At 25.3% G+C, this 67,990-nt stretch overlaps 2 protein-coding genes and 1 long non-coding RNA gene across 4 annotated transcripts; all 3 read right to left on the reverse strand.

The window, feature by feature from the left end:
• Positions 1-1,966: 1,966 nt before the first annotated feature.
• On the reverse strand, positions 1,967-8,334 carry LOC105360786 (male-specific lethal 1 homolog; the record flags this gene model as incomplete). Its single annotated transcript, XM_011497787.1, has 6 exons — positions 1,967-3,082; positions 3,188-3,406; positions 3,640-3,965; positions 4,208-4,627; positions 6,352-6,806; positions 8,028-8,334. Coding segments are annotated over 6 exons (1,821 nt in total), but the record flags the coding sequence as incomplete, so codon positions are not given.
• Positions 8,335-15,574: 7,240 nt separating this feature from the next.
• On the reverse strand, positions 15,575-41,819 carry LOC105360578 (solute carrier family 2, facilitated glucose transporter member 3). Of its 2 annotated transcripts, none has more exons than XM_011497519.1 (5): positions 41,521-41,819; positions 21,346-21,444; positions 18,950-19,526; positions 17,990-18,390; positions 15,575-16,588 (listed from the first exon to the last, which is right to left on the reverse strand). In XM_011497519.1, the coding sequence occupies exons 1-5, from the start codon at positions 41,563-41,565 to the stop codon at positions 16,244-16,246; spliced, it is 1,467 nt and encodes a 488-aa protein (XP_011495821.1). In that variant the 5' UTR covers positions 41,566-41,819; the 3' UTR covers positions 15,575-16,243. The 2 variants fall into 2 exon arrangements, with proteins under 2 accessions (XP_011495821.1, XP_011495822.1); XM_011497520.1 differs by lacking the exon at positions 41,521-41,819 and adding an exon at positions 26,409-26,583.
• Positions 41,820-48,881: 7,062 nt separating this feature from the next.
• Positions 48,882-53,444, reverse strand: LOC105360579 (uncharacterized). The gene is made up of 3 exons (XR_912809.1): positions 53,397-53,444; positions 49,845-49,863; positions 48,882-48,931 (listed from the first exon to the last, which is right to left on the reverse strand). It is a non-coding gene; the product is annotated as an uncharacterized LOC105360579 (long non-coding RNA).
• Between the last annotated feature and the right edge of the window lie 14,546 nt (positions 53,445-67,990).

Below are 67,990 nucleotides of genomic sequence, written 5' to 3' on the forward strand. Positions count from 1 at the left end.
GTAAGGCTATAACTAATATAAATTTAATGATATATTAGCACTAATAAAAAATTATATACTATAATTATATTTTTTAATGTATATTGTATAATCATATACTTTTAAATGATTTGATTACCAAATTTTCACTATGAATTTTAGCGATGATGATTCTGTGTACCTTAATTTTATTTTGTCGATTCCTGTACTAGTATTTATTTTTAGATAAATGAAAAAAAAGATCGAAGGTTAGTAAAACAGAATTTGGACACAATTCTTATTATGTATGGTTTTTAAATAATTTGCATATCTTTATATTTCAAAAGACTTAATTCATGACTACAAAACATTACGCTATAATTTTTTCATAATGCTTTCATATATACGTAAATGCATGCAGGGATTTGCATCTATGCAGAAACAGGTTTTCATTATATGTAAAAATGTTGAGTGCATTAAAATTCCTTTATATATACATATAGTTATTAATATTATATATAATAATAAAATATTGTAAATATTGTTATTAGGTATTAATGTCATATGAACATGTATTTATTACATAATGTAAAGTGAAAACTCAATTAAAGTAGTTAAAAATAAAGATAAAAACTTGTTCATAAGGTAATTAAAATATAAATTTATATAAGAAATTACATGGATTTTTCATCAATTAAAAGTATTTATTTTGTCAATTTATTGTTAATTCCTTCTTTTCTTAGGATTCATTTATATAATTAAATGGATAGACTTTTCTATTTTCTTTTATTGGGAGCATAAAAAATATTATTGATACATGATTTCAATAAAGTAATCAAATGCATACTTATCCCGAATGTTTGTATCATAATAAGTTATTAACTAAAATACTTAAATGTATATATATATATATATATATATATAACCATCTGGTCCATGGTCTAATATGTTTGATTTCCTATTGATAGATGGTATTGATTTCCTTGAAATTTTCCTTCGATTGTTACAAAATTCAGAATAGACAACATAGTAAAATTTCTATCCAGAGCCCACTATGCTTATTGATAATAGCCTCCGTTTTATTAAAATTATAATGCTTAATAGAAAGATATAATTCATTTTATATTGAGCTTAATATTTAATTTTAAAATAATTAGCAACAGGTAAATATAACTATTTATAATACTTATATTTTTCTATTTAATCAAATAAATAATGTTATCAAAAAATTATCAATTATTTCATATGTTAATTATATAAAATATTTATAATAATAAATATTAATTAATTTAATAGGAAATATATAAGCATACAATTGAATTCTAACAGTTAAAGAAAATAAATCTTTCAAATTTTCTTCGCATATACATCTTTTTATTTCTAGAATATAATCAGCAATATATACATAGTACAGTAAGTAAGGCAGATCTGAAAGTAAAGTGAAAATGTCTTTGCCTAGAAAACAGAAAAGACGTCTTGCGTTTACGACGCTACTAAAAGTTTGAATTTTTTTGCAAGGAAAAATTTAAATATATAATTCCGACAAGGACACTTCATATACCGAATTGATACCATAAGATGTAACTCGAAAAAAATAAGCTCTCTATTCGACGTGCTTTTTGTAATTAAAAAAAGGAAAGAAAAATTATACAAGTATCGTACACAAGGCCTCTCTCATCGAAAAAGGTTTTTTTCAATCACTCCGTCGGACGGTCAATTACACAGTAATTACACCAGTTATTTGAGGTTTGTATACACACATATAAGGGCTACAGTTCGTAAATAAAGTAGTAATTATAACGGAAATAAGAATGTCATGAGTTTTGTCGATGAGGTATGACATCGTTCTCTTAAGTATTTTTCGCTGCAGACATTACACTCAACACTGATCTCCCTGTATAAATAAACGAATCGTCTTTAAATGATATATCGCTCGTAGAAAATAATATGCTCACGTACACTTGAACCTGACAGTAACATCACAGCATCCTGTCTAACAGAATCATTATATACTATCATATATTTTTTTTCACTCTTAACCAGAGCTTGAAAGGCCCACATTTTTCTTTTTGTTTCTCTTTTGATCCTACTATTGTAAGATCATTCTGATTACAATAATACCATATTTAAGCACAAACATACAAAGGGATTTCGTATTCATTTTTTTCTTCATGTTAAAATAAAAGAAAAAAATAAGTAGCTCAAATAAAGTCAACTAAAGTATGTGAATTGTGACATAATGATAGATGAAAAAATAAAAAAAGACATATAACGTACAGTATAAAAAACAAATGAGATGAAAAAATGAATGTATTATATAATCGTGAACTCATGAAATTCAGCTATATTGATACTATAGTTTTGTTAAAAAAATATAAATAAAACACGCTGATTGAACATAGGCCTGCTTAATGCATATTTCGTTTCTATTTTTGTTGTGATAATTAATGGCGCTCTCTCCCTTATACAGAGAAAAATTTACAAAGATTTGTCAATGGACATTACACGGTACATCTTAATATCTCTACATTTTATACAAATGTTTGTTGTCCCCTGAAAAGATACGCTCAATATAATAGGACACACATTTTCATTCGTTATCAATTTATAGAATCCTTTTGTGTTTGACAATAATTTATCAAATCTTACGAAGTATATACGCATACGAAATATTCACGGAATAAAATAACAAAACGTAACACTGGTTACAGGTACAAAATACAAAAAAAATCAGCCTACTGTCTCATCGACTTGTTAATACATGCGTTACATTGCAATGAACTTTCAAAGAAAATCAAAATGAACGGCTAGTCACTGTCTTCAATAATTGTTTGAAAAACATTACTTAAAAAAGAGCATGAATGAATTAAAAATAAGGGGGTTTCTTTGGTGCCCTATGATACACAGCGGGAATAACGCACTCGGGATAATTAAAAAATCAAACGCGATTGATTCCGTAACAATCGTTTACGGCAATTAAAAGTTTTTTCGTGAATAAAAATCACCTTTGCACTTGACGCTTAAAAACTCTTATCTTCTGGACGATTTTCTTCTCCTACTGTTGGATCGTTTGGGCCGTCGTGCTTTCGACTTAGCATTGATTAACCAAGGTAAGGAGAATTCACTGTACATTAAAAATAAATTTATTTATAACATTATTTCGCTTAATATAATTAATATTAATTTTATGTAAGGTATTTCGAATACAAACGGTAATAATATACATTACCTTGGAATAAAACTGGGAACAGAAGCTCCGAATGCAGATATGGGCAATTGAGTATCAACTTGAATGCTTTGTATTTGATCAATTTCTGGCCATAATGTCGTAACATTCTCTTCATCTATTGAAGATAAGCATGGACCGGTATGATTAATATTATAACAAGCAGCATGATGACTCTGTCTTTCTTGTCTTTGCTTCAACTTTTCGATATGTCTCTGTTCCCTATAAATTATTTATTAAAGTTTTACTTAAGTTGTAACTAAATTATAATTAAACAGTCATAGTTATGTAAATTAATTTGTATAAATATTAAATATAAAAATATTTAAACTTTTTTTTATTAAGGAAAAGAAATAATTCAAAAGCTTCGATAGATAATAAAATTATTAGATTTAATACTTATATCATTATTAAGAATAAATTAAGAATATTGATATATAGATAGATAGATATACCTTATCCTTTGAACATCCCATCTTTTTCGCCGTCTTTCATCGTTTTCAAGTTTCAAATGCCTTTTGTTAAAAATCTCATCATCTAAATTTTCAGTGCCTTCCATTGTATAACAACTTGTGTAGACTTTTACCCTCCAATTAGGAACTTCCAAATTACTAGAACTAGTATCTGGTGATGATCGATCCTTAAGACTTAATGAGTAATTTGTCTCTCCAACTGCTGTGTAGTAATGTTCTTCAGTTGTAAGAAAACATTCTCTTTTACTCAGAGATTTTCCTTTCTTCTCTGACTTTTTTAAATTTTCATGACTTGGGCCTTTGCCACCCTGCATATAAAGTAAAATAAAATAATAAAAATACTGGTTTTTAATGACTAATTTAAATTAGAACAAGTATTGATAGAAAAAACATTGATGCAACATTAAAACCTGTTTTCTATTTTGCATACCAAAATTTTTATGTATAAAGATATATAACAACTATTTTATTATATTAATAATCTTAATTTTAATATGTTTTTTATTTTAATGAATTTTAATTTAATATTTAATAAATAAAATATTCTTACAAGGGTATCTGGTAATGTTGAAGAAGTGTCATTGCTTATCGTTGAAGAACTAGAAACACCCCTTTTTCGTTTGATACTATTATTCACAGCTATTGACTCTGACCTACGCTTTTTCTTGTTTTCCCAAGAATCTCCCGTTGATTCTTGCTTACATTCAAACTTATCAGGCAATTCTTGTTTCACTGTAGTAATACCTCCAGTAGTATTTAATCTTATTTTAAAACTTTCACCATATTGTGGACTAATAGAATCTGGTTGAGTAATTTTGTGATGTTCACTAGTTGAAGGAAGACTATTTAAAGATGTATTTAAGGATGGTGGTGAACAAGGTCCAACATGGTCAATTGCATTTTCAGCATTCTCAGATCGCAGCTTTTGTAGGTTCACTCGCCTATCCATACGCTCCAGCCGCAGTTTAAGCTACACGCAAAAGCATAATTTATATAGATAATTCATAGCATAAGTAGTTTAATTAGATTATGAATACAAAATGTACATTCAGAGCAAATTTTTATTTTAAATAATATTTGGTTTTTAAATAAAACATATTTACATTTTTTACTTAATAATAATAAATATTTACAATTTATAAAGGAAAATTTTATTATACCTTATACTAAAGTCAAAATTTCATTACTCATTTAAATATACAAATATATAAACCCATACATACATATCCATGCACATATACACACACGCGCGCGCACGCACGCACACACAAATATTCACGTAAATATGCATATACATATATACATACGTACATACAAGCTTTTAATACAACCATACGATAAAATGGATCAATCATATACAAAATGAAGTTAATTGTATATATATTAAAATCTTGCATATTAAATTATTAAAAGTGTTTTGTAAAATCTTGAAACCACTATATACAAATTAAAATATGTATAAAGCTGAAATAATTTTCTTTATCTAAATTAAAAATATCAGCAAATATGTTTATACATTGAGTTTTAAAATAAGTTTTAAAATGAAAATCTTTATTTCATAACCTGTATTTAAAATATGTACTTTTAGTAAATTTTATTTTTGCAAATAGACATTGAATTTATATGTAAACAATAATTATTTGTTTCCATTAAATTTGAAAACCATTTATTTTTACTTCTTCATAATTTAGTTTTTTTGGTTGCTTCTAAGTTTAAATATATCAATTTAAAAATGAGTATGTAATATTTGTATTTTGTAGAATACAGATTGATCTATTTCATTGGACATTTCAAGAAAGAAAAAAGAAGAGAAAACAATTAAAAATTAAGAATTCCTACAACGCGATTAAATCCGCTTGACATTTTGACATTTCAAACAAGTGCTACTGAACAATTTGAATTTGCCACACTTTTCTGGCAGCACTGTATTCACTCTAGGGATTCTAAAAGGAAGCGGCTTGAAGTTTGACCTTGACAAGCACTTCCATCTCGTAGTCTGTATCGGAATTACAGAACAAAAAATTCCAGAAAGAAATTTGAAACTTTCCGTTTGTACAATATTACTGCATGCTATACTGTGCTCCTAACTATGAGGCACAGATTTAATTTATAAATTAATATCCAAATGTGACTTTCTACTGACAGAAAATTACAATTGTACAACGTTTACACTCCTCAAATATCAACGCAACCACTATTCACTGCACAGTGACATCTATGACTCGGTACTTGTCACAGAACTAACTATTGTTTGAACACATTGAAAACCAGTGATTTAGTACCGGTTTTGGCGGCAAACACTTCACTCTTTTCCTTTATCACAGCACTAGATCATGGTGACCACTGAATCACTGAATTAAAATTCCCTAATTTCCTCAAATCTAATTTAAATCAAATCTATTTGAAATTATAATATACAAAATACAGTTCTTGCAATGTAATTTAATGAAGGTTAGGAATAATTTAAAATAACTGTAGCAAACAACAAAATTCGATTAAATTTTAATACATGATGAATAATAAAGAATATTATTTAATGGATAATAATTGACGTTTAATTAGAAAAAACTATGCATAAATATGAAATATAAAATATGTTAACTGTATTTTTTTATATTTTAAAGTTTTTTAAGATGCACTACTATGTATTTAATCTTGATCAAACTAGATAAAGCGGTCACCAAATAAACCTACCGTCTCATTCTCTTGTCTTAGGGCAGCCAGTAATTTGTCCTTTGTAACAATTTGTTCAGACTGTTGTTGAATAAGATCCAAATGCAGCAGTAGCAACTCCTTAAGATGTTTTACCTCCGTAAAATCGTTTTGTCTGGCTTCGTTTCCTCTTAAAGGGCTGACACCAAGTGTTGACGTAGCCGTAGCAGGAGCTCCACCGTCTGTCATACTGGCATACATGTGATCAAAATCACAAGGGAAACCTAGTATGCCTACAACTTTGCCACTGTCTTCGGTAGAAACTCTGTTTTTTTCTTTATCTTTATTTTGGTCTTTAACTTTGTCCTTGACTGTGTTTGTTGTCGTCAAACGTACACTGTTCGTCACTGACGACGACGACAGGTGCTCGTTCATCGCCGCCACCATGTTGTAAGAGACAACTTCACCTCGAGACACCTCCTCTTCGTTCACTTTACCTAATGCATGAAAGAACATTGTATAAATGTAGATTATATATTGATTATATATAATATCGCTTATAATTAAACGGTGGAGATGTAATTATATATATATATATATATATATATATATATATGGTATATAGTATTGGTTATGTATTATAAGTACTGAATACTTTTAGTGTTATAAATCTATATGTTAATTATATTATCCATAACATCATTGTAACGTATCTTATATTTTATATGTACGCACATACACACACATTTGCACGCGTAAACTTTATAATTTTTAATAACTGTCATAATTAAAAGAAAATAACTATTTAATATTGACAACAAAAATTTTTCAATCTATCTGTACAAACGAATTATAATTTTGTATTTCGATATCCATACATTTTATGAGCTACAGAGCAAAATATATCCAAAAGATGGTTAACTTTATCTGATACATAGATAAAATTGAAGAAGTAAATAAAATATAATAAAGAAATTTGATCGCTCTTGCTTTTATCAACAAAATTATTAAATATTGTTTATAAAATGTCTTAATAAGTAATAAGATTAAACTTAGAATTCTTAAAAGACTCGACCAAACAATAAACACATCGATCAAACGTATTACTATGCAATTAAGAAATGAAACGATGAATTTACAAACTATTGACAATTATGGTAAGGCATGGCGAAGAAAGCCAAGTAATTAAGTCGAATATGATATAATGAAGTCATTACACCTTATTTGGCATTGGAGAAAAATAAGAAAACAACACCGATATCATTGGCACTCATCAAATATTGTTTAAGTAAAATGGTATGTCAACAAATAAAGAGTTGGTGATGCAAAGACGTGCGAGAGAGCACATGTTTATGAGCAAAGTTAAAAGTAAACAAAGCAAAGCAGTACTGATTAGACGACAAACGCCGCATCTTGTATATCGAGTAGATGCGTGTAAGCGCGTGGAAGCATCCTGCCGAAGTTATTTGCAGGATCGGCAAGTGTCAGAGGAGAGGTGAGGACTGCGTAAGAACGCGTACAAGAAGTGAGTGTCAGTGAGAGATGAGAGATGAGAGATGATGAGAGAGAGAGAGAGAGAGAGAGAGAGAGAGAGAGAGGGAGCGCACGCGCGAGGCCAAGAGAAGCGCTGACAGTAGAGGAGCAGAAGAGGCACGCGATCGAGTTGGAGGAGCCGCGGCAAAAATTGCGTCAGGCGTTGTTTGGGGCTCTCTTCTTACCTAGGGCAGCAAGCCCGGGCCGCTGCTGGTTCTCGTCGTCGAGGGACAAGGACTCGGAGGAGGCGCGTCGATAGTTCAGCTCCCGGGCGGCAGCCTCGGTCCCTCCAAGCACCTCGAGCGCAGTCGCGGCTGCTGCGGCAGCGCCCCCGCAGCTAGCGGCGGTGGCGGTGGCGGCGGCAGCGGCGATGGCGGTAATGGAGGTGGTGATACTAGTACTGTTGATGGTAGTGGTAGTGGTAGTAGTAGTAGTAGTGTTGATGGTGGTGGCGGTGGTAGCGGTGGTGGTAGTGTTGGCGACGGCGACGGCGGCGGTGGTGATGGCGGTGGCGGTGGCGGTGGCGGTGACGGTGGCGGCGGCTTGCTGGTGATGATGAGCGCGTCTCCTCGTCTCCGGCGCGGCGAGGCCGTTCACTAAGCGCAGCCCGGGCGCGCCGCCCGCCGACATGGCTGCGATCCCCTTAGCCGCCCAACGACGACGTTGAGACCTACGCCTCCGCCACCTCCACGAAACACCTCCTCGCTCCTGCTTGCTGGGCCGCGCGCCAACATCCAAGCGGCTTGCTTTGCCGACGGCACCGGCTGAACAGCGAGGGACGGCTCGTCGTCACTGGCTACGGGCGGGACGACGAGGACGCGGCGACGGGTTCACTCTTTTCGCGCGCCGAGGAGCGCCGACGCGTGTGCGGCCCCTCCAACATGTATAACGCGCGCTCTACGCGCACGCCACTTTGCGGCGGCGAGTTGTGACCCTCCTTCCTTCTCTCTCTCTCGACACACACACACACACACTCTCTGACTCTTTGGGCTCTATTTTGCCCGCTTGCGCTTCCTCCCGTTTACACTCTCCCCGTTCGTCGTTCTCTTCCCGTCACTCGTGCGTCGCGCCGAGTCTGCAACTACAATGGCGCCCTACGCGCGAGCCGACGTTCGATTACACCGCCTTTGTAATTGCAATGGGCACTTGTTGTTGGCGGAGTCGAAGGACCGTGGTGGCCAATCCTCGGGAGCGACCAATGCCACCCCGAGGCTCATACAACGACGACACGAGCACCGTTATACCACACACCACTGCTCTCCCGAACTCGGTATCGCCCTCCGCCAAGCAGTCCTTTCACGTCGCTCCTTTAATACCGCCCAACTTCCTTAATATATTTCGCGAATACAACATTTTATCGTAGTTCATCCATGGACTAACCGACTGCTCGACGACTCGCTTCAATGGCTTCAATTTTGGAGATTCGCTTGCCATTAAACCAGCTTCGCTCTGCATGTCTTGTTTATCCGCCTATCAAGCACGATTCCTATTGACGAAACTCACAAGAACTTCCGGCCTCGCAATTAAAGACGTCGACATTTTTCGGAATTTCTTTTCTTTTTTAAAAGTGCAAACAAAGTCTGTCCTCGATTTTACGAGCACCAATGCACGTCTTTTTACATACTTTAAAATACCCGTCAAATTACTTTACAATTCGCTTATTAATCACTTTTCTATTTTTCCCTCACAAAATGTTAACGTACCTACGTTTTGTTAACAAAATTCAAAGGCCATTTTTACAAACGACATATTATCAAATTCACAATTATATTATTATTTAAACAAAACAAAACAAAAAATATATTAAATTTAAGTATATAAACTAAGTTCAATGATGACAGTACAGATAAATATAAATAATTTACGTAAATCTTATTAGAATTTTGAGCCAGAATTTTGATCACCCTTTTTTTCGAAGCATTTGAACTTTATTCCTACATCAATGCAAATTATTTAATGCTTATTTAATTGAAACGATAAATCTAAAAATACATTATTTTTATACGACCGATATATAGCGACTTGAACTTCGTATAATTTTGTAACGAATATCATCGTGGAAAGCTTATTAATCCAAGCTTTTAAATAAATTTTAATAGTAATAAAATAAAGATTTTTAAATCAATAAAAATTTCAAATAAAAGTTTCTTAACTCTTACAGCGCAAACATTCTCAATTTAAATTTATAAAAAATTAAAATATTAATTGTAAAGCTTGGGTTTATTGTGCATTTATCTGGTAAGTTAAAACATCTTGAGATAACTGTTTTGCATTCTTCAGTTATTAAAGATGTTGAGCCTAACCGGATTGAAATAAGAAAATGGACATAATGGAAAAATACAAGTTTTTGTTTACTTTTATTGGAAAAATATATTTTAACAATTATTTTCCGAATCGTCAATGCTTCTAAATTGCATGTATAATAAATTTTGGGAGCGCGCGCGAGCGCGCGTGTATGATGTACCGTTATTGAAGAACTAAAATTTTAGTTTCGTGCGTTCCACTTTTCGTAATTTATATAGGAAAGTAAACTTAACCAGCCCTTTAATTGAGGCCCTCTCATAGGATGAAAAAAGATTGCGCTCAATAGCGATTTAACTTTACTCGGCATAGATGTTCATTGGTTAATAAGGGATTGTGCTTTTTTACATTTTGCTTTAAGTAGTCTTTCAACGTGAAATAACGAGCACGTAAATGGCTTACGATAATGTACGAATATATACAAGAGTGTAAAAAGCGAGAGTTATTCTTAATCTTGTATTGTATAAAAAGAATGTTTGTAAATAATAAAACTAAACAAAAGTTTATCATTGAGATAAAAACCAGACCATTGACAGAGTCGGCATCAAATCCTGACGTAAAAGAAGCAACATTATACAGTCGCATTATAAACGTTCCGACTACAATTGTTTTAAAATTTAAAATGACTTTGGAGATTTTTTTATGCGAACGAATTTCTAGTAAGTAGTATACAATGTTTTGATATTTGGTTGAGAAAGAGCGTAGGCCTAAACCATGAAACACCGACACGTAGTGTACGCGGGAGCCTCATCCTCTCGATTTTCTCCTGAATTGAAGGCGCGTGCACGCATACACGGTCATCATACACGAATGGTTACTATATCTCGACAAATTGCTTCTAGATGTGCGTGAGTGAATGCGTACGTGCGCATGTGTCCGTCATGATTTGCATACATATGCGTATGCACACATGCGCACGCGCGCGTCACTAATGTACATTTTCAGAGAAAATCCACAAAGGAAAAAAAAGGAATCATCCGCTTGAAAAGAGGAGTGAATATTGTTAAGCGAGGAGCCTTATCTCGCCAAAATCTTACTATCTTTCTCCTTTTCTCTAGTGCGGGTAGTCGGCACCTGGGCGAATCCGCTCGTCCTCGTCCTCCTCCACGGCAGGATAAACGTCGTAGTAGTACGGTCGACTCGACACTCTTTTATCCCTCTCTCTCTCTCTCTCTCTGTATTATAAGTTACGCAGAGTTGTTTGACATACGTGCGTATGGCTATATGCATGTATATGTATATATATATATATATATATACCCTTCTGTTTGCTTGCTATCTGTCTGCCTGTCTGCTGTTTCTCTCGCTCTCGCACTCGCTCTCTCTCTTTCTCTCTCTCTCTCTCTCTCTCTCTCTCTCTCTCTCTCTCACGCTCTCATTCTCTCTCTCGTCTCTTTGTACGTACAAAATTTTTGCCACACTTGGCGCTTTCGTTGGTCGATGACCAAGCACGAACTCAGCAACAGAGCGAGAGAGATAAAAGAGAATGGAAGAGAGAGATGGACTGTTCACCCGAATCCGCAACACACGGTGAGTTCTTCGAGAGAGAAAAGAGGGATTCCAGGGAACGGAACTGGTTCACATGGAAGCGAAGTGGAACTCTGGTGGTCAGACGTGCCGATTATTTCGCTCAACGATAGGTACACCAAAAGGATGAATAATTGCCGCGCAAAGCGCGAGATACGCGCGCCGACGTCTCGGTGAGACGCCACCTACTGTAGAACGAGATTTGGCTCATTTACGTCCGCATTCCCCACCATAATTTCGCGCGCACACCGATAAGTGGCCAATTAATGCGCGCGCAATCTGGCGGGATATTTAAACATTAGCCAAAAAAAAAACACGTGCGCTTGTTTTTGTTTCATTTACAAGCGCGCGCGCGACTTTGCGCGTCAATGTGCATCGACTTAGCCTGTCAGTCGGTTTAATTAATTTTGTTAGACTAGCAATGTGTTTGATATAACAAGCGGAGCATTAATACGCGCCTTTATTTAAGTTGATAATAATACTAGTTGATATTAAGTGACAGTAATCAGCACATTCAATTTTTAACTTTTTTACCTTTGGTTTTTACAAACGAATATTGGTGAGTTAGGCAATCATTAAATGAATTAATCATATGTTTTAAAATTAAATTTTTAAAATTATACTTTCAGGGAAATATTTAATAGAAGAAAATGGTGTAACTATTGCCCTGCATTATTTTCAAAAATATATATTTGAATAAATATTCTTGAGAAAGCTTTATGTTTGTTCCTAGGTATAATAAAAATGAATTGAATAAATATAAATTTAATTACAAGAAAAGTTTTCCGAGTATCATAATCAAGTTAATAATAAATGTTTATTTCTTTTTTTTAAGTTGAATTTTCTTAGCATTTGGAAGTAAAAGAATCGTTAAAACATCAGATATTACATACGTTCATTACTTCATAAATAAATTATATTATTTTACTTTTGTATCCATAGTCCTAATAATACTCCCTAAATTGTACTAGTTTTTAACGATTAGTTGTGTTACTAAAATACGATACTTTATCTATTTTTCTTAACATTATATTTGGAATTTTTTGGCTTCTAAAAAAAATTTTTTTTTCTAATATCTAACAAATATCAAAGAAAACTTATAAATTTGTAATAATTTCCAAATAATGGTCTACTACATTAGAAAATATTTAAAAATTCTACGTTTAAATTAATCGAGTAATTTTTAAAAAATCGTATTAAAGTAAAATTTATTTTATTTAATCACAATATATGATAAAAAAAATTAACAATTGTATTCGTAATACTTATGCATAGAATCAATTTAAATTATTAATAAGATTCATCACAAAATCATGTATATTTGTTCTATTAGATTAAGAATTGCTAATTACCTAAAATTAAAGTATTTTCATATTAAAAATTATTATAATTTATTAAAATAGTTAAATGATTCATTGTTGAAAATATATAATAAAACCAGAACTTATTGTCAAATCTAACTCTGATAGTACTATTGCCATAGTTTATAATAGTTCATTATACAAGACTAATTACTCTAATATGAATCAATTTATTTTGCTGTTTTGTATTTAATATTTTAATTGAATATAAATATATTTTCAACATAAATAAAAATATTACTCTCTATATTACTTATGCATTTAAAGTATTTTTACATTCTTAATTATTATTTTACACCTACCTTATAGATTAGAGTATAATATTCATGATATTTGTCAAAATTGATTACTTCAATTATTATCTAAATTGTTCTTCCCACTTGTGTAGAAAATTTCATTTCATAAAAATCAATATCATCGTTAAAGAAAATATAAATTTCTCATCACATTTTGATTTATCGGAATTCAATCGATTGTTAATTTCTTTAGAAGTTCATAATAATTATAATTAATACATTTTTTGCTTAAATAAATTTATATCGACGGTATAGGAAAATATACAAAACTAAAATAAAGGTAAATTTGTTTTTTAAATTAATTAATTTATTTGAGTAACAGTAAAATCATCATTAAAAATCATGTTGAGTCGCAACATATTTTGCAGGCAACTGCATTGAAAATAAATTAATACGTGCAACCAAGGATTCTTATATGTATTTCGTAATGTTAGGTACTATGCTTATTACTTCAATTATATTTTCATTAGATATGCATCTATAATCGCATCCAAAAACGCATACAATTACTGATTTCAAATATAAAAGTATGTGGTAGTAATTAATGCTAAGTATTGTAATAAAAATAATCTTATAAATTCAATAGATATTCACATTGAAAAAAAAATTAAAAAAAAAAAGAATCATACCATATATACCCCTCTACTACGCTAGTATTGAACGTTAAAAAATTTTTGTTCTAAAGGGTAAAAAATGTTAATATTAATTAAAAATGGATTAGCGTAGCATTTGATGCATAATAATGAAACATACACATTTTTTATAAATACGTAAATATAATTTACAGAATTTTGTTTAACTTAAAAATTTGGTAATTTAAAGTCTTTTAAACTTGATTTATAATTTAAAAATCAAGTTCACTTAAAATCATTTAATTCCTTGTATAATCAAGAATTTTGATGTAAATACAAAATAAATTGGTAGGAGCATTTTGTTTTACTTTTATTAACAAATTTTGAAAAAGCATGTAATTTTTAGGAACAATACTGTGCGAGTTCCGACGATTGATTCTGCAATATCATAATGCATTGTGTTCTTACTTTTAAACGCCTTAATTTTTTAAACCAAATTTTTACTAAATTTCTATCATAGATTCTCTACTGAATGAATTAATTTCAATGTTTCTTTTATTTTACAACATAAAATAGGCTTTTAATCATTTCAATAAATTTTCACGTTGTAAATTATTTAATACTATGGCCAATTTGAGTATTATTTCCTTCAATGTATTACATGCGGAAAAATATATTATCAATAGGTTTTCCTCGTCCTACAGTGAATTTATATTATCCATATACTTTATTCTTGTATAAGCTTCCTGAAACATATTGTGTTATTCATTTAACATTTACATATATAACGTCATTTTTAGCTCCTCCATAAAAAGAAGATTCTCACTATTTTTCAAGTATAAGATCCGTGAATATATTTACGATATCTTATATTCTTTCACTTTTCTTTTCTTAAACATTCAAATACACATATAGAAATATAATTATTCTCCTATATCAATATACAACATTTGACATAATTTTTTTATATTTACAGTCAGTGTGACATATATTCTTTCAATATTCTTGAACGACATGTAATAAAATATCCAGTCATCTTCTATCATCGTTACAATATTCATTTTATAGGAAAACTTCATTTTTCTGAACATCAATAATTGGTCTCGGAATATAAAACAGAATTCTTTTACCAATGGAATCGTTTAACCTAGCCTTGTTTATTCTTCTTACATAAATACATGATGTTAATTATATTATAAAAGTACCCTTATAAAAGGTATACTATCACTAGTTTAAAAATGTATTCTATTTAATAGATACTAGAGCCCCAAAGAAATGTTCAACTATAAGTATCAAAAATTAAAAAAATTATTAATATCCATATAATATTGTCAATGATTATGAAAAAAATTAAAAAATTTAAATGTTCTGCAAAGAACTTAGAATAAATTTTTCTAGATCTTTAAAGGCTACACTTCAACTTCTTAATCGGCACTTTTGCCAGTCTTTAATGTTTCAATATACAATTGTATGTGTCTTGTGATCAATTTCGGACATTCGATCCAATACAACGTGTGACACTTATGTGCAGCCCATATATAAAAATATACATTAAATAAAATTCCAATTCTCCAGAAAAAAAGAGGAGCACAGCAATACCGAATAGGTATATATTACTTATACAATCGTATTTAACCAAATGTAAGAACTGAAAACTTACACATAGTAGCAGCGTTTTTGTTTTGTTTTTAGTAAAAAAAGTACATAATTGAATAAGTATAAAACTGGAAAAAAGCGCAACTATTTCATTTTTCATCATGTACATACATTACTCATTTTTCTACTATATTTGTTCATGACTAGAGTCAAAACCCCCTAAAACGACGCGTCAATACGTATCAACACGTATCGTTATACCTAGCGAAAGATAATTTCGACCAAACTTACTTGATCTTTACGCTCGTATTATATATATATATATATATATATATATATATATACGTGTGTGTATCTGCATATGTATTTACGCGGATGTTCGTGTGTGTATTTAATATGTATATTTAGTTGTTCATAATTATTCACATTATCAGATAACCGAAATTTCTTCGTGACTTTAATGGGTGTCGTGTATCAGTAACAGCCTCAATTTACTTTTGCTTTCTCGGACGCGGTGTTTAAAACACATAGGAACTAAGTTGTATAGCTGTTGTCTCGTTTATTTATCTCTTGGTTTTTCAATAATTGTTCGTTTTCCTTGGCTCTCGATACTCAAAAAAAAAAAAAAAAAAAAAAATTAAAAAAAAGCATATACCGTAGGAGAGAAGTTTAAAAATGAAAGATCGGTCGCCCCTTTTGTTATCGAGTTAAGGAAATGCAGAAAACAAAATTCCCGCGCCGAGGTCATTCATTGGTAGGATTGCTGCCTGAACATACTACTAATTTCTTCGATTGACTTATTCTTCGTCTCTGGTACCTTTAGCCAGATAAACACGGTAAAAAGGCCTTGAAGCACAGCGAATACGAAGAAGACGTTTGAGTTTATGGCTGCGGCTAACGGCGGAAACATTATACCCACAAGAAAATTGGCACCCCAATTGATAGCAATAGCAACGGACGTCGCCGTCGGTCGTGCTGACTGGTTAAACAGCTCTGAAACTAGGAACCAGGGTATGCTGCCTGGTCCCGTAGCGAACAGCACGATGAACAGAACGACGAGTACGACAGCCAATATCGATGCTGCAGCGTGACTCTGAAATACACAAAATAATGCGTAAAAATAAATCTGCTAGCTATGTTAAATAAAAATTGTGATAGATTATACATAAATTTTATTTCAATTCATTAATTTCACAAAAAATAACAATAAACATGAATTATTTATAGACGTATATTATTAATAGGTATTCCTTGCTTATTTTCTTAAACGAATTTTCACATATTCTCAATTTAGATTAATTGGAATGATTAAGAAGAACTGTGAAAAGTGGCTCTCTTAAACTTGTTAAAGAACAATTACGTAAAGAATCAATGCAGCTGTAAATTTTTTTACAACAAATATGTGTTAATAAACACTTCAAAATAATATTGCTTATGTTTTGAATTTTTATGCTATTTGTAATTGAATGCATTAAGTTTATTTTTAAAATATTAGCAAACATGAAATAAAATTTAAAAATATTTCATTTTAATTACAAATTTAAATAGTTGTATATTAGTTATATTGATTTTCAATTAATTTCTTAAAATAAATACCTTTTAGAAACCTATGTGAATATATCATGTCAAAACTCGAGACAATTCATTCGCGCGTTAAAATTGATTGATTTAATTAACTTGGCTAGCAAATTTTTTCCTCAGACAAATATAGTTTAAACGTAATAATTTAAAAATGGATTCTTTTTAATAAACAATATTTTACAAATCTGCATTATATGATAAAAATTAGACCTTTGACATTGTACATTTCGGCAACTGGTCATTTTTCAGCTTAATGCTGATTGACATATTGCGTCAGAATTTAGTGTAATAGTATATTATATTTTCAGTTAAATTAACTGAGACTTATCTCATATAAGATTGTCTTATATTCTTTGGCTTTTAATTAATTTATATTTTCGTTAAAAATTTTGAATTTCAAAATATTTATATAATTTTTTGTTCTTTTTATTATTAATGTGTAAGTTGATCATTTGAAATTTCTATATGATCTAAAATTATATTTTGAAATATTATACAATAATTGTAAAAACATGGACGAATTGAAATATTTCAGCATAAACATTTTCTTTTTTATAATTATACATTTAATTTAAAGTGTGATATTCAGGATTTTCTATATTAATTATTACATCATCTATTTTATTATAAAAATTGATTTAATAGTAATGTTATTCAATGTTAAATCATAAATATATGAAATATGAAAATATGATCTTCGAAATTAATATTAGCTAATAAAATTATGAAAATATCCGAAATTTAGGAAAATAATTATGTACACAATAACCGTTTTTCTACAATATTATATTAATATATTTTTAAAAATCATGCCTGCATCAATTTAAATAGAGGTCAACGTAATTATTCTGCGTGTAATCAAGTTACATTACTACGTTATTATTTGATAATAGAATCTTAAAAATTAACTCACTTTAAATAAAAGACAGACTGCTAGTAGACTCGTATCAAGAAACATGCCGAAGAAACCAATCAGCAGTAAAGTCTTACGTCCAGCTTTTTCAACAAGGATCATGGAGATAAATGTCATTAAGACGTTTACAACGCCAACTCCTATCGTAGCATTTTGAGCTTGTTCAGCATCCAGCTGAGCCATCTCAAAGATATTGGTCGAGTAAAACATAATTGCATTGATACCAGATAATTGTTGTGCCAACATAATCATTATGGAGATGAAGAGTGGAATACGAAGAGACGAATTCATTATTAGTTCAGTTAAAGTGACTCTAGGAATAAGTTTAATTGATTCATATTCGGAACGCATGTCTTCCATTTCATCGTGAACTTCAATGGTGCCTCGCAGCCATGTTAGCGCTATAAAAATAAAAGGGCGTTTACAATATTGTAAGTAGTAGTGGATTTAAAATATTATTTACAAATTAATAACTTATATTACAGTGTTGATTAAAGGATATTTTAAAATGAATTATTTTCTTACATTAAAATTTCTTTAATTGCCCTTAAATAATGCGAAATAATATAGATTGTTTATTTTTTATACCATTACATTAAAATTGTTGGAAAAAAGCGCGAATCTGATTAAAATATAATATCAAAATAATAATCAAACATCGATTTAGTTTATCAGATTCGCGATTTTTTTCAACAATTTTAATGTAATGGTATAAAAAATAAACAATATATATTATTTCGCATTATTTAAGGGCATTATTTAAAGTTTGTATATTGAAATATCCTAAATTACCTTTTATTCTCTAAAAATAAATCTTAATTCAGTTTCAAATGAAGCAATGTATAGGACGGAAATTAATGAGCCTTATTCATTGTACGTTATTCTTAAGCAGCATTTAATATATAATGTGAGAAACCGTTAGATCCAATAACTACTAAGAACATGAAGGTAAAATCTAACCTCGTTGAGCATCCATGTCTCTGCCCTTACTTAATAGAAGGTATTTTGGACTCTCGGGGCAGAATGGCAGCGTGATTAGTTGAACGATGGCTGGAACAATTGTGAGAGAGAAAAGCCAAGGCCAAAGCTCGGTAGTACCCATAAGCTTGTTCATACCTAGCACTTGGGCAACCAAAATGGAAATTGTGATGATCAACTGATAAACCGTGCCAACGGCACCACGTAGGTGCATAGGTGATATTTCTGCGAGGTACATGGGCGAGAGACCAGCGTTAAGGCCTGAATTGATGCCAATAAGGAAACGCCCAAGGATTATCAGCTCGTAACTAGCCAAGGGCTTAGCCAATGCTTCAAAGAATACCGCGGCCACGACGAAGATATTGTTCAGAAGAAGGCTACCCTTTCGACCGAAACGGTCGGCCGCAGTACCTACCAGAGCACCGCCGATCATTCCACCCACACAGAATATTGCCACCGCTATCGCCCATGTCACCGTAACATCAGCTTCCAGCGACTCTTTATTCAATGGGACGTCACTACGGTTCATTTTTAACTCCGCAATCCATGGCTGAATCACCTAAATAGCGTGGTAAAGATTATTTTATTAAAACAGAATTTTTACTTTATGTATGCTCGTTATAAAATAACCGTGTTTAGCAAAACAAGTGAATCAATCGAATGAGCAGCTTGATATAATCAACTGCTAATTTATATGTGAATAATAGAGTTCAAAAAAGTCTCGAAGTAAAATACTCATTCGTCCTGAATTCATGATTTTTATTTTAATAATAAAAATTCAAGATTTGTTTAAAATTTATTGTTATTTTTAATTTATATATGCAATACTTGTAATGTATTTTTTCAATACATTGTAGATTTTTGAAACAAACTAACAAGTTTTTTATATTTTGAACAGAATAAGAGACTTTTTACAATATTATAATTAATGATTTTTATCATTAATAATAATTAATAATAAATGAATATCATTCAAACTATTATTTTTGTAATATATATTCCAATAATATAAGTAAATATAATAATTATTATTAAAAATTAAAAAAAAAGCTAAAATAAACAATATAATAACTATTGATATTAGATGAATGTTATTTATTGATATACAATCCATAACGTAAATATTTTTATCTCTCATTAAAAATTCTAATATTACAGAACATTTATATAAATAAAAAATTTAAGTAAAAATACAATTGTGTCTCTACATATAGTTTTTTAAACGTTCGTTAGAATTATGGGAAAAAAAGTATTGTAGTAAGACAAATTTATCGATCTATAGATTACTGACACTTAAAAAAATTAAATAAACAGTTCAATTTATATGATATTATGAATTTTAATTTTATTAAAAACTTCTTCAAATAAATAAACCGCATTTATTTATTACAAATATAAAATATATTTGTTATTAATATTTGAAAATAGAATATTTGTAAAGGAATTTTTTTGTATAACTATAGGTTGGAGTTGTAACTTTTATCAGAAAATATGTACATTGATGTTGATACATCGGCATCTAAATATTGAATTCATTGCAATATTGCACAAAAGATATCTTTATTATATATTTTATATACAGATGAAATATTATTGGCATATATATGTAAAAAAATCTTCTCATTCAAACAAGAGCAAATATTTTTATAAGAAATAATTACTATTATATTTACTTTGTTGCAAAACATATTGGAAAATACATTGAAATGGTATTTTATTACTTTCTTAAAAAATGTCAAGGTTTTTAATTTAATAAAAAATTTAATTAAATTCCTTCAATATGTTAATTAAATCCTTAAATATAAATTTGAATTGTCAATAAATTTACTTGATACAATTTTAATACATAATTTAATTTATAATTATTTTTTACTATAATTACACTATACCTTCATTTTATTTTTATAAATTACATTAATATAAATGGATTGTTATGAATTTTTTCCAAATATGTATAAAGTTATATAATTATATAATTGCATAAAACATAATATTAGGAGCTTTTGTGATAAAATATTATTTAGATTTAAAATTGTGTACTTAATCCTATTTTCTTTATCTAAATCATACCTTAAATGTTAAGTTGAAATATTTATATTATGCAAATTTGAATAAAATTATAATAAAATTCGATATTAAAAAATATATAACAAGTGTAAATATCATGAACATATATAATTTATATATTTAGAAATTTAAATTTATATTATATGGTAAAAAACTATAAAGTATTTCTTTAGAATTTAAAAATGTTAGTTATATTTTGAAATATAACATTTATTTCTTGTTTATTAAATTAATTTATAATTAACTAAATTATTAATCGATACATTTTCAAGCTTAAAATATAAAACAATAATGAATAGAAAATATATTACGGTTGCTGGTGAATTGACAACTCCAGTATTAAAACCATGTTGAAAAGAAGATCCCAATGCTGCTGCACCAATTGCAAAAGCTAAATGAGGATTAAACCCCTGAAATTTCAAAATAGAATATTAATCTCCAGTTTTTTTTACTTAAGTTTTAATAGTAATTTTTATATCTGGTTGATTTAATTAATTGTTTTTTTTCCAAAGATTCCTGTATTTACTAAGCCGAAAAATTTTAACTCAATAATAAAAATAATAAATCTATGCAATAAGTGTGACCTTAATAGTATCAAGTTAACAATTTATATTTTAAGATTAAATCAGTACATTTAATTATATATTTAGTTGTATAATATTATATAATTATTATATATTAATCAGCGTATTCCATGTACATTAATTATATTAATAATATCATTTATATTTTAAAAGTAATATAAAAATATATATAAAACTATTTTTAAAGAGTATGAAAATCTAGGTTTTTAAGAATTAAACTTTTATGGATCTAAAACGTTAAACGAAGTGGAATTAATTTCCATATATAGGTATATTTATGTTTGAGATACATAATATATTAGATTAAAACTATGTAATCAATCTTGAGCAATAAGTAATTAATTCTTCATGATCGCATTAGAAAATAGATCAAGAAAGAAAGAAATGAAAAATAGTAAAAAATCATAATAATAATTTATCTATTTGATACTAATTGATATGTTCAATAGGTCAAATATGTAAAGAAGAATAATTACACAACAATGACATATAATTCGTAATATTAGCTTAATCACTTTCATTTCATATAGAAAACTTTCATCCTATAAACAAATAATTTTTACAATAATTAGAATATCAAGACTGACGTTTTTCTTTTTAAATACTAAAAAACATCATAATTATTTTTTAAAACTCGTGTTTTTTATTTATTTTTCAAAATAATATTAATATTAATTAATTTCTTATCTTCATAGATGATAATTAATTTAATAAATAAATAATTCATATTATTTGAATAAAAATTAGAAAATTAATATTGTTTAGCAAGGAAATAACTAAACATTTGATTATTCCTTTACTCATTAATAATTTATAATTATTTATTAGAGTAAGCAAATAATACTGTATTAATTATTAAAAATTTCAAGTAAATTTAACTAGAAAACGTTACTGTTCATGGTTTCAATCCATTAATAAGTAAAAAAATAGTAAGCTTATCATTATCCCAATAAAAAATGTGTATACTATATAAGAACCGATAAGATGAATCACCAGACAAATGAGAAATTTTTCATCATTTATTTCTAACAAATCGTTTTTAATATAAATGATTTAAAAGTTAATCATAATACGTAAAAAGAATTTTTAATTCAATGTACAATAAGAACAATTAAATAACAGTAATTATATAACTAAAACAGAAAAAGGCTAAACATGTAAATTAATTTGCTTGTGCATTAATAATGTAAAAACTATTACAAAGTTGTTGATTACGTTATTTCATTATTCGAAGTAACGTGATTAAATAACATAATTATTTAATTTGACGGAAATCATAACGTGGTAATATATATTATAAAATGTATTTTCATTTTAAAAGCATGATAAGTAAAATTTATTTATTAATTTGTCATCCAAAAGCTTTGCTTTAATAAAATGATTATTTTTATTTTTCGTTTGAGGCTAAATTACAACGCCATTATAAGCTTCGTTCACATCTCTTATGCAATATTTTCAAAACTGCAATAGTGTTTTTATTTAATAGTGACGTTACATTTTAATACAAAGCAAACATTTAAAAATATAAGTCGTTATAACTCGAATGACTTCATTGTTATACTCGTCTTTCTCTCTCTCTCTCTCTCTCTCTCTCTTACTCCTACGCTATCTCGCGGCGATAATATTTACCAACGAAGAGTGCGACCTCTTGCCTTGACACCCTGATTTTGTAGAATGGCACGCGCGCGCGCACGTTTTGCCTGCTTTCCTGAAAATATTGCACGTGCTCGCACGAGTGCAATCGAGCAAGAATAAGTAATTGATATCAGCGGTGTTTATCCGATGATCCACTGTCGAAAATGCCAAAAGGGTGAATAAACCCAGAAGTGGAAAAACATGGCGTGATATTTTAATGACATCGCGAGTCGCATACGAAATTACGATTCGATTTGAGCTGTAAAACGGTATTTATTCGATTTGTCAAGCTCGCATACTAGTAAACAAATAAAAATATACAAAAATATTGAATTGACGATCAATTTATCACGCCTTAGGATAGGTCATATTATTTGAAAGTCTAATAATTTCTCAGATATTAGTTGCTTTAATAGAAATTCACAATTAATATTACAAGTCCATTTCTTTATCGAGTACCGTGTAATGTTCATACATTTTATCGTAATGGTATGATTATTTCACAATATGTCTGGGTAGCATTTTAATTGATTATGATTATAATATTATTGTAATATTAATCCCTTGGATAATATTCCAAAATATGGAAATAAAACTGATAATCTTGGATTACGATGAATTTTTTTTAAAACAATTTATTTATAATTAAGGATCGAATTTTTTTTAAACATATACAATATATTATCAATTTAATATTAACAACTAATGTAAATATAAGATTTTTTAATAAAAGATATTTTCTTATTCAATTTTAATTTTTTCAATATTATATATTATATATTATATATTCTTATTAATTCACAATTTATATTATTGTAAAATAAATTTTAAATAGAGAGTATTCCGTGCACACCAACCTTAAACATAAATATATAAAGGTGAAATTATACCACAAATACATAAGAGAAGCACTTTTGGTAAGTTATACAAGTAATATTTAAATGATACGTTATTTTCCTATACTTAAACATATTTATAAATTTAATTTTTTTTGTATTTTATATGCATTTCATTTTCAAATATTTACTATGCAACATTAAAAAAGAGAGGCACCTAAGACAAGAATATAGATAAAATGTTTAAGTCATGATAAATTAATTGATAGTTTATAATTGTTATTTTTTAATAGAACGCCTAATCGATTATGTGAAAATTTTGTCGTGACACCACCTTAAGAAAATAATATTATACAGTACTCCAGCACAGTAATTTATAGGATCCTCATAATATTGTTGAACTTGGGAGTATTTTACAAATAATATCCATAAGAACAAAACGATATTTACATATTTATATTTAGTTAAAGTATAAACTTATCCAATCTTTATTTTATTATCTAAATTTAGCTTTATTAAAGTTGTCAAAAGTTTGGCATGAAAAATTTAATTTTTAATATTATTTTTGACAATTATTTCTTGATTGAAAAAATTAAAGAAAATTAAATAGATTTAAATAGAAATTTTTAAATAAAAAATAAATTAATAATTCAATTTTTTCTACATTCTCTAAGTTTCTTGTTTTTAAAATTTACGTTTTACATCAATTTAATCATGCATAATTAAATTTTTGAACTGCTTGTGTTTATTAATTTAAAATTATCATATAAGTTGCCATTTGGATGCGCAATGATGTACATAATATATTTTATATGAGTAATTATGTTTTTCTGACTCTTTTTTATCAGTTCTTTCGTTACCTCGCTTCGTTTTTTATAATGTATGACAAATTTGTACATTATAATAATGTTATTGGTTTGTATAATCGTGATTGTCAAATTAAATATTACTATTATTTTTTAATATAAAACATTAATATATAAGCAATCATTTTTATTATTTACAAATAATTAAAAAATAAATTGCATTAAATTTATTTACAAATAAATATTGTAAATATATATTTGAATAAAAAATAGAATAAATATTATTTATAAATATTTTATTTGTATTCAAAAAATTAAATTGAATAGTATTTATTGATTTTTAATATAGACAAATTTGTCATTGTCATTTCGATATTTTCATAATGTTCGTTAATATGATCGTCCATCAATAAAATATTTATTCGAACTAAACTGATCGAACTATAAAACATCTTTATGAATAGATAATATATTGAATAGAAAGTAAATAAAAGTGTTTCTCATTTTTATTAATAATTTTAAATTCAAATACTTTAATGTTTAAATTGTATATTAAATAAAATTATTCTCAGTCAAATGAAAGTTCTATTTAATGAATGTGAACATAAATTGTTATAAAACCCTTATTCTAATCTTGAATTATTAAAAATAGTTTTTCTCTTCTCAATAAAATTCGATTTGCGTAAAATAATTTAAAAACATATTTTGAGAAAGTTTTATTTCAGTGTTCAAATCAAAATTTTATTTGAATCGATTTTTCAAATTTCAGAAACTGATGTTATTACTCATAATACAGATTTTCTTTATGTATTTCTCATTTTTTTATACCATTATTTTGATCAATTATTTATTATCGCTTAAGCAAGGCTACTACTGACTTTCCTATAAAGTAATACATACTTATATCTGGTGTTTGTGACGTTATCTCTTCTAGCGAAAACACATGGCCTCATTTTAATTCATAATAAAAGATTATTAAAATGCTTTTACCCGAAGTTGTATTACATTTTTTGCGTGCAAATTTAATAATTTCGAAGCTATACAATGCCATCTGTTTAATTTTGTAAACTTTGATATTATATGTAATACTCTCATCGACTGATATATTCGTTATAAATACTAAATGAAACCTACCGAATTAAAAGTCAAACAAAATCGTTATCTTAAGAAGATAAATAAAAAAAAAATTTTTCATATAACTTATAATTGTTTAAGTAAGCATAAATTTTATCATTAGTTGTTCATTTATAATATTAACATTATTGTTTATCAATATTATTTAGTTATAGTGCATTAAATATCAGCAATAAAAAATTCTAAATTAATACTAATTTCTAAATCAAAGGAATAATTAGTAAAACTAAACAGTATAAAGCTAAACGAAACTAACTAAATAGTAATGTAGTTGAAATATATTTTTCACAAATTACAGCTCGTTGACCGCTTTCTTCCTCATAACACGCATGCACGAGCGCGCGCACGCACATACGCACACCAAATCGTTAAAACTTACTCGAACGGACCTCTTGATATACGGCATCACGATCTTGTAGAGAAAAAATTCGTTCGACTAGATAGACAGGCGAATTTAGGATACGGGGGCTCGGCTTGTCTACGCCAATGCACTCAAGCGCCGCGTCGCGTAGGGGAAAGCCGGCGAAAAGCTCGAAAGAAAGGCGGGAACCACACGTGCGCCAACGACTGCCGACCCTCACTCCGTCTGTCGACTCTTATATGTGGCGGCCTCATCGCCACCGCCACCACCACCTTCTCCGCTGCCACCGCCGCGGCCTCCGCCTCCGCTACCGCTACCGCCGTCGTTCCCGCCATGTGTTCCGTTCCGTACGAGACCACGGCACCAAGCAACACCGTAAAATTCGAAGCTACCCGGGGATTGTCGCTCTGAAATTCACGGACTATCAAGGGACGCGTGACATATGTCCGAACGAGGTGCTTGGATATATGTATGAGAGCGAATTGTCGACTCGAATGAGATATGCTAAATCAACGAACTTTCAAGGAGTGCTGAACCCTCAATTGGTTGCTTTTTGATTCAATTACTAATGACAATCAAATAAATAGTAATTTAATTAATTGATATAATTGCTTTTTCCAGATGCTTACATTCTGAAGCTGGTTGATAAAATTAATAAACCACGATGCATAGCGCCTTTGGGTCTTTGGTTGTCAGGGCTTCAACATTTTGTTAATTAATAATTTAATTAGTAGAGCAAGTATTTTAATCATAAATTTTTGAGAAATTTTTTCCAATGCTTAATTTAAAATAAAATAAGCATTCCTCAAGAATTAAATTTCATTAATTTCGTTGATATCTTGAAGATATCTAATTAATTGGCTGTTTGTCTTTATTATGTATATATATATATATATATATATATATCATAACAGTATTATTTAGTAAAACAAAAATTCTCATTTAAGTAATGTATATTGAGATAATGGTACTATTAATAATTCCTTAAGAAATTTCAACGCCAACTTAATACACCTCTAGAAAAAATATCATAATTGTTATATGATATTAAATGGTTTGATAGAAAAGTGATAAAATTAATTACCTTCTAATATAAGAGTTAATTGAATTACATTACTAAGCCCAAATAAGTAGTTGCCATTATCATTTATAAATATATAATTAATAATGTATAACTATATATAAAATCCTCTACATTCTTAAGAATTAACATTGAATAAGAGATTCATCTATCATCTCAATGATGTGTTAATACAACTTTTTCTATAGTATAAAAATGTTATTTATGTTATATTAATACACGACAAAAGTTGTGATGTTTTTAATTTAACAAATATTTAATTAATTATAAAATTTCCAAGAAACAACATCTGACATATATAGATTAATCATAATGATAAACACGAATATTATTGATTGAATATGCTATTTATTATCGATGTCAATTTTTGCAGAGGATATAATGTTAAGCATATAATTTAATAATTAAAACTATTTTTATAAAAAGAGCTTCGAAAAAAATAGTTTTTCTTGTATTATTGCATACATAGTTGAATTAGAATTACATTAATGAAGTACAGGGTAATATGCTTTGAAATAACTAAGAAATATTCAAAGGATAAGTGTCCCTAATAGATTGTTTTTATTTATCGACATATGTCAATACGAAATTTACATACATATATGTGTTTACATAGATTGCAAGCACAGGTCAAAGTTGAAATTTTGTTCTATAAACGTCACATAAGTGAGGATCGAATGAAAGGCACATTTAATTGATGAAAATGAATTGCATATACAATGAAGATTGAAACACTTTTTAAGCAATGAAGAACATGAATATTATTTTTATGCACAGATGAATACCTTATAACGAAGTGCTTTTTATAAATGACCAATTTAATAAAACAATAATAACACATTTTTATGAATGAGTTTATACAATAATTCTCGAGTACAATTTCTATACTGTGATTAAAATGATAGGGATAATTGTTTTATTAAAAGACTAATTAATACTGAATGTTATAGGCGATATGAATTATAATTTTATTTTCAATTTAAATCATGAATTCACTATTAGAATAATATTATTAGTATTATTATTCTAAAAGATTTATTCATATAAAAAATGTTAAATCTCTTCATATTAATATTCAATAAGCTTATTTATTCTAATTCTATTTCTGTGTTTCTGTAAGGTATATTTTATAAATCGTTTGACTTGTTAAGCCAAACATTAGAATTTCTTTAAAGCAACTGCGAAAGAAGTGCATGCGACAGGCTCAGTCTACACTAATCGCCAAGCAATTAGAATTTGTTATTTATCCGCAAGATAATTCAAGTTGATTGATACGGTGTTTTGCATATGTAATAGTAAAATTTATTCCACTAACAATAATAACATAACTGCAGACAAAGTATATATATGAAGGCATACAGATGTTTATATAAGATTATTCACTTTTTTTAAGTTTTATAAAATTATCTTCAATATTGATAAGTTTCGCTATATTTTAAGATTAGATAATAAATCAATTACTATAAAATAATAAACTTAAAGTTTTTAATATTTAATTTATTTAATATTTAATCTAAATAGTTAACCTTAAATCGGATGATTATTGTTACTTAATTAGGTTAATCGATTATTCTTTTATGTATTCTATAAATGACTCTTATAATTATGACAATTAGTTTATAATAATATATATACTGATTATAAAAAAAGCAGTATGAATAATATTGACCTATTAAATTAATTGAAAACAGGTTTCATATAATCAAAAAGAATCCATTTCCTAATTTTTTTACTAAAAAGATTTTGTTATAATGAAAAAAACAATGCAAACATAATTCTTTTGCTTATATTTCAACAAACTTTAACTTTTATTTATAGATAAAACAAATGTGACATGTTATTATAGACTATAAATAATAATTATAGATTGTAGTTCATTCATTTTTTTAAAATTATATTTGAATTTTTAAATAAGTATTTTTTATTTGCAAGGAAATATTAAATCATTGTTTAATCTTACCTTTCTTCTTAAACCTAAAAGATATTTGTTTCTATTTTCAATAAAATATTTTACAAAGAATAAACGATCCGTATTTTTGCATAAAATATAATTATCCGATTATTTGATCAGATGAATTTTATTATTTATCTTTGTAATTTATTATTAAACTAGTATTATTATTAATATAAAAACATATTTCTAAATATAAATAATTCAAGTAGTTTATCAACTACTTTTAACATTTTAATGTTAACATAGTCGATGCATGTTTATATTTAAGAAAGGCTGATTTGTAATTTTAAAACTTTTGGAAAACTTTTTATTAAATTAAAATATTTTTTTAAGGAATAAATTTATTGTACAATTTTAAAATTAAAATAAGAAAATAAATAAATATTACAATTTAGAATTAATTTATAATATTTTTAATATTGTATGTAACTAATATAATATTCTAAAGCGAACACATAGTATCAGTTGTTAAATATTTAATTTCGAGAAGTATAATATTTAAAAATAATAATTTCATTTTGCAAAAATCTGTAATTGTGACTTTTTACTTTGTACTTAAAATTACTATTAAATACTTTATCTAATAAACAATATATTTTATTATAAAATAAATAAATAAATGACAAAAATTATAACATTTATTGTTCACTGAATTTTAAAAATATTTTATTGAAACCTAATAAAACAGAAAGTTTAAATTATTGAAAGAATTAATAAAAAAAAAAAAAAAAAAATTAATGAAATCCAAAAAAATGTGATTATATAATTAATATACCTTAATATTAAAAATTTATATATTACCATCCAAAGACCACAGACCAACAAAACACAAATCTATTGAATTGTTAACAAACTTTTGAATATTATGTCACACTAATGTTGTATATTTTTTTAAGTAATTATTTAAATTAAGTAATTAATTTTCAGAAAAAAAGTCGATACGACAGAATTTTCAGTAATAAAATAGGTGATATTGTAGTTAGACACAAAAAATTGCTTAGATGTAATAATAGCTTACAGCTTATGATCAGTTTTAAGTTGTTTAAATTTATACTCTAATGACACATGCATTTTTTTGGTTTATCGGTGTCCAACAATATACGTTGTACGAACACGTATTAGTACAATGCTTATCAGCCTTGCCAATAACGTAATTTTTTTCGCATTTACGCGAAACAGCATCCGTTGCTCTCTGCTTTTTTTCAGATTTCATTCGGCTGCTATAAAAATAGCAATGTGACTCGAATAACGTGCTCTTGAAATACAGGAGTGCAACTTTTTTCCTTGTACTTTGCCCCTGTGGTTGTAGCGACGCTCAAGGCTGATAAAGTCATCAACTGTGACCGTCAACTCAAGTTACTTATTCTGAATATAATGCCGCCGTGTAACTTACTTAAATATTGATGATCTTAATTTTCGTTTAAATACTAATGAAGGTGTAATTTGGATTTATGGATTAGCCGCATATAACACAAAATTTACTATTCAATTAGCGATCAAACAAATGCTGTACGAATTGCTATTATTTTATATGCATACAAGTAATGAATTGCGATTAATAAATTCCCAAAAATAAGTTTTCTTAAGATATTCACATAGTTAATTCGATTTACAAGTAGTGAACTTATAAGTTTATCCAAGCTCATTATATCAAAAGTTTAAATACACCTACGCGTATTCAGGGACATAAGAATAATGTATAAGTAACCGATATTGAGGTAGAAGAAAGATGAAGAACTTAGATGCACGTGCAAAACCATTTATTGCATGTAATTTAATGATTACATTTACATATATTTTAATGAAATGAATATTGCTTATACGGAAGAAGTGGTCGAGTTAACATTTTATCTGTAGTTAACATCTTAGTCATGAATAAAAATACAATTTTTGTTGTATATGGAATTATGAGCAAGGGCACTTAAAAAAGTCGAAGTCGAAGTTAATTTTATAATTTAATATTTAAATAAGTATTGAACACAGAATTATAAATTTGCTCTTCTAGTCATATTTCTTCTAATTTTAATATTGAGCGAATTATTTAATTTTTAATAAGTATTCAATAATTTATTAGGATAATTAAAGCACAGGCTTAATTAGTTGTTGCATTGGAATAAATAAAGTACGAGTACTAAATTACCTTCGATTATATGCTGAAAATATATGTTAAATTATATTTTTACAACATTAAAAATTAGTTTTATAGATAGATAAAATATTAAATTGTAAAATAAATATTGTATACAGCATCCTTATTTCAAAGCTGCAATGGCGTTCAAAAAGACACATCATAATTTTTACAAAGAACTTTAAAAGACTACGTTTTAAATGATTCCAACCTATTGTCTATATTATTCATGAATATTTTGTCTATTTCGAATAGATATGTTGCTTTAAAGACATTTGAACTTCTGCGGAAAAGAAACAGAAACTCATTAAAAGACTTTAGGTATATTTTGCGTTTAAAAATCTAAACGCAAATAACCTCAAATGGTTACCTTCTCAATTTTCTTGGAAAAATGCTGATTTTATTATTTATTAGATAGAAAATAGTGACAAAAGAATCATTTTGAATTTTGAATTAATGTCATTTTTACAATTCCCTTTGAAATTCAAGCTTCCTTAATTATAAATCTCGTATTAATATGAGGAAATTGAGTTAAATGTTTAATTAACAAAATTATATTTTCATCTATTCTTAAACTAATGAATGATTTGTTCATCTCGTTAATGCATTGTTTCAACTTATTTATATTTCATTAATTTTTTAGCTTTCATTTATTATTTATTTTAGTTATAAATATATAATCACGTATAAATATATTTTTGATTTATTTTCACACTATTATTTAATAAAAATAGTTTTAGTGATATTCAAATATAAGGACTTATTAAGATCAAATAATAGTCAGAAATTTATTAATACAAAAACTTTCAATATGTATTACAATATATATTCCTAAAGTAATTAATATTATTTAATTCCTTATCCATTATTGCGCTTAGAAATTAATATAACGCTTAAATTATTTTTAATACTCAATTGAAACTACAATATTGCATATTTTAATCAGTAGATATAAAATGATAATAGTTGACAATATATCATATTTTTCAAGTTCAGCCTTCAAGAATAATTAATACGACGAGACTTCAAAAAAATAAGAATCTATTTTACAAGTAATAAATTCTATTGTTTTAGATAGTTATTTAATAAATTAACTTTAATATTATAATGCAAATAAATAAACATTTATTACAATAAAAATAAGTGATAAATATAATGCATACAATATATAATGCAACATGCTATGTCTCAGAATAATGAAACCTTATATTACACTCCGGATGATAACGTAATTGTCGAATCATTGAATATCTGTTGCTCGACTTGTATGCGTTATTTTTTATACGATACATTCGTCATTAAATGTATTGTAAAGGAATTACACGCACACGGTAGGCGGAACATTGTCTAAATGACATTTGCCTTTGGATTCTCATAGTATTTAAATATTGTCATGTAACGTAAAGAGTTTCATTGATAATGCCAGACGTTCTAAATAGGCTACAGTGAGCCAAATCATTACACAAAGAAATAACAAAAAATAAATCTAAATTTTATAGAGGCTGTCAGAAGCTGGAAAATAAAAAAAAAGCAAGTGCTCTAATACAATGATTTACATTTATAAGTAAATTTATACAAAATGTACTTTAGATTTTTTGTACGTAAATTTACAAAAGTTTCTAAGCCCACATAAATTGGATATAGCTGTAATATACTTAGGAGTATATTGTATAATAATTAGTGAAATATTTTAAAATTTTTTTCAATTGACAAATAATATCCATTATATCAAGAAAATTGAATTTTCACTAAGCTATAATTGTCAAAAACCTATTAATGTATAACAATTTATAATGAAAAGGAAGTAATTCGAACAAAGCATCGTATGTCATTCTTGTTAATAAAAAAAATAAAAAAACAATAGACATAGAAAGAATTGCTTGTTAACGTCGTGAATGAAGTAGGATTAGGTAAATAGACAGCAGTTTGCAACTCAAAAACTCCAATAAATATATTTTTGATCTCGTTTTTTCTTCATCTACTTACTTGGCTAACTTAATTTTAATTCAGAATGATGCTTGTAATAGAAATTATTTTTTTCTATTTTTTTCACATCTACGTATGGACAAATGCACATTATTGAAATTACTATGAATTCTTAATCTATTAATTTACTAGTTTTACATTTATTAATTAACTGTTTTATTTATATACGTGCATATGTATATATATATATATATATATATATATATATATATATTCTCATACAATGCATTCATATAAAAGCTGGTGGTAATGCAATTGTACATTGCGTGCAGTTATACTTTCGTAGATATCGTATTTTTAAATATAAATTGAAATCGCTTTGTTTAATCAAATAATAGTTTTAAATTACTATTACTGACTATTTCGAAAATTGATGTAATTATGAGTTTCCTCTATTATAGCCGTTTCAGTTTAATAAGTATTAATAAGTTTCAGTTCGTTCACGGTTTTCATGCATTTACGATCTATATAAACCAAAGTTTTATATTATAATAGTTGGTTTTTAGCTTAGGATTAAAATTTTAAACTTTTATGATTTTTTTGTTAGCTCAAGCGACGCATATTACGAAATACATAAAGATACATTTTCAATATTTAACTCATTTATATTTATTAATATTTTCTAAATAAATAAATGTAGATAATTTAGTGTAATATAATAAATGTAAATCTTTTCCGAAATTAAAAAATAAATAAAACATTTATTTTAAATAATTCTGAAAATATATTTTAAAGTTTAGTCTTTATACGTGCATTTTATTTTTATTTTTACATATTAACTGAAAATGAGCATAAGATTTGTTGATTAAATCAATATTCAGTTAAAGTGTAAAGTGATATCCGAAATTTCAATATATATTTTTATACTCGTATTAATTCAATCTTTATAAAATAATTTTGATAATTTTTTACTATGTAATAATATGCTAATAATATACTAAGGTATTTATGCACTAATTAGATACGAAATTTTACATTTGTTTTAAAGTAGAAAATTGTATAACTGTATAATTAAATGAATAAATATTTAAAGAATAATTATGATACACAAATTCACTGTAATATACTGCTTGAATTTTAGAAACATTATCAATGCTATTAATTAATTAATTCTTTTAATTTATGAATTATGCACGGGACTATAATTAAAAAAGATAAGGAAAAGTAAAAAGAAACATGAACGAATGAACAATAAACAAACCTGGTTACGAACATAATAAGATTTTAAACGAATATATGGAAAGCTCGAGTTTGAAGAAAAATTAGGATATACGTATTTGCAAACGTACCTTGAATATTAATACTGTAATTACCAAGATGGGTTAATTGTATATAAATTATAAAAATTTAATGGAATTTTAACGAGTCTACGCCAGTGGTAGTCGGATGACTGTACCTCGCGAGCTTCCCGTTTCTCAAGCACATTTGTCTAAAGTTGCAACTGTTTCCAAGTCTCTACGATTATAGGCTATATATCTTGAAATCGAGAAGAAAAAATTAACATTATCGAATTGCTGGAGAATAGAAGGAAAACATTCGGCTAGAACCGTTGCATATTATAAAATCGAATTTATTTATAAAAAAATTTATTATTAATAAGTAGGATAAATTTCAAAAGAAGATTCCGATTTCTAGATAAATTTAAAACTATCGCTAGGGATAGATTTCATTGGCCTACTATTTAAATGCTTTCATTATGCTATTAATATTTGCATTATAATACTGTTATAAATAAAATGTGCGTTCCTTTTGAGATGTAAATTGTGATGTCTCACACATTTCAATTGTCCACATAATTCGTTACGCATAAACTTCAAGCTCCGGGTATCCGAGGAGCTTATAGTCATAAATAATATACGGGTAAGTCATCATAGGTAAGTTGGATTTCGAAGGCGGGCTCTGGAGGAATCGAAAGTTATTGAGCGACGTAGTGATGTTGCCCGTGGAGACTCGCATGCATGCAAATATCTCTTACTCCCCCCCTCATTTCTCTCTCTCTCTCTCTCTCTCTCTCTCTCTCTCTCTCTCTCTCTGCATATGTATGTACGCGCTTAGATGCTCGAGTATATACATATTGAATACAAATTGAAACATGCGTCGTACACACGAGGATATCTAGTATGGATGGGATGGAGGTGTGACGCTCGTGGAGGCTGGCGATTGGACGTCGCTCCGGTCGAGCCTCTACGTGTTTTAACTACGTGCTACAGAGGCATCGCTCGAATTCTTTACTGGCGGCGGTAGGGCGCGAGAAGGGGAAGACAGTGTCGAGAAGCACGAGTTTCGTCGCTCACTTCTTTTGGAAGTCTCTTAAATTCGTAGAAATCATTCGGGCGGATTAAAAGCCGCGTTTGCTTGAGATTGTGTGCCAGGTGCCCGATGATGATTCGTCTTTATTTCCGTGTTGCTCGAAGGCCGCGTCACACTTTCGAAGCCGATGAATTTTTTTTCAGAAATCGGACGGGTTCGTTGTTCGGTCTATAGATGTTTGTGGTTTTAATAGAATATTTCGCAGTTGCATGAAATTTCACGCCCCGGTGTAAATTCTCGTACACGGACACTTATACTTGGCTATTTTTAACTAGTTTTGCGAGAGCTACTGTAGCATTGTTGCCACCAAATGGCCGATGCCCTCTGTGAAGGATAAACGGTTTTTACTTCTCATTTCATTTGCCGCTGCTGTGCCTATTTATTTTGATTAGTATTTAATTTGCTTAGCAACTGCGATCATTTTCGAACATCATATTTATCCAATATTTTGTCGTAACGATAAAATCTATAAACAAAGGAAAAATGCGGTTGATTATTACAAATTTACTAAAAGAAAAAAAAAGCAATTAATCATACGTTTGAATTTTCAAGATAACTATTCATTTCCTATTATTTATGGCAAATGAATAGCCGGCGTATATTAGGCTTTTACTTTCCTACATTGAACTTTAATCAGAGTGGAGATTGAGGTTATGTGTCATAATGAAACTTCAATTTGTTCATAAAGCATTATTTATAAGAAAGTACGTTTTAATTAAAGCTCATGCTTATTATATTACCGTAAGTCTTAATAAAATCGATGGGTGCACATACTTGGAAAAAAGAGAAAAGTTCCGGCGGACGTCGTTGAAGCTCGAGCTCGACATTTAGATGCATTGGTGCGCGAAAGGAAGAAGGGACGAAGGGAGAGCGATGGGCTGACGTAATTTAACCGTACCTTACATCAGTTTTCGTTCGGTAAAAGGGATGCGTCGTAAACTATCAAAATGTTTTTTATGACAGGAGCTTAGGATATTGTACGTGTTCTGTAACAAGCGAATGATCCAGTGGAGGTAGGCGTCTTTAAACGGTCACGTCCTTCTATAAATCACTTTAATCATTGAACATTGACTTTAACACTAAGAATTAACATTGGAATTTATAGTTACTTCGAACTGTGATTTTCACGATAATGATTCAATCGCTAAAGGTGACACCTTCAATCTTTACTTAATTATATTCAACTTTTTTGACATTGCAAAATAATAGGTATTTATAGATATATTAAAACTCTATGCTTTACGATCATTTGTATTTTGCATTTTTCTCCTTGAAGAGAAACTGCTGGGAATCACTTTTTTATTCTTAAAGGTCAAAGGTGAATTGAATTCTTCGACGTATGGAATGTTAGCTTTGGATGGTTTGACAATTTTTCGCTAATTAACCAATAGAAATAAATTGTAAGATTTATAAACGCTGAGTGATAGTAGGACTTTGATCCCATGTGCTAGATTGACTACATAAATTATTCATTTGGCTTAAACTTTGGTACACATGTCTGTGCGCTCGTATACTATCGTATTCGTTTGTTTCATAAAAGTTTTTGTTATCTATATAATATATAAATAATGAAGAATAATTCTTATATTCATTGCGCTATAGGCATTTATTTTTATATTCTTAATATATTTTTTATATTTTTTATATTTTTTATATTTTTATATACTTTTTATATTCTTCATTGATTTACTAATGTATTAAATATTATTCATATTATTATTAAATCATATATATGTTAAATAAATGCAATGTTTTACATACTTGAAAATGGAAAAAATTTAGTCAAATGAAAATGAAAGGTAAATCGTATTAATTTTCAATTAATATCTCATTATTATAAAATAATTTTATAATTTTATAATTTTACAAGTATTACAATAAATGAAAAATTTGGTGGGACTTATAATGTCGGTGTTTTTATTTTATAATTATGTCTTCTTATGTACTTTATTTACTACTTATACTTTACTAACAATTACTCAAAAACTCCATACTTTAAAAATGCTATTAATTTGCATTAAGGAGTACAATCAATATATGCAAAGTAGCTACAGGAAAGTGAGGAGAAAGTGAATAGCAAATAATTTATAGCAATAATGAGTATATAATTATCCAGTCTACATATTTTCAATAAAATATTTACATTCAGTGCCTGGTTGGATTAATATTATCTATAAGTGAAAGTATTTAACTCACTTCTTTCAGTTATATTATAAAGCCAGTTTTACGGAACAACTTTTCAAAAGTAATAATTAAAGGACTCGTTATGAACAAGACGAACCAGTAAAAAAATCACGCATTACGAATTGAACGAATAACCGATGAGTACAAAGCGACAGCTAAGCATACAGACGTATTTTATTTATGCTACGAGCGAATAGGAAGTGGCTATATAGAGTGATACTGGATAATAAATACATTCGAAACTGGGTGTTATTCTCAATGATTATATATTTCATAATATTTAATTTAATATGTCTCGTTCTTTCTTTATTATTTTTATAAACAAGCCAATAATTCGCAATTCTTATTTTCACTTATTTTGTTCGCGTATCTCTTAAAAAGTATGGCTACAGCGTTATTCTGAAACGCGAAGGGTCGACAACGGTTCAAGAGCGAAGAAAACAATAATGAGCAATCGGAAGTGATCGATGGTCTGCCATGACGTAACGAATTATTGTAGGTCAATAAGAAGACGAAGGAAATAAAGAGGGGCTCGACCGACGCGCGTGCGCTCTTATCTCGCCAACCAAACCTCAATTGCCCTCCCTCCTCCTACTATCGCTTTCGCTTTCTTTTGCGTAGGTGTCGGAGATTCCAGCGGGTAAGATTTCGTTCTTTGGACCTCTTTTTCCTAATCGTACCCCACTTCCAACGTGCTCGCTTACGATAGTGCTCTAAAGCATTGTTTCTTTTGGCTTCCATATCAAGGAAAGTGAGATTAGACTACAATGATATTTGGAATGCAAGTAATCAATTTTTATAGTCGATTATAATGCGCGAAGAAAGATTTTTTCATATAATTGTTTTTCGAGCTTACAAAGCTCGTGTTTTCAAAAACTGATTACTTTTGAAATCGAAATAGTACGCTTATTTAAATAAATACGTGAGTCAGAAAATGTTAACATTATATTAGAATAAGTAGACCCATTTTGCTCCTACATATTTACGATAAAGATTAAATCTCAAAGATATGATGTTATTCGATATTCTGTAGTTATCATTTATCGAATGAATTTTATCAAACATCTATGATAACAATAAGAGTCTATTTAGAATGTGAAATACCTTTACAATTTCATTGCTTTTCATTTAATCTGTTAATGTTCGGAATATTTTATAATTTTTGAAAACAATTTTATAAGTATTAAAAAAAACTACAAAAAATATTTCAACTTCATTCAACGTGCAGTGCCATTATACAATGCGTTTAAATAAATTAGGCAGATCAAAGTTCAAGAGGACAAAAGAATATTTTAATGTGTAAAGTACTTTGAAATCTTTATATTACTGTAATAAAAACACGAAAAGGTTTAAAATAGCTTTTTCTAGAATAGTAAAATTCTATAAGAATGTAAAATAAATAATAATGAACGTAAATTTAGTAGTAATAAAAGTAAATCTTAGTATTTGGTGGAAACAAGAAAGATATTCAAATATATCCTGCACATTATTTTTTCTTGTGTAAATTTCAATCGCAATAATTTTAGCCGCGCGAACATTGGTAAAAAAAGAAATTTATATTAGTCGCGTTTTCATCTATCTTTTTTCTCAATGACTATATAATAAGAAGCTTAAATTTGTGAAGTTAAGTTCTCGACGATTTATTCTTGTACCATTTTGAAGTGACGGAGACAAAAATCAAAAGGTTTATATCTTTGGAGTTTATTTATGTAATTATTCCATATTTAAATTAGTTGCTACTAGAAATTTTTATTTTTAATAACTCAAACTTTTTATGTGTATTAAAGAAATAATAATATTTATAAACCAATATAATATATTAAATTTTATTAAATTCCTTTTTTCTAATATAAGTATGCACAAATAAAGAACTGCATATTTGGTTAAGAACTAAAAACTTTTAATTTGTTTTTATAAAAAGTGGTTATACAAATCAAGTTCATTAAGTTATTAAATAAAGTTTGTAACTTTATATCTTATTATATTTTGCAGAATCTCCCAAATTGTTTACGTAGAAATTTCAGAATTTTCTTTAATTAATAACAATTTGTAAATTCTTTATCTATTAACGTAAGTATCTATATATGTATGCAATGTATATATGTATATATCTATATACGGTTAAATATAAATTTGATTATATAATAAATAAATAATTAATATTCTAATGGAAAATGATATCTAGTTTGCATTATAGAATATTCGATTTACATAATATATATATTTTGTTTGTCAAATGAACATTATTTATATATTTAATTATTTTTGTCATTAAGAAATTAATGTAGATATCACTTGTTTTTAATAAAATAGTTATTGTTGTCGGCAAGAAATTTAATTTCAATTATATCATTATTGATGATTGAACAATCGCTTGAAAAATGTCATTAATTAACATTTTTGTTATCAAAAAGATCAATTAATCCAATTAATAATTGCATAACATCTATTTTAATGTCACGATAAATAAGTTAAGAGTAATATTATTATGAATATTAAGTGATTTACAAGTTTGATGACGATTTAAAAAGTATTAATATGCGCAGATAATAGCAGAACACCGATTTATAAATGTTTATATATTGCTCAAAAAAGACAAATTTTTGCGTTAATTACAGAAATGTAAATAGATTGTCACCTAGGATACGGTTGTAGGTTGTTCAATTTGAATATAATAAGCAATGAGTGCAGGCAATTTTTAACCGGCACAGAGATAGCAAAATACGTGACGACTATCGGTAGACACGACTAATATTATTTTATCGCGTGAGAAATTTTATGGTAATTTTTAACTGTTTAATTTTTAATTGTTAAGAAAATGACAAAAAACTTTCTTCGCTTGCATCGACATTTTATAAGTGCATCTGTGACATTTTTAAATCGTTGTTTGATGAATTTGATTGTACCAAACGAGTCATTATACAATTATTTTTATTTTTATTTTATGGATAAACGTTATTATTTAATGCTTGCTGAGCATTTTTTAACGATAAACGATTGAATAAATAAAAAAGTGTTGTTTTTCTTTAAGTAGTACTGCAAATGGAATAAAAATATGTTAATTTATAATATATAATTTGCTATTAAGTATCAGGTCGAGCTTGGATAAGTTGATAGTGTTGTTTACAAAACTGCGATCATCAATATTAGACAAATATGATCAAAACTCGATGGAAATCTCTTGCGACTGTAAACATTTATTGTATGAAATTGCATATTGACTTGTTAAACTAAAGTCAGATCTAGTGAATTTGAGGAGCAATTTAATGCGGTAAAATACATTTTCACATGAGAAGCTAAAGTCTCCGCATGAATATATTTGACAATAAAGATTCTTCTTCTAGTAATATAGCGTTAAATTTTTACACAACGGGATGACAAAACTACTATTTGTCGGCACAAAAAAGATCGGCTCAAAGTGAATAAAAAATAGCGAGGGGCTATTATCGTAAAATGAAAGATTATCCAAGTACCAGGAAGTTCTTACCTTGAGTGATAACGAGGGCTGCTCCTTGTCGCTCCTCTTGGCCATTTTGGTAGCTTGGATAAGTAGTCCCTCGAAAAAAAAAGCTGTGGGTGCCGGCGGTGGCTGTGCGCTGATTGATACTTAGTCGGCGACTGCGGCTGGGAGCAGCTGCGCGCACGCCCAAAAAAATGGGAGTGACAAGGAGAAAAGACACAAGGGGAGAGAGATAGAATATACGAGCGATCGAGAGAGGAGAAACGGAAACATGCGTCTCTCCTGGAAGCCGCGTACGCAAGTAGAGGCGGCTCGAGCTCTTGTGGCGGGGCGACATACACACCTTCGGATGCGACCTCTTGTCTATCCCTACCCGCGGGGGCCCGATGATGCGCGCGCCGACGGCTTTCCCGCCTAGACGGGACCCTCGCACCAGAGGTTTTTCCTCCGATATTTCTGGGACGTTCGCCGGATGTCAAAGCTCATCTACCGTACCGCACTTCCTAAACAATGAGAGACTAGACCCGTTGTACATGTGTGCGGGAACAAATGGCCAACGATAGCTTCGCGCCTATATGTTTGCAGATTTAGTATACTTTGATCCTCACTAGGCAATGACCATTCTACGCGCTCTAAATTATGCTCTCTCGGTTGAAACTAATTCGTTTACGTAGGGCTGCTACTCTCGTTCTAATATGGAAAGGCGCTAGAGTCGAAATTTATAATTTAATTTTTAAATTAGTTTCTACGTGCAAACATTTTGTCAAATATTAAATAGAGCATTTATACAAGTGTCCACGGCTATACGGCTTAACTTGGTGTATTTATGTAATTGTAACATAAAGGCAAATGCACACATTGCATACATTTTATGTACAAATTTTCAATTATTTTATTTATATAAAAAATTCAGTAGATTTTGTATGTTATTTAGAGTGTTTACGGCATACAATAAATCATCGGTAATAATGACTTTATGTTTTTGTTTACAAACCGTCAAAGGAAATATCTACTAAAATATTTTTAATATAAGGAGAAAAATGATTTTTATGAATCGTGATAAATATAAGGGAGTTTTAAATATGAAATATAGTAAACAAGCTTCTTAATTAGAAATATTACTTATTGCGATTGCATTTTACAAATATTATTTAACTTTGAAGAAAATTGTTTTTTATTACTTCAATATGTGATTAGTATTATATTGAAAAAAATGTATTTGAATAATTATGTAACATTGCTGCAGTTATTTTTATATAACTATTACGTTTCTAAACAGATCATTATAAATCAAATTAAATTCAGTTTTAAAAATAAAAACGTAAACTATTCTTAATTTCTTGCATTTACAAAGTAATATTTATGGTATACTTATTTTTACAAATTTTATTTTATCTTACGGATAAAATTTACGAATTTTCAAAGATTATTGTAATCTATATCATATTTATTTTAAAGTGAGCTAACATTATTTATATTGTAAATGATAATTTTATTTGTAAAAGCTGTTTTTTGCAATATTTTAATTATAAATTTGCAATCGAATATAGAAACTTAGTGACAAAAATGTTAATTTAAAAAGATATTAATATTAATTTTTAAATTACAAAAAATCATGATAAATGACGAAATAACAAAATTCAAAAGAGAATGAACAAGAAAGAGGAGAATATAATTGGTATAAAATGCAGATGAATATTTTAAGTTTATTTAGATTTAATACGATTATTTATATTGTATGTTTGTTGTAAATTTCATCATATATCTACAAATAATCGAATGCTTATTTTTGTTTCATACAATACGAGTACAAAGATTTACAGAAAAAAGATTTTATTATAAATATTCTTTAAATGAAAAATTAAAAAAAAATAAAGGCAATAAGTAAATATAATGCAAAATATTTTTATTTTACTTACAGTCTATTCTTCATTTTATAATTTACCGAACTCCGTTTGCTAATGTAATAGTTGTCATAATTTGACAGTTTTTAAAATATATGTTACGAACATGATTTTAAACATTGATTGACATAAATTATTTATTTTGTAAAAGATAGTCTTTCTTACTGTGCTTACTTTTTGCAAATAATATATAAATTGTTTTATATGATTAAATATTGTTGCTTTAATTACATTTAAAGTAATATTGAATATATTTTCAGAAATTAATTATACCATCATGATTATAAATTATATAAATTATTATAAAGTATTTCGTTAAATTATAAAATATATAGTTAATTTTACATTAACAAAGTGCTAAATTAAATAAAACAAAATATTATAATATAGACGTAGTAGCGTAAAATAAACAAAATTGAAATATGTGGATATAATTGATATAAGAGAATGATTATATTCGTTAAATATAATTATTTAACATTTATATTGAATTTAATATTTATTGGAGAAATGTGAATTTTACTTTAACTTTTTATATAATGTTTACATAAAATATTAGTTAGAATTTTTATTACTTTGTTAGTCCAATATAAAGCGAAAATTTTTTGTATTTATTATATAATGAAATATATATGATTTTACTATGGATATAAAAAGTTACAATAACGCAATGTTTAAATCAGTGTTATTACAAAAATTCTTACAATTACTGTACTTGAACTCTTATTAAAGATTTGATAACAAAGTAACTTAGTAAGCAATACATAAAATCTTAGTGATAATGATATAACGAGTTCATATCTATATAATACTTTTTAAAAAATAAAATAAATATTTATTATTACACTTGAAAAATTAATTATATATTATGTACTATAATTTTTTAAGATATGCAAGCTTTATTTGTAATCTTTTAAATAATTTTATTTAAATACCTTTTCTATATCATTGCTTAAATATATTGCACATTGGATTTGATTCAATTTGATAACATTAAGTAAAAGATAGACAAAATATAAAATCTTATCAGAAATATTGATAATATATTTCTTCATTTCTATAGAATTGATGCACACTAATTTTTAATTGTTTTTCAAACTTTATAAGATATTAAATTTATTATAAATATAAAAAATTTACATTATTTAAATTTTTATGTATTATATCACGTTTATAATTGTTATTGTAAAGTACTACATAAAAATTAACTTGAAACGGGTCTTTTAGTACATAACTTAGTTTTAATGAATTTTTATACTATAGTACAGAATTTATTGTAAATATCCATATTATTTATAAATGAAGATATTTATATTACATATTTTTCAATAATAAAAAAATTAAATGTTTTAATAATAATTAAATGTAAGAAAATGTAATAAGATCTTAGTTTATAAATAAAAAATATTTATATAAATTTCATCTGCAAATGCGATAAATAAAAATATTTCATTAAGGCAATGCTAGTAAAAAGAAAACTAATTAGACAATATGAAAAAAACATACCTACATATAGTTTTCATTAACTATTTTTTGATAAAATAGATTAAATTATTGGATATATGAAAATATAACTAGTAAAAATTAAAAGAATTTTAATAATGAATAAAAATTCTTTACTTATGGCAGGAAAAACTTTTGAACATTATTAACTTATTATATCAAAAGTGTCTGTATAAAATAAAATTTGAATATTTATAATTTAGATATTCTTTAAATGTATTCAATAAATATAACAATAAAATTAAAAACCGTAGGTCAAATGCCAAATGTATCAATTTTGTTGGAATTAAATTTTATGCCCTTTGTATTAAAATATTAATTATTTAATATTGGTTTAAATTGCTTAAAAAATAATACTATTTTCATTATAAAAACATATTTAAATTAATTTTTGGTTAATATGCTTTCATCATGTACAACTAAATTGATATTAAAAATTGTCAAAATAATTATATAATTTAAAGATATTGTATATTGTTTAATAATGTATATTTAAATTTATTATTTACATTTCTTACTAAAATTTACTAAAATTAAAATTTACTACTGTATATACCATTTAATTTTAGAAATACTTAAGCCTTGATATTCTTATTTTCCGTACATGAAAAGCGCACATATCATATACCATAATTATAAATTTCTTATTATATAATTTCATTGAATTATTAAGATATTTTTTTACTCTGTGGTTATATACCTGTCTACTTAAACAAGTTCTTCTATTTATAGATATATAAAAGTTATATTATTTTTTATTTTTATTTTTCTAATTGATAAAAAAAATCATTATTCCACCAAATCGAGTACAGAATTTGATATATTTAATAATAATATTCAAAGATGATGTTTATTTCTGTTTTGAACGTAGATATTTATCAATGGATTATTATTCCACTCGGTAAAAATTTGTCTAACATTTATCTGCATAAATAAAATCTGTGATTATGTTAAAATTAAACTTTTTATCTTATAAATAAATCTTTTTATCGATAAAGATACTGTAATTTTCATTGTATTAATTTGTTATGAAATCAATAATAATTAGGTTTCGCTATTTTGTATGTAATAAAATTATATACATATTTTTATTCAAGAATTAAAATTGTTTTTAAATAAAATAATTTTTAATTTTGATAATCTTATCTAAGACAAAGCCTAATTTTCTTCAGATACATTTTGAATGGTCGTTGAAATGTTGTTTACTTTAAAATTTGTGTTTGTAGTCTTGAAAAACGTCATTAGATATCGTCATTAGATAACGTCCTAAGATTGTTGAAATATAGTTAGCTAAACGAAATAAAATTTTTAAATAAAATCTGTTTAAGAATTATTTACAAACAGTGTTAAAATATAATGTATACTGTTAATCCATTTTCAAACAGATATTCGCTTGTAACATGAATTTAACAATTAAAATAAACTAGAATTCATATGTATTGTTCATAATTATTTAAATTGATTTATCCAAAACTGCCAATGATTAAAAGAAGGAAAATATTTTATAGGCTATCGTACATTTTCAAATCCATATAATAAAGGAGCTATACTTATATTTTATTTCAAAAGATAATAGAAGCTAAGTTTATCACGAGTATGCATTTATAGGACGGAAATGTTTCAATGATTACATTTGTGATATGAGATTGTTAAAATCAAGCTGTTTATATTGTTTATTTAGCCGAAATATTACTCTGATAAATTTTTATATATTTGCAATTTTATAAAGTTCACAATCATTTCTATAAAGGAACTTCAATTATGTCCCTAGCGATGCTTAATATTTTTTTAAAGGTATTCCGTGAAACTTATAACCTTCAGTAATTTAACTAAATAGTTTTTTCAATGCAAGTATATTTTATATGTGAAAGTTGTATTAAAATAAAATATAGTTTTCATAATTTAAAATTTTTATTAAAAACAGAAGTTTCTAAAAACTAAAAGCTTTCCTATTCATTATTATCACAATATGGAAATTATTCAAATACAATTGTTTTTATGTCATGTATAGAGATTATTAATGATTTAGATAACGATGGTGAACTGTACAACACTTTATATTAATAAGGACTCATTATTTGTGTCAATTATCATTGCTCGGTAAAATGTAAGGAATTGCTTAAGATTGCATCTGTACAAAAATGTCATCTAATCTTATTTAAACATTAATAATTTTAGTTTAATAACGTATTAGTAATAATTTAATTATCTACAAAAAATTGAACAAATTCTATTAAATTTCAAGTTTAAATATAAAAATAATTGACATATTTTTAGATTCTTATCCTAAATGAAATATTATAAATAAAGCAATTGTTTTTTTATTATTGGATAATTCTTGTCTCTTGAGCTTCATAAACATAAATTATAGAATAAATATTGAATTCATGTTATTTGAAATTCTTAAAGGCAATAAAAATGATGTTAAAATATGAATAATTTTAATAATTATAAATTATTTCATTATTTATTAAATTAATATTAAATACATATTAAATTTATTTGTAAATTATTGTAAAATATTAAAAATATATACAATAAAGTTTTCGGGATAATTGTATTATTATTTAAGTTTAAATTTAAATAACTAAACTATTATTAATATTGAATATATACGACGACGTTTCACAGAAAAATAATCAGAAATATGTGACTCATTTTCAACCTCTTAAAGAATGGATAAATTCTATCATACTATGAATAAATTTCAAGATAATATAATTTCCAATAAAAATAAAATATTTTATTAAGTATTTGTTTTTTTTGTATATCAATATGAAAAATCGTTAAATAAAGATTTATAAACGGATTTTTTCTGTATACTTATAAAAGTAAAATAAAATAGCTAAAAATTTTATATTTTTAAATAAATAAATATATATATATATATATATCTCTTATAGAATAAATAGAGATAACAAAAACTATATCAAATGATTGAATAATAATTTGTTCAAGAAATTTGTTTTAAATATACAAATGGAAAGAAAGATCGTTGAAAAAATATTCCTCGCGTGTATAAAATTCAAGTTGTACATGGGTTGTATTTGATACAGATAATAAATTTTTAGAAAATAATAGATAAATGAAACAATCACTGTACATGGATAAATTACACTTATATAGTCCTTAAAAATGTTAAAATTAAATAGTTTATATAAAGTTTTTCCATTAATAATAGTTTATTTTTTTATATAGTATTCTCAAAAATATTGAATTCTTTTTATAAATATTTTTTTGTCACATGAGTTTTTGTATATTTTCTTTTTAATGTGATGTGATAATGTCGTATTTCATTGTCTGCCAATAGTACTCATGTGAAATTTAATTGTTTTATATTTTTTTGTTGTTGTTGTTGATATTTTAGACGACCTTTCATATCGGTACAGATTATTATTTTTCAATAAAACTGCATATTTTAGTATTTCTATTTTAATTTTGAAATTACTAGTAAGACTTAAAAAAAACTATTAAAACTTAAATTTAATTTTACTCGTCAAATAAATTTTAATTGTATATAAAATTGTAGTACTCACCGCATCCTTATCTTCATGTAGGCGCTTAATATATATAATAAAATATATTAGTAAATTATTCTATTTGAATATTCTATTAGTACATGATTTGTAAATCAAATGAATAATTGATTCAATGAATAATTGTAGAATATTTATAATAATAAAAATGAATCAAACTGTTATAGAAGAAACAAGTTGTGATTAAAAAAATATTTTTATATGTATGAAGTACTATAAGTGTTTGCGTAATAAGTGCATTGAACTTTCTCTTAGAAGAAAAAAAACATATTTTAGCCTTTTCCTATCCGAAAAGTTTTACGTGTCTACATATATAATATTTTTACGTTCAATAAAATTCAACATAACATAAGTATTTTTCACGTATCTTATCGCCTGAGCGTAGAATACACATGCAGCTCTCATGAGTATTTGTTATTTATTGCACATGCATACCTTCTCAGAAGGGGCCAGTGCTGTGGGCGTCGAAGGCTGCTCCTGATTTCCTTCTCTTGACTGCAAACTCGTTTATCAATAAATATTCTTTATAACCATTATTTATCATTTATATGTCTGTATGTAAATGAGCGGTGCTTGCCAGTCGAACGCGAATTCTCCGAAATACAATATCAATCTTTTTTACAATGTTTGTGGGCAAAGCTTATTGTGATTATACTTCATAATACATACATACACACTCAGCTCGAACGAACACACGCGCGCACACACACACACATATATATATATATGCATAAAAACACTGTAGAATTATAGAAATTATGTCTTTATCATTATTAAAATAGTTTTAATTTTAGCAAAAAGTAGTCATTATTTTTAGATAATTTATTGCATGTAAATCCATTCGTTTCTTTTTCTTTGTTATAATAATAAATGCATAATTCGCAAATAGTTTAAGAAGCAATGTAATACAATTATAAAAAAAATATAAATATTTGTTTTTTAATGAAATATATGTATATATCTAATCATTAAAAAATTTTTTAATTACATTGTAGGCACATATTTATTTATGTGTGTGTAGAAATAGAATTCAATCAATTTTTTTTTTAAACTGAAATATCTTTTCTATCATTTTAATGTAATATATTAATTTTTTTCGTATAAAATAAGTTTTTATTTAAACACATTAAAACATTGTCATTTATGTGTTTTAGAAGAAAGTTTTCTGTTTCATGTGAACTCTAAGAATTATATTAAAATACAGAGAATCACTAATTTTTTAAGAATTTACAAAATAGTGTTGCATTATTTAATTTCTTTATAAAAAATGAATTCAAAGGCATTTAGAAGTTTATAAGCAATATAAAACATTTGTTATATAAATCGTTTTATTTCGTGGCATTCGATCGATGATACTGATAATGCAATTTATATTATAGATTTTCAATAGTTGTATTAAATAAATTACCTTTTCCGTATCCATTTTTCTGCATGAAAAAAAAATCAGAAGAACATATTAATTTAATATTTATATTATACGCACGTGCGCTGGCACACACACACACACACACGCGCGCGCGCGCGCGCGCACACGCACACACACACACCTACACTATTAGACAAAATATTAATGTTAATGCAACTTATACATAATATCAAATAAAATATAAATAATTAATGAATATTAATCTCTGTAATAGATTTACTATATATATATATATATATATATATATATATATGGTTTTATTAATTTATGCAAACATTGCCAAATATACACACACTGACTATTCAAGATTTTCGCGAATGCTGGAGTATTATGGAGAATTATGACAAATATTCATCAAGAACACTTGATTGACGGGTGGTAAAGCCAAGGTTTTATATAACAGTAACTTTTAATACTAATGTAAATTTAATTTTTGTTATAAGATATTTGTGTTATATTTATTGTAGAACATACCAAAAATAAATTTAAGATAGAATCGGATAAAATGTTAAGATTTACTATATTCCAAGTACTGCATAATAATAACTTAATTTTTTTTATTTAGATAAAGTAAAATTTAGATTCAAAAATACTTATATAAAAGTATTTACATATAATAGAATTAATATTTGAATAAATTTTACATTGTATCAATGATTCATTATTAAAAATTTTAATTTGTTTTTTTATAAATTGGATTAATGATCTGGTTTAAATATTATTATACGTAATTGTTTGATTGCATTATACGTTAAGGATCGCACAAGATATATAAAAATATAAGATAATATCAACTTCAATTACTTCTTAGATTGTCGTAAAAAAATATTTCAAAAACTGTATATATATATTTTTTTATAATATTATTTATCTGCTCATTTACAAATTTTGTATTAAAAAATATAAATAAAAAACACGAATCTTTATTTTATTATATTATATTTGATTAGTTTATTATATTTCATATATTTATATTAAATTTAACAGGTGCTGGTTTTTTATTATGAGAAATTTAATCTATAAGAGGTTATTCATAATCACATTCGTGGTTATATTCAATAGAATATCTATATACCATAATTATAAAAATATATATTACTAATCAAACTATATTATAGTTTGTATATTTTAAAGAAGATATATGAGTTGAACTATATTCGATGTATTCATATTATTGACTAAATCATGTAATAATTATTCTTTATTAGTTATATACTTACTTAAATTTATTAAAATTTTATTAAATTATATTTACGAACGATTTTACTTTTGAATTGATTTCTGTCTAAATAATATTACCAAATTAATTATTGAATTTCGTTTTATATACGTTTATTTCGATATGGAAATAAAATAATTTATTAGAAATAAATTAAAGATATAATATTAAAAATATATTAGATATATAATTTATTTAATTTATAATTTATATATAATTTGATGTTATCAATAGATTTATATAGCTACTATTTTTATTTCGTTGAAAAAGGGAATTGAAGATATATTTAATATTATACTTTATAAAAGATAAAATTGAATCATATTTATTTAGAATTTAAAAAACATACATTTACGATTTCATATGAGAAATATCACGATAGATGCATTGTACATTGAATGCGTAAATATAACCATATTCTTTATATTATAAAATTCAAGATATATATTGATAATATAATAGCTTAATAATGGCAATTATTTTACACTGATTATATATATAATAGTATTATAATTTAATAATATAAATGTAAATGAAACTATTTTTTGTACCGTGTATAGTCTGAAAAAGTAATAAAATTAATTAGTTCCTAAAATTTTCTATAGGTAATAAGTTGAAAAATATATTTTTTTAAAATTTGCAAAATGTATACTTGCAAAAATATATAAATATAGATGAACTTAATTATATATATACATATATATATATATATATATATTATATTATTATATTTATATATAAATATATAAATTATATATATATATATATATATATATTTAATTTTTAATAAGACACCGCACAGCCAAGTGATGTGGAAGCATGCGCATCTGGAGAAACCGAAATAAGGGTCACATGAAGGTCAAAGACACCAGCCGACTCTTGCGACGTGTGGAAATACATGTAGGAGGTTCGAGAGGTGTTTCACCCTCCTATGAGTATGATTAGCCCATGATCTTCCGACGATGCTTATGCGGGTTTAAAATACGAGCCTTTACTTTTTTAATTGTTTGACGCAACTGTTCATCTATTATCAACTACGTAATCGAATCATATAATTATCCGTATCAGATGCTTGGAACTGTTTATTCTTCCTGTTTTCACTTTACGTGGCAATAAATTGCTGAGTCAACGATTAGATTATGCGACTTACGACATTTTTACGAGACTGTGAGAACATGCAATTTTATTATTTATTGTTTCAATTTAAATTTGATACTTTTTTTATAATTTATATCGTTTGTCAGAAAATTCCAATGTTATCTACAATTTCATAAATTTTTTTATCATTTAAATGAATTCCATATTCTTATATATATGGTATCGAACATCTATAATTAAATATATTATTGATATATAAACTAAAAGGTAGAAAAAATTTTATGCACATTCTAATATATTTTTAATCTTTAAGCAAAATGACAACTTTAAAAATTTACTTTTGAAAAATTTCAAATTCATTCGTTTTGAATTATAATTTTTGAATAATTTTTTAATACAATTTTTAATTCAATCTAATTTTAATAAAATATAATTTGTATTTTATCTAAACATATAATAAATCGTTACTATTTTTTTGTGGGTGATATTTTATACCTATATTATATATTATTTATATGATAATTATATAAAATATAAAATGAATATATCGAATTCTTAAAAAAAATTAATTTCTATATTTAAGTTATTTTTAAATTTATTTTATATATTTAAGTATTTAACTAAGTATATTTATCCTCTTGCAAGAATTTAACGATAATTTATTAAAAGAACTTTAATTAATTTATTTTTCAAATTTTAAAAAATGTAAATATTTTTACACATGTCATGTTTTTTAAGTGATTTATTTAAATTCATTATCTATTTTAATTGCAATTATAATTAAAAAAAAATATAATTTTATCTATTAATTTTCATAATAACTTCATTATATTTGCATCTAACCTTATTTTTTGTTCAATGTACGCCTTGGCTCATCGAAAAATCCATCACATACGAAGCGCAGTCATATTAATTAACGAAGTATCCGTATAAGCATCGATTTAAACTAAGTACACATACGCATGCGAATAACACTTACATGACCGAACGAAAATAGCGAATCTTATCACCAACGCGTATTTCTGGTATACTTCTCTCGTTACATTTAATTATTCGTAACTTATCCTCACTAATTCTCGTACTACTGATGTCACTACCTTTCACAATAATACCATAAAATTCGGTAGGTATAAATCCGTAATATCAGTCAAAAATTCTCATAAAGCGTATTTCTCAGAATTGTAGATTTGAGGAGATGAAAATAAGGACAAACTTACCCTATGTATTGCTTAAGTTGTGGCGTATCTGTATCAAAGTCGTTTTCTACACTGTCAAAGTTTCGATTTACTTCCTTGGCTTGACGCACACCCCCTTATTCTTTTATATATATCTATATATGCGCAGGCGCTGCATCTTGGCAGCCGTTGTGGCGCCACTGCCGATGGTTTTTTTTCAACCCCTCTGATTTTATGCGCACATTTATAGTTATAAGCTCTAGCAACGTATAGTGTACAATTGTGCCAACCGTAAGGTACTCGCAACCATTCTTTAAACATTGTTTCATATTAAAGTTATATTTGGAGTTTTATCGACGGTTGTTCACGAAGGCATCAACGTTTAATTATATTTAAATTTTAGATTTATATAATTTTATAATCATACTGCATGAAAAACAGTGGATGATAATTTTAAGAACTTTTTATGTTTTGATAAAAGATATGAGATGATACGTTAATTATAAAAATAATTTCTTTTCCATGATAAAAATATATTTAATAATTTAAAATATTGCTCAAAACATTGAAAACATTTTGATTGAAGTTATTTAAATTTAATTAATTAAAGTTAGTTGTACAAAGAAGTTTTGGAGTTATTCTCGATATAAGTTTTGTAATGTTAGTTCTATAAATAGTTTGGTTGTGTCAACAAACATTTATGGTTCATAAATAATATTTAATTTATTAATATAATAAAATATTTGCAAAGATTATTAAATTAATGAGAGCAATTTTATAAAATATTAGTTATGAATTACAAATTTCTACGTAAACTTAGTTCATAGTACGTTCGTAAACAATACCCTATATTTTTGTATTTTTAAAAAATATAAAAAAAAATTTATTGCTTTTCTAAACTTTGCTTTCAAAATTATACCGTATTATAAAATATAAATGTGCTTTACATTCGAAAATAGGTTTTACAAATTTTAGATTCACAGATACTTATTATTTTAATATCTAAAATCTAAAAATAGAAAAATTGTAATTTTGATTAAAATAAGCTAAAATTAATTTAAATAGTCTTCATTAATTTTATAAAATTACCTTGCCATAATAAGCTTTTTCCATGAAATTGATATCATAAAAGAAAATATATATATGAATACGCAAAGTATATATATTACTTTATAAATAATAAAAACATAATTTATTTAAAAACATTGATGTTATATATTATTTAATATTTTTAATTATAAAATAAATATTAATTTAAAAATGATGTCTAACTTATTGTGAAGTACATGTTCTTTTAAAAATAAAAAATTTAGAAAGATAAAATTATATTTGTCAAATTAAATTTATCATTATTGACATTTTAAATTGATTCCTTTTTAATATATGAAATGTAGAAGGACATTAAAAATAAGTTGAATTTTTTGGTTTTTAATCTATTACGACATAAAAAGAGTTTTTAAATAAGAGAAAAATAAAGGACAATAGAAAAACCAAATTTATTATTCATTGTTTTCTGAAATAGTTATTAATATCAATTTTTCCGAGTCAAAATAAAAACAAAATGATTAGATAAGACATTTAAACCTGTAAAAGTAAAAAATATTTTATATGTTTAGTCTAAAATTGCAAGTGGGAAATTTATTTATAATTCAAATGTTAAAGGTTTATAGTGATGTATTAATGAAACTTATTATAAAACTTATAAAGAGTTATTTTTTAAGTTAAACTGAAAATCTGAAGGACAATTTATTAATATTCTATTAAACTTTTTAATAACTAGTGTTGCAGTATGATTTGAGAAGAAAACCAGCTAATAATAACTAATAGGAAATTTCTATTGGAAGCTTTTCATTTGAGTAAATTTAAAAGTAAATATTATAGTATAAATATAATTTATTTTTAATGAATAATTCGATAATTATAAAAAGAATATTTTTTATAATAATTAGTAATGAATTGAAAATTTTGCATATGTATGTTGAAAGATTAATATTATTATTTTTTTATTATAATTTTGAAGTTTTTACATTTTTATATAAATCATTATTATAAGTTTAAATAATTATTCTAATTTAAAAAATTTTTATTTCTACTATTTTTCTATTTTCAGTACCATACTTACATGTTTTTTTGGAAATATTCCATTTAGAGAACTAAATGCCGATAAATAAGATTCTTATACGAGGAACTTTCACATATTACAGTTGTTCGTTTTCTCTTAAACTATTCACAATGATTTAAATATTAATTTATGGTTCTTTACGAGAAAATTTTTTTAATTTCTTTTTTTTGCAAATTTGTTTATGTATAGAGCTATACAAAAATTTTATAGTATTTGATAGAATTTAAGTATTTTTCTAACGACGTCTAATGACGTATTAATTATAAAAATCTTTTATTTATTATGTATTTATGTTAGTATATGCTTTTAATAAAATTTAATAATTGACATATATAATTTAATTAATTAATATTTATTATTTACTTTTTTTCATATAAATTTAGAAATGTTTGTTTTTATTATTTTTGTTGACTATTTTTGTTGTACAGAAAATAAATCAAACGCATTGAATTCTTGATATTAATTCCTGTTACTTTGATGTTGATCATAACATTAGTACTTGTGGTAATTTATAGATTAGCTTATTTATTATTTATACTAGAAATTTATGGACATAACTAATTATATATCACTATTATTTAGTGATTTATTATTATTAAAAATTTATTATTATTTTAGTATATACATTAATTTTTAATCGAATTAAAATTTGTAGTTTATAATATAATAACTATTTTAATATATACAGTTTATGTAAAAATTATTGTAAATTATAAAGTTTTTAATAACATAAATATATTACTTATCTTAAGATATAAAAATGTAAGCAGAAGGTAACACTAACAGTTGAAAGTTAAGTCAATATAAAAGTGTACATTGACCTTCTATTTGAAAATCTTGTTTTTACTTTACAATATACATAATCTCAGATAAAGATTAAAAATTTTGATTAAAGTATTATTTTCACAAATAAATTATTTGATGAAAGTTTATCTGCATGTGTAATTACGAAGTATGTAAATAATGTACGGAATAAAGTTGTTTATACACAAAGTTATTTTCTATAATCATAAATGTTACTCTAAATATAGTTTTTAATTGCAATATCACTTGGTTAAGCAAATAGAATTTTTTAATACGTTAAGGTGATTACAGCGATCCATTTACTTATTGATTTTCAAGAAGATTGTCAGTATTGGAAAATTATACGTAATCGAAGCTTGTCTGAATATAAAAATGATTTTATGTTTATAAAATTATTATATTAATTATAAAATTATGTTTTATTATACAATTTTTCAATTAATATGTTTGGTGTTATTTATTAATAAAGCAATTTGATGATTTTTATATTTATAAATATTTATATATATATATATATATATATATATCTATAGTAGCTTATTTTAAAGTTTTTACTTTTCATTGTTTATAGTTATCAATTGTTTAATTTACATCTACATTAATCATAGTTTTTTATTTATTTTTTAAATGAAATAATTGTATATAGAAATAATTAATATAATAATATTTCATATGGTAATATAAATAAAATATACTAAAACTGCTTGTCAGTAATTAAACGAGTATTTTCTTTTTAAAAACTTATTTTAATTAAACGCATAAATGTTTTTGGTATTTTTAACAATATTTTTGTATTATTATATCTTTCTAATTCTAATTTTGATTTAAACATTGTCTAATATTTAAAACCTAATAAATATGGATATGTTTCATCAATAATTTTAATAATAAAATAATATTGAAAACTTGTACATTTTGATAAATAAATATTGAAGTATTTAAAAATTTCCAATATACATAAGTTATATTAATTAATTATCATTTAATTTCAGGAACGTAACTATTTTAATATGGTAATTACTTTAACATTAAATAATTTACGGCAACATTATTTTTTTTTTTAATTTAAAATGATATATAATAACGCATAATTCCATGAACTATTAACATTTTATTATAGATTTTAGTGTCAATGACATTTAAGTAACCAAATATAACATCAAATACCTTATTTGTACAATGAATTTTTCATTTTGTCATACCTTTGCATTATATGCAGTGTTTTCATTGAAAACTAAAAACTATTATCAATATAAATAAATCGGTTTAATTGTTTTGATCTTATTTTAGTTGATCAATTGAGTGTGTAATTTCGATCATATATGATACAACTAATGGAAACATATATGGTATAACTATTTTGTTGATTGAGTCTCGAAGAATGAGTTCGAGCCCGCGGAATGTTGACCAATGAGAATATGTTGTCTTCTACTCTCAGAATCCTTTGAATTGGTGTAACCTTGAGAGGCATGTGTATTTTCGATAATAAAAGAAACTTTGTAATGCCAGTATTTAATATGGAGTAGAGACACAAATTTATGTATAGTATAGTTAGACGGGTGAGTAGTAGGAAGCTGGAGTATGAATGGAGTATAAAAGGAAAATTATTAAAATTTGTAATATATGTAAGTTGAATTGAGCTTATTAGCTATTAATCTTACCTCTTTATATTTTTTAATTGTGCATTGCTAGAAATATATAATAATTTTTAAGCAAAAACATTGAGTTGTGTATAGTTTTATGTAATTCAACGTAAGGTATTCCGTTCCTTTTAAAAAATAATAGACAATTGAGATTTCAATGCACACCAAATCCATATAATATATTTCTCTAATAATACACAAAAATGTGCAAAAAATTATTTAATAATTTTAAAATAGGATTATAAAAAATCTATATATTAATAAAAATGATTACTGCTTTATAATAATCGTAAGACCACCTAATATTTATTTTTACTTCTTTTATTCAATATTATGAATACAATTGAACTACAAATTATGTTGTAATTGCTCTTTCTAATTTTATATACTCATATAGGATTCAATAATATCATGGACTCGTATATATATATGTATAGATACGATTTTGTTAAATATTATTTTTATCTTTTGTAATATTAATTTTAATATATTTTTAATATTATAGTATATCTTATGTGCATATTATATATGATATTGAAATTGTTCATTCCTAAAATTTTTAATGTAAAATTTTAATAGAAATTTTTTGTTTTTGTTTTATCATATTAGTTATTTCAAAATATATAACGAAAATATTTAATATATTTTAATTCACATAGATATATTATTTATGAGAATATTTTTATCTGTATTATAATATATAATTCAAAATTATAAGAAATGAAACGTCATGAAGATAATTTTAAATAAACATAATACCTTATAAATTTTTATATAGCAGATTATATTATGGAATTTATGAGATCTGTGGATCTGAATTTCATATCTAAGCTGGTAATTGAACGTCAATTGGTTTTTAGTATACTTAAGGCCTTAATTTAAATTAAGATGATGAACAGTACAATGAATACGAAAATAAAAGACACACCGATCAAAGAAATTGTTAGCAATGTTAATTGAAGAGATTAAGATGAATACATATTTTTCTTTTTCAGAATGGATTATTGCGAAGCATATTTGAACAAACGGGGATAAAATATTATTAATACGATTTATTCTCGTGAAAAGAAATTTGATTTCATTAATTGTTTTATGTAACATTAATACATATTATTTTTGTTATAAAATTATGATAATATTTAGAATAAATTTATTACAATATAAAATAATATGTGGCTATTTTATGATAAAAATATTAGTGCAATGATAGATTTCAGTTATTGCTTTTTAAAAGAACTGATTAAAAAATGTTTAAAATGATTAGAGGTATAAATATGGACTTTGCTCTCATTAAGGGGGCTCGTCGTTATCATTTGACGACACGACAAATAACGTCACAATATTAATCATTTCAAAAACAACAATTACGATTAAAAGAAAACAAAATGAGAGTAAAGAAATTTCAATAGATTTTATAAAGGAGGGAGAAACAAAGATTGAGCAATCGTAGTCGTCTCACCAAAGCGAAAACTTTTTAATCGTATTTCGTTTCAATATAGTTCAGTTGTTTCCTAGCAATAAGTTCGTACGTTATAACTTACAGAAAAAGATGTAGCTACTTGAGTAACTTTATTTTAGTATTGATGATTCCAAAATAAATTTACCTGCGCGGACGTTTTATTTATACTTTATTACTACACTTGCATCCTACTTTCATAATTTAAACTTTTTAACGATGAGTTAATTGTGAAAATTATCCTCTTACCATAATAGATATATGTGTAATATATATATATATATATAGAATAGATCATTGTAAAATATATTCCAATTAATTATTCAATATCTGGAAATCATATTTTGTACAGATTTTGATGGCAATGATTGATAATTTTATTACAAATTTAGATATTGAACTTCTTTTAATAGCTTATTAAACTTCTACATAATATAAAATATTTTTAATGTAATAAAAATAAATTCTGGACCAATGAAAATTCTCTATGCAAAAAATGAAGCATCTAATTTATTTGGACGACCATCAGATTGCAACTTATATTACATATTTCACTTCCAATAAAATATGTTTTAGTTTTGAAAATAGAGTAATCAATAAAATAGAAGTATATTTTAATAATACAATATTTACAAATATTAAAATGTTTTTTATTAAGTGCATCATTTTTCGTATTAAATCATATTTTCATATTATAATTCAAATTATTTCGGATATTTATGTCAATTATTTTCAAATAAATGTATTTTTTATCGAATTATCTAGCAAAAATTTTTAATTTGACTAAAAGCTTCTATAATTTTAGTTAAATAAAGACTGTATAATGTTATGCATTATCTGTTAGTAGATGTAAATATATTTTCAAGATAATAATATTTGAATAATGTAAATAATATGTAAAGGCTTAATGTAAAGAAGAAAGTGATATTACTCAAAAAAACTTTTTTCTTATAGAGCTCAAGTAATAATTTTTACAACGTTTAATTTAAATAATTTAAATAAGTAATGTTATTGATAATAAATTTTTAATTTGCCTAAATTTCATTTAAGCATTGTATCATTAGATAAGAAAATTTGTATGTTTGTTATGTATTTTATAATTTTATATATTTATTATGGAATTGTCATATCTATAAAGATAAATATGGAATTTTTTATTTAAAAAATAGAATAGTACTCATTCAATTTTATACAAATTTGATAAATGTATTTATTAAATTCTTATTTGTTGCAATTTGTTTTTCAGGATACGATTTGTAAATACGAAATTTAATTTAACTTACTACCATATTGTAAGAACAAAATTTTATATATATTTCTTTCTATTAAATATTATATTTATTATATATCAAATTAAGTTTTCTTGTGTGAAATTGAATGCATTATAAAATATGTTTTAAATTATAGCACATGAAAATATAAAAAAGTTCATTATATAAAAATGCTCATATAAATATGTTAATTCATAGAAGTGATATTAGAGATCAATATTTTCTGCACGTTGTTTATTAAAATAACAGTGCTATATAAAAATTGATATAAAAGTGTATTTTGGATTTTAAATTCTATATTTTTTTCATTTGAAAATATATCGGAAAATTTCAATTTTATTGATTAATATTTTAGTATATGATTAATATATTAAATTTATTAATATTTATTTTTAATTCAATAAAACTTACATTTTATGTACATACACCTTTTCATTCAATAATTCATCGTTTTAAAATTACTTTATGACTTTTTCATTATTATAATATTTAAAAAATTGGTAACATATGAAGTTTTTGAATATTGAAATAAATCATATATATGTATTAATAATTTTATTTTAACATTTATATTACTTTTGATTCATGGACAAATAAGATGAAAAAATGTATGACTATCATTTATATACGTAATAATAACAAAATTTAATACAATGGTTATAATTTTGAATATTATTTTAGTAAAAATTCTTTCATTTACTTCATATAAACTGAAGTCAATAAAAATAATTGGATTTATTATTCTAAATAAGAGGAAAGGCTTATATTTTATAATAAACTGTTATTGGAAAGATATAATTTGTATTAAGGATTTCTGTTATAAATGTCAATTGATTTATAAGGTTTATACTCTTTAATATAACAGATTTATACAAATGAATAATAAAAGTCCCCCCCCCCCCTAAAGTTGTATACGATTGATTCTAATAAAGCTTATGAAGTGTGTGTAGTATCAATTTTCTTTGTGGTAATTTAATTTCTATTATGAATAAGGATGTTTACTTTATATTTTATTAATAATATATTTTTCCTATAAAAAATATGACTGAGAGTTATACAAGATTTATTTAATAGTATGTATTATGTAATATTTCGTATTTTTGGTTTTCTGTAAAATTTATATGCAAATATATAAATATTTTTTGCTACATATGCTGAATTGTTTTGTTTTAAAAAGTAATATATTATTTTGTTTTTTTAAGAATTGTAATGTTTTAGTAAGGTTACATAAATTTTATTAGATAAGCGTAAATAATCAAATATCATTATCTTATTAGATTTTAGATAATAGAATTCTCTTCTTAGAAAATGTGTATTATTTAAAAAAAATATATAATTGTATTTTATACAAGAAATTTTACTTACTGAAAATTTGGTTATTTGTAAAATACTTGCAAGTATTATATTTATGTAGTTCAGAGTGTAATTTCTATTTTTTCAATTTCAAATACATGTATTAGCGTTTAAATTATATATACTTGAAAATTATGTACTGATCAGGTAATTTTTAAATAAATATTGTAAAATAATTAATAATTTCTGTAGGAGTGAATTGTATAGATGTATTTATACAATCGAAAATATAGATACGGATTCTTTGTCTAAAAGCTAATTATTGATACTAAAATTAATTCATATTTAATACACTCTAAAATTGATTTCATATTTACAAGAATATATATATATATATATATATATATATATATATATAGAGAGAGAGAGAGAGAGAGAGAATATCATTTCAATAAATATAATTTTTTGTACTAAAAAGTTTGCCTTAAGTGTACTTTATACCTTTACGGGTATTTTTACTTATTAATTTACTGTAAGATGGTCGTCATTCAATAAATATAATTTAACTCTACTGCATAATAATATATGTTATTACATACACTCTTACTTATCAAGAGTTTGGCGGTTTGTCTCTTGTAAAAAGGTAGATGTACATCGATAAAACCTCTGCTAATACTTGCAACGTCACGATCGTCTAGAATCTTCAGATGCGATGGCCTCAAGGGATTTGATTCCGAAGCGTAATCGTCTTCGTAGTTTTGGTCTTCCATTCTAAAGTGTTCAAGTCATAAGATGCATTAGTTAAATTTATGAAGTAGTTAATTTTAAACATTTCGTGTTTTTAATGTAATATATGTCCTTTTCTATAATAGTATTAAGCTGCTTTTTCATTTCACAAAAACGGTGTTTTCTGTGAATTATTTTTCGTCACATAAGTTATTTTTAAAATCTGTTATGTTTACACTACGCAAAATGTATTGCGCATCAGTAAATGTATTTAGACGTAAATAGGGAGGTACAGCATTATATTTACATTTCTTAATATATATTTTTATTGAGAATATTTATTTTCTCTATTCAATTTTTTCAAAATATAGTATATATAAATATATAAGAACAATAAAATATTATATACGTAAAACTGAAATGATAAGTAAAAATATAATATTTCACTTTTTAGTTAATATGAAAAGATTTATTTGACTAGACTAAGAATATTGGTTACGTAAAAATAATACGATTCTAATAGCAGCTAGTGCATGAAGTATAAATATTATGGAACGAAATCTATTAAAATCGAATAATACGTAGACACTTCTGTATTCTAAAAAAGTAAATGGTTTAATAAATAATTATTAACCTTTCTTGGCTGGTTAGCCTACAATATTTGAAAATTTAAAAAATTCTATAATATGTAGAATACTTCTAAATATGTTATTATATATATATATATATATATAATACTTTATAAATTGTCGTGTAACAATAATATTAATATTAACTATCATGAACTAAGTTCATTAATAAACAATGACACGATGCAAATTTTTATGTTTATTTCAACTTCGATAGCCATATGTGTAATATATTATTTATGATTACTTTCTACTCTACATTAGGGTTCTAAAACACTATTTAAAATTATTCTAAGATTATTACTTTTCGAAATAAAATATTTTTATAACTATTTAAATTAAAAAGATAATATTAATGGAGATAATTTTTTACTTACGTACAGAACATCATTTTCCTTTTTAATTTTTAGAATTAGATTTATAATTTTAATTTTTAAGATTTATATTTCAAAATTTAAACAAAATTTTTGGAATAAAATGTATTCGGTTCACCATTTTTTATGTAATAAATAATTTTATATAACTAATTGTCAAAATCTTAAATTCATGACTACATAAAATATGCTAAAATCTTAGTATTTTTATTTATATATTAATATTTGTATGATTATTATTATAAATATGATTGAACAATAAAAAAATAAGATATAGAATTTTAATATATAGAATCAATTTGCAATTTCACAATTTTCTATTTATAGTTTTTCTAAAGTTTTTTATTAAATTATTGTATGTATTTCTATAAGCATATTTTAGTATTATAACTATGCATGCAGGAAACACTTTTATTATTGTTTTCATTGACGTGTATTTATTTAATATTTACTTTGTCTAAAAAAATCTCAGTGGAGATCAATGACAATCTATTTACATTTGACGTACTGCAAATGCAAATGCCAAACGAATTAAGATAGCATTATTATCAACTACATTCATTAAATTTATTTATTTTCCATATTAAAAAATGTACTCGTACTTCTTTTGTAAAGAATAAGTCTAAATAGGATAATTTAGGGCAATAGAATATATTTGGTATATAAAACATAATGCATATATACTATTTTAATGTGAAATTCAATATTAAAATTCAATATTCAAATCATTTATTTAATTTAAAAATGAAATGTATTATTAAAATAAATAAAATAAATAAAATATTAAAATATTAAATAAAAACTTAATAATAATTAATATATCATGTATATTCTGTTTATAGCAATGTATTACTTTTTAAAATATAAAATAATTTTATTTGATATTAAATATGGAATTTGTTTTCTTACAAATAAATTTCTTCATAAAATGTTTAACAGAGTTTTTAAATCACCTTTATGAATCAATAATACATTTTTGTAGTTAATAGTTAATTTAATAATAGAATTAACCAAAAATTGTTTAACAAAAGTAAAAAATAGATATGCATATGTAATAATTTATTCATTTATATGCATATATTTATAATTATATTTATTTAATAATGTAAATATAAGAAAAACATAGTTTATTCATGTTAATATTTTGTTATCTATTAAAAATATAGGTAAAATTTGTTTTGGTAAATATTCAGTGCAATTAGATTTTTAAATTATTCAGATTTTGAATAAGGGTTTAGATAGTTTTAGTAAAATATTAAATTACGAATGAAAAAATTCGTTTGATGAATAAAATTATTCAATATTTAATTTTAAAATATATTTTGATCGCAATCTTTTTAGTACTTAATAAATTGAAAAAGTGAAAGTGAAAAAGTGTATTGAAAATAAGTGAAATTAAATATTAATAAATATAATTGATATTGAATAATTATAATTATTATAATATTATTATAATGTAAAATAAAAATGTTTGGAATATAATTAACTAGATCAAATAATTTGAAACGAAATTTATTTTTGAGTTTTTAATTAAATGTCGCAATTTTTGGAAAATATTCACTTTATTCAATTTTTATATTATTTTAATCTTTAATTACTAATTATTATAAGTTTATTAAAAATATTTCTTATTAAATAAATTTAATATTTATATAATTTATATTCTTTACTAAATATTGTATATTTAGTAAGAGTAAAATTGTATTTATAGGATCTTCAAAAATATAGTTTCTATTGGTTAAAATAGAAAGCAACTGATACATGGAGTTTATTATTTAATAAATTACAAATTGTTATACAATTACATATGTAATCAAAATTATTAACATCGTATGATATTTGAAATTTATATTAAATTATAATGTATTAAATTATACTATATTAAACTATGTTACATTATATTTAGTTTTAGTAAACAAAAATAATAAAAAACACTATAATTGAAATTATGAAGTTAAATAAATTTGTAAAATATCTTTATTGTGTTAAATATTATTTTTAAATGGAATGAAAAGTGTTCAGTATTTATAAAAATTCTAATTCTTACTCGATTGATTATTTAACTAATTTTTGATTGGATAAAAAAACTAATTTATTTTTAAAGTTAAAGAAAAAATAATTTATAAATAATTTAAATGAAATATATTGTGACTTTAGTTTAGAATTTTTTATAATTAGATTCTAAGTATAAATAACAAACTGAATTCATTTTGTTTTAAAGAATTTAAGGCAAGTAGAGAGTAACGTTTATAGTCAGGCATCGCTTCCTGTGTTATTGTACGCGCTAATAAAAAATTCATAGACGATGCCAGTAGCACAATTGCACATTGAATTACCAAATAAAGAAAAAAAAATAGTATTGAGTCTTATAATAGTTACCGGAAAATCTTTAATAGTTATTGTATTTATTGAAAGTTCTTATTTGTGATTAATGTTGTATATTATGATGAAATTATTATAATATATAATATTTTCTTCGTTTATGATTTATACAACCAAACAATTGGCAGTATTAGAAACTATGCACTTTATATTTCGTTAGAATAATTATAAAGTGTAACTATGTATTAATTATATTTTCTTACTGTTATTTAAGTAAATTTTCAGAATAAAAAAACTTAGATAGACTCAGCTTAAATTTTCAATCATGATCGTATTTTTACGTTTTATAAAATTATTGACAGCTCGATTTTTAAATATTATTAACATATATTTTACTATAATTAATAGTTTAGTTCTATCCATAATGCGTTATATTGTTGTAGATACAAAAATAAGAATGATTTAAATTAGTGTTTAATTATTTTATTTTTAAGTATATGCTTTGAATATAATTAAGGATAAGTTGAGAAAATTCTATCAGGCCTTTTGTATTTGAACGATGTTTTTTCAAAAAAATCAAACAAAATTTTTTTTCAAATAAAACAATAAAGCATTATATCAAATATATTTTCATTATCATCTATAATGTTAAACAATTTATTAAATTTTAAGCAAAAGATTATTTTATATTGAATGTTTAAGTTCAATTAACGTATTTTCTAAAGTTTTAAAATTGAATATTAAAATACACATCTCATTCAAATAGATTAAATTTTATATACAGATCTGATGTAATTTTATTGTTCTGCTAGTTAATAGATATTGGAGGAATATATATATGTTTTTAATATATATACATTTATAATTGATAACTACTAATATGTACTTAATAATATCCATATTTACATATAGTCTACATATTCTAATTTCATTAATAATTAAAAGTATACATTTTAAGTAGAATTTTATAATTAAAAAAAAAATATGTTTGTCATTACAGCATTAATATGTACTTATAATTTTAAATGCAAATTTAAGTATAAGCATCTATGGTTATTATTACTTTAATTAGCAATGCAGATAATGATATCAAAGTATTTGATCTTTTCATATGAAATATTAAAAATATTAAATATTAATAATTTTTAAATGTATTTTCAAAAAAAACTTTTGAATTATAAAACTCTTTAAAAATTTTTGTGCATAATTATAAATTTTTATAATCATTATTTAATTTATTTAAATTAATCCTGAGGATATGTAACTTCTTTTTTATTAAATATTTTCATGTATTTAATTAATATATTAAATTTATTTAATAGTTTTTCAATAATATTTATTGTGAATTATTGTTATCAATAATTTCAATAATAGAAATTATTTACTATCAATTTCGTTAAGTAAATAATATTTAGATAATATAACATTCTATTATGTTTATATTTTAATTACTAAATTAGAATGTAAATATAATATTAAACTTGCTTAGATTACATGTGTTATTTTACATTATCCAACATTTACTTCTTTTACAGTTTTGATTAAAGATTTATTGATTAAATATATATTAAATATATAATTATTGATTAAATTGAAATATGTATTTCAATATACATTAATATTTATATTTGGTATTTATTGTTTATTAATTATTATAAAGAAAGTACTATAAATTTTAATCGTATAAACTGTACATCAGGAATAAACGAAAAATTTTATTTTTTTCATTCATTTTCGTTTTATAATATAAATATTTCCTCATTATTAATGAAACCTTTATATATAAAAAGCATTAATGTAAGATTAGCTTAAGTTTTACATATACATATTTATGTATTAAAAACAAAATGTACTTGAATATTTTATATTTCTTCGAATGGAAATGTTAACAGTGTAAAATTTGTGTATTATTTTTCTATTTGTTGGCTATATGATTCTTAATTTTTTGTAATATGATTGATTTTTTAAATTTCTAAAAGATAACTAAAATATTAAG

This window comes from Ceratosolen solmsi, unplaced genomic scaffold (assembly GCF_000503995.2).
Source record: "Ceratosolen solmsi marchali unplaced genomic scaffold, CerSol_1.0 scaffold47, whole genome shotgun sequence".
Lineage (NCBI taxonomy): Eukaryota > Metazoa > Arthropoda > Insecta > Hymenoptera > Agaonidae > Ceratosolen > Ceratosolen solmsi.

Bases quoted from the DNA above. Each gene is read 5' to 3' on its own strand.
- LOC105360578 (XM_011497519.1), bottom strand. From the start codon at position 41,565: ATGGCCAAGAGGAGCGACAAGGAGCAGCCCTCGTTATCACTCAAG. The intron at 19,527-21,345 runs GTAATATATTTT...CACGCTATTTAG, and splicing joins TTGTCAATTCACCAGCAACC to GTGATTCAGCCATGGATTGC. The intron at 18,391-18,949 runs GTTAGATTTTAC...TTATTTTTATAG, and splicing joins AGACATGGATGCTCAACGAG to CGCTAACATGGCTGCGAGGC.